The 70,617-nt window shown below is 53.5% G+C and overlaps 1 protein-coding gene and 1 non-coding gene across 2 annotated transcripts; both read right to left on the minus strand.

Moving 5' to 3' along the window:
* Window positions 1-2,751: 2,751 nt before the first annotated feature.
* Window positions 2,752-2,904, minus strand: LOC143694735 (5.8S ribosomal RNA). The gene has a single exon (XR_013183386.1). It is a non-coding gene; the product is annotated as a 5.8S ribosomal RNA (ribosomal RNA).
* Window positions 2,905-8,102: 5,198 nt separating this feature from the next.
* Window positions 8,103-42,092, minus strand: LOC143694702 (uncharacterized). Its single transcript, XM_077182700.1, is given in 5 exon segments — window positions 8,103-8,200; window positions 8,782-8,832; window positions 17,538-19,004; window positions 31,565-31,621; window positions 41,846-42,092. Coding segments are annotated over 5 exon segments (1,920 nt in total).
* Window positions 42,093-70,617: the final 28,525 nt, after the last annotated feature.

Below are 70,617 nucleotides of genomic sequence, written 5' to 3' on the forward strand. Positions count from 1 at the left end.
CCTGTGGGCATCGCACTGCCGGCGACGGCCGGGTAAGGGCCTGACATTCCAGCGCCATCCATTTTCAGGGCTAGTTGATTCGGCAGGTGAGTTGTTACACACTCCTTAGCAGATTCCGACTTCCATGGCCACCGTCCTGCTGTCTAGATCAACCAACACCTTTTCTGGGCTCTGATGAGCGTTGGCATCAGGCACCTTAACCTGGCGTTCAGTTCATCCTGCAGCGCCAGTTCTGCTTACCAAAAGTGGCCAATGAGCACTTGCATTCCACGGCACGGCTCCATGCCAGCGAGCCGGCCCCCTTACCCATTGAAAGTTTGAGAATAGGTAGAGATCGTTTCAGTCACAGGACCTCTAACCATTCGGTTTACCGAGTAAAACTGAACATTGCCGAGTGCCAGCTATCCTGAGGGAAACTTTGGAGGGATCCAGCTACTAGATGGTTCGATTAGCCTTTCACCCCTAGACCCGGGTCAGATGACCGATTTGCACATCAGGACCGCTATGGACCTCCACCAGAATTTCCTCTGGCTTCGGCCTGCCCAGGCATAGTTCACCATCTTTCGGGTCCTAGCATGGACGCTCACGCTCCACCTCCCCGGTCCCGCGAGGGGGCAGCGGGTGAGATGGGCCGGTTGTGCGCCCAGGGCTGCCAGGCGCGACACGCGCCCCGGGATCCCACCTGAGCCAGCGCGCGCTGTCTCTCACCTTCATTGCACCGCGGGCTTTCGACGACGGCCCCTGACTCGCGCATGTGCTAGACTCCTTGGCCCGTGTTTCAAGACGGGTCGGGTGGGTAGCTGATATCGCCGCGTACCCCAGGTGCCCAAGCGCGGCCCGTCAAGCCTGGCCCGGCGGTGCCACGCGGTCGGGGCGCACTGAGGACAGTCCGCCCCGGTTGACAGCGGCGCCGGAGGCTGGTGGGCCCGGTCCTGCACCCCTGCGTGAAACGCCGTGCTGCGGGGACGCCGCCCGTGCCCTATCCACCCCGGGAGGGGGAGGGGGGGGAAAAGCGACGCCCCCCCAACACGGCGCCGCTGATGGGGGGGCAGGAGGGCATGGCGGCGGTCCTCTCCCTCGGCCCTGGGATTCAGCAAGACCAGCTGCCCGGGGGCTGTAACACTCACCGCCACTTGTGTGGCGTCGGGCCACCTGCCCGCCGGAGGCCTTCCCAGCCGACCCGGAGCCAGTTGCGGTGCACTGCCGCAGAGGAAATGAGCCCGGCCAGGGCCGGCCGCCAGCCAAGGGGTGGTCCCCACACCGGACCGCCCCCCCGGCTCGCCCCCGCGGACAGGGTTCGCCCGGGGGAGGGAGGGGAGGCAGAGGTGAGGATCCGTCGAACCCGCGCCGGCTGCCCGCAACTCCCTGGGTTGAGTCCTCCGGGCGGATTGCGCAGTCCACACCCATTTACCTCTTAACGGTTTCACACCCTCTTGAACTCTCTCTTCAAAGTTCTTTTCAACATTCCCTTATGGTACTTGTTGGCTATCGGTCTCATGCCTGTATTTAGCCTTAGATGGAGTTTACCACCCGCTTTGGGCTGCATTCCCAAGCAACCCGACTCCGAGAAGTCCCGGGCCTGGAGCACTGGGGGGCTGCTACCGGCCTCACACCGTCCACAGGCTGCGGCCTCAATCACAAGGACTTGGGTCCCCCGAGAGCGCTGCCAGGGAGGGGGGCTTCTTTATGCCACATGTCCCGTGCCCCACCACGGGGCGGAGATTCGGCGCTGGGCTTTTCCCTCTTTGCTTGCCGTTACTGAGGGAATCCTCGTTAGTTTCTTTTCCTCTGCTGACTAATATGCTTAAATTCAGTGGGTCGCCACGTCTGATCTGAGGTTGCAAGCCCAAAGCTTGGCTGCGCTGCGCGCAGGGGCTTGCACAGAGACGGCTGCCGTGTCTCCCCCACCCGCTACGCTGCCTGCCCCCCCTCCTCTCCGCGCTCCCAGAGGGAGCCGGAGAGAGAGAGCAGAGAGAGCGCGCACGTGCGCGAGCGAGCGATGAGGAGAAGGAGAGCCCCATCTCAGAGACGAGAACCAAAAAGGGAGCGCGGCAGAGATGGCCCCGTGCAGGAGGACTGGTCAGGCAGTGGCGCGCGCGATGGCCTTGGCGGGGAGAGAGAGAGGAGCGACTGCGCCCCTCAGTGCACCCCGAGACCACGACAGAAGAGGAGGGGGCGGGCAAAGGGAGGAGGGGATCAGAACCCCCGTCCCCAGTGCTCTCGCCTCGTGCGTGTGTGCGGCAGCACAACATAGTACCGCCTCAGTACACACCCGCAGACAGCCGCTGGTGCCAGGGGGAGGCCGGGGGTGAGGCCCCCGCCTCGCCTCCCCGTCTCACCCTCCTCTCTCTTTCTCTCGGCCCTCGGCGGCACCTTTCGACGCTGTCTCTCGCTCTCCCCAGGCCGCCGTGCCACCGCATCCACGGCACGGTCCCGGCAAGGATGAGCTCCGCCCCAGCAGCTGGCTCCTGGAGTGGGGAGCTAGGGACCGCTCCCCGAGTCTGCATTTAGGGGAACGAAGGCCCTGCGCATCGACGACGACGACGACCGCGATGACGATGACGCCTGCCTGGCCACAGGGAAGGGATCGAGGCCGCCTAGGGAAGCGCTTCCCTCACCGAACCCCTGACCGCCTTCCCTCCGGGCACTGGCGGGACGCCGCCGCTGCCGCCACCGCCACGGGTGACAGGCCTGGGAGGCGACCCCAGCCATGCCGCCGGGGTGGCCCCGCGATGGCGATTGATCGTCAAGCGATCCTCAGACAGGGGTAGCCTCGGGAAAAATCCGGGACCACAAGTGCGTTCGAAGTGTCGATGATCAATGTGTCCTGCAATTCACATTAATTCTCACAGCTAGCTGCGTTCTTCATCGACGCATGAGCCAAGTGATTCACCGCTAAGAGTTGTCTGGCTTTCGGGCACTGCTCACGCCGAGCGGCCTCTTTTTTTGTTACTCTGGTGCCGAGGACGCGCGGGCGCGCGCACCTGGCTTTGACCGTACGAGCACACAGAAACCAAAGGGGAAAAAAAAAACTGGAGCAACCCACGCTCTGAAGGCCGGCCAAGAGGCGGGGGAGCCCGCGCCCCCGACTGCATCCCCCTGCGACGGGAAACGCCGACCTCACAAACGCCGTCCTTCAGAGGCCGCCCAGGCGCTTGGGCTCGGCCTGGCATCCGCGCGGAGGGCCACGCGGCACGCACCGTAACGCGGGAGGGCATGGTGGCCCACCCGCTTCTTGCTTTGATGGGATGACACGCACAACACACACGGCTCGCGGCCGGGGGCGCGCGGCCGTCAGCCCCTGCACATGCCGGTTCTCCCTCGGCCCCCGATTCCGCGGGCCTCGCGGAGCACCGCCGTGCCGCTGTGGAGCCGGCTTTTTTTTTTCTTTGCTCACTGCACGGCCTTCCCCCGGCTCAAGACGGCACACGACAACGACCAGCCCCCGCCGGCGCGCCTCCTGCGGGACCGCTTCCTTGCCGGGCGGGCGAGCGACCGGCAGACGCGCTCCGCCACCAGCCCGGGAGGCGGGCGCCACCGAGACCGAAACCAGCGTCACCGGCGCCCATGGCCGGCTGAACGGCAGACCCCGTCACCGCCAGGGCCGCACTCCCAGGACCGCCACGTCGCACCGCCGGGGCCCCTTGCCTCAGGCAAGTGCTTGGCAGAAGGCGGTACGGCGCTGAGCCAGGGGGCAAGGCCCGCTCTCCTCATTTTCACGTGGAGACTGGGCAGGGAGAAGTGCCCCCGTGGCCGCCCCGCACACCTTCCTGCGGCCCACACGCAGCCAGGAAGGGCGATGGAGGACGCGACGAGCGGGGCCTACGATGGGACCGCAGCCGGGCGATGGCGGGCGCCTTCCGGCCGACCGTCCCTGCAGGGAGGGACATCCGTTGAGCAGTGCCGCCGCTGCCGCTTGGCACGGGGTCGCCCGTGCTCGTGGGCCTCAGCTGCTGGAGGGCCTGCCAAGCGCTCACCCCTCATGAGCGGGCGGTCGAGCCAGGGGACGGCCAGGGGACGACAGTGTGGCCAGTGGGCGTTTGAGGAGAAAACGCCGTTGAGGGGAGGAGAGGCGCCTGACGCGACGGACGCGGCGCCCCACGCGCCAGAGACCGTGGCAGCGGGCCGAGGAGAGAGAGCGGGTGGGCCCCAGTGGCTGCGACCCCACGACCGAGGAAGGACAGAGAGTGCGCGCTCTCTGCCGGCGTCGCCCGTTACGACAAGGCGAGTGGGTCGGCTCCCGCGGCCGACAGCGTGCCGCAGCCTCTCCGCCGAGGACGGGCAGCCGGGGGGGGGGGGGGGGGGGGGCAGGGCGCCCCTCCCAGGCGCGGCACAGTTTACCCCCGCAGCGGGACGACGACAGCGACGGAGGAGCACGGCCGGTGGCGATGGGACAACCCCTGCAGGGGATCGGTGGGAGTAGCTGCTCCCCACCCCTCAGTGGCACCCCGTATGGCCACTGCCCGGCGCGCCTGCTGCCACCGCCGCCGGCACCGCTGCCGCCACAGTGGGCTGCGCCAAGCCGCCCGAGTCTTTAAACCGCCGCCCGGCCCCGCCAGCCCTTTTCAGCAAACCAGCAGTGTTTGACGATGCCGAAGGAAAAAACCTGGGGGGACCGCCGAGGCGCGGAGCGCTAGGTACCTGGCCCTGGGGCGAGGGAAATGACCGGCATGGCCCTGCCGGGGTGCCTCCCCTGCTGCCGCCCTCGGGGGAGCGTCCACCAGCAGGGGCGCACCCGACATCTGCCACCACCACCGCCATGTCCTTCTCAGGGCCTGGGGTTTCCCTCAGTAGCCCAGCACTGCGCAACCGAGAGGGCTGCCGTGGCTCGAGCCGCTCCGCCTGTGTGGGGAACCCGGGCCCGACCACCGAGCATACCTCAGGCGCGCACGCGCCCGTGCGCCATGAAGCACGGCCCGGAACACCCGGAGGCCTTGGCCCTTGGAGCTCCTCTGCCACGCGCGAGAGGGGGGCTGCTCGGCCCAAAGTGGGGAACTCTGCTAGTCGGCAAAAGCCCCGCTCCCCGGTGCGGGAAGCCTGGAGGAGCTGCCTCCTCCGAGCCCCGAAGGCGCCCCTGCCACCCGGCTCCCTCGCCCTTTCCACCTCGGCCGCCGACGGGTGCAACGGCCGGCTGGCCGGCCATCGCTCAACAGGCGAAGCAGCGAGGGAAGGGATGGGTGCGCCTCCGGGAGGGGCCGTGCCGAGCACGCCTCCCTCCCGGCACCTGGGCAGCTTTCTGGCATGCACACCGAGGAGAGCTGAGCTCGGGAGAACTTGGGCCGCGCCAGGGCGCCCGCACGCAGCACACCGGCGACCAGCGTTCGGCCGCACCGGCCGCGGTGGCGAGAGGCTCGGGGGCCCGCGGCCGCACCCCCGCTCTCCGGCGGGGACGGAGCGGCGGCAGACCGGTGCAAGGCCGGGGTGGGCCAGGATGGTGTGGGGGGCGGGGGGGCAAGCTGCCGCTACGGCGGCCAGCATGCTGTGCTTCTAGACCCAGCCATGACGCGTGGAGAGCCCCGCCTGTGTGCACAGTGGCGGGCGCACGTGGCGCGCTTCGTAGCACCAAGTGGCTTTTTCCCCCTCTCCCAATTCCAACCCCCTGCGCCTGGAGGTGCCGCGCGCCTCCGGTCTCTCTCTCTGGGGCTGACAGTGTGCGGCAAAGGGGAAGGGCGTGTGGCCCCCGGTGCCGACCGGGGCCGGCAGCTGGGGGCCGAGCATGAGAACGGAGCGGGTGTGTGAGTGACACCACGCATGCGTGGCATGCCAGACGGCCCGGCACGACGCGGCAGGCGCCAAGCCCCACCGGTAATGATCCTTCCGCAGGTTCACCTACGGAAACCTTGTTATGACTTTTACTTCCTCTAGATAGTCATGTTCGACCGTCTTCTCGACACTCCGGCAGGGCCGTGGCCGACCCCGCCGGGGCCGATCCGAGGACCTCACTAAACCATCCAATCTGTAGTAGCGACGGGCGGTGTGTACAAAGGGCAGGGACTTAATCAACGCGAGCTTATGACCTGCACTTACTGGGAATTCCTCGTTCACGGGGAAGAATTGCAATCCCCGATCCCCATCACCAATGGGCTTCAACGGGTTACCTGTGCCTGCCGGCGGAGGGGAGGCACAAGCTGAGCCAGTCAGTGTAGCGCACGTGCGGCCCCGGACATCTAAGGGCATCACAGACCTGTTATTGCTCAATCTCAAGTGGCTGAACGCCACTTGTCCCTCTAAGAAGTTAGACGCCGACTGCTCGGGGGTCGCGTAACTAGTTAGCATGCCAGAGTCTCGTTCCTTATACGGAATTAACCAGACAAATCGCTCCACCAACTAAGAACAGCCATGCACCACCACCCACGGAATCGAGAAAGAGCTCTCAATCTGTCAATCCTGTCCGTGTCTGGGCCGGGTGAGGTTTCCCGTGTTGAGTCAAATTAAGCCGCAGCCTCCACTCCTGGTGGTGCCCTTCCGCCAATTCCTTTAAGTTTCAGCTTTGCAACCATACTCCCCCTGGAACCCAAAGACTTGGGTTTCCCGGGAGCTGCCCAGTGGGTCATGGGAATAATGCTGCTGGATCGCCAGTGGGCATCGTTTATGGTCGGAAGTACGACGGTATCTGATCGTCTTCGAACCTCTGGCTTGCGTTCTTGATTAATGAAAACATTCTTGGCAAATGCTTTCGCTCTAGGCCGTCTTGCGCCGGTCCAAGAATTTCACCTCTAGCGGCACAATACCAATGCCCCCGGCCGTCCCTCTTAATCATGGCCCTGTTTCCAAAAACCAACAAAATAGAACCAGAGTCCTATTCCATTATTCCTAGCTGCAGTATGCTGGCAGCCGGCCTGCTTTGAACACTCTAATTTTCTCAAAGTAAACGCTTCGGGCCCCGTGGGACACTCAGCTAAGAGCATCGAGGGGGTGCCGAGAGGCAGGGGCTGGGACAGGCGGTGGCTCGCCTCATGGTGGACTGCCAGCTCGATCCCAAGATCCAGCGACGAGCTTTTTAACTGCAGCAACTGTAAGATACGCTATTGGAGCTGGAATTCCTGCGGCTGCTGGCAGCAGACTTGCCCGCCAATGGATCGTCGCTCAAGGATTTAAAGTGCGCTCATTCCAATTACAGGGCCTCAAAAGAGTCCTGTATTGTTATTTTTTGTCACTACCTCCCCGGGTCCGGAGTGGGTAATTTGCGCGCCTGCTGCCTTCCTTGGATGTGGTAGCCGTTTCTCAGGCTCCCTCTCTGGAATCGAACGCTGATTCCCCGCCACCCGTGGTCACCATGGTAGGCACAGACAGTACCATCAAAAGTTGATAGGGCAGACATTCGAATGGGTCGTTGCTGCCGCGGGAGTGTGCGATCAGCTCGAGGTTATCTATAGTAACCACAGCTGCCAGGCGGGCCCGGTTTGGTTTTGGTCTGATAAATGCACGCGTCCCCGGAGGTCGGCGCTCATCGGCATGTATTAGCTGTAGAATTACCACAGTTATCCAAGGAGCGGGAGAGGAGCGCCCAAAGGAACCATAACTGATTTAATGAGCCATTCGCAGTTTCACTGTACCTCCCATGTGTACTTAGGCATCCATGGCTTAAGCTTTGAGACAAGTATACGCTACTGGCAGGATCAACCAAGTAGCTGCCAACCACGGCAGCGCCGCGAAGCGTCGCGCGAGTGCCCGGACGGAGCACCCGGACGCGCCCGGCCCGGCGGCGAACTCGCCTTGCGCCAAACCCCGACCGCCCTGGGCTCCTTTTGCCGCTCCGACCCGCGGGAGCGGCATCGCGGTCGAAGACACGGCGGCGGGTGGCGGCGTGGCGGCGATGGGCGTGGCTGCCGGGATGGCAGCCAGCCGCATCGCAGCCCAGCATCGCCTGGGATGGGGAACGGCGCCACGCACAAGGGACACCCCTCGGCGACGGCCAACCCCAGCAGCCAGCCCTTCGCGCGATGCCTCGGGCAAGGAGCAGGGACCGCTGCGCAGCTTTTTGCCACTCAGATGGAGCACGAGGTTTCGTCTCTCTCTCTCTCTCTCTCGCTTTTTTTCCTGGGGCCCACGTCCCGGTTTGAGACTAGGCTCTGTTCCCCCGCATCCGCGCCGCATCGGGTTCAGGCACTTTCGCCCTCTCTCTTTTCTCTCTCGCTGCTCAGCTCCAGCCGCACCGCCACCTGGCGCTGCTCGCGGCCGGCACCCACATGGGCACTACCTGGACCGGGGCCAGCACTGGCACCTCACGTGTTTTTTTAAGGACACTTGAAGGCTCAGAGGGCCACGCGGCTGTCACACAGCTTGGGACGGTAAAGACGCCCTTCCCCAGGCCAGCGGGAGGGGCGACACCTCGCCTGCGATGGGAAGCGAATTGGAAAGGAGACCGCCCGGCCCAAGCACTGAACCCCCACCCCCCTTCTGCCCCATGACAGAGAAGCCTTGGAAGGAGAGCCAGCCTGCCGGGGGCCCTCTCCGATGCCACCCGAAAAGCCACATCAATCAGGCACGGCTCTGGGAAGGAGCCACGCCAACGGCGACAAGGGCCCCATGGCCACGGTCCTGGGACAACGGCCACGGCCCCCCAGCCCACCTGCGGATCGGATTGCTAGCGGCAGCAGAGGAGCGTGGGGGCTGCCGCCACCCGCCCGCAGCCAACAACGGCTCCCCTTTCGGCTAGGCAACGGCGGGACTGGACCGGCCCCCGCTGGGTGGGGGGGGACTCAGCAGCCCCCCCCCCCCCCCCCCCCCGCTTCCGGCCCGGGGAACCCGGCCGAGAGTGCGAGAAAAAGTGCCACCGACCTGGCGCACAGGCCACCGGCTTTCTCCCGGCCTCGCAGCGGTTGGCTTTCCCTTCCGGAAAAAAAAGCCGGGGGACGGCACGAACTAAAAGGCACAAGGAGGCACGTTCACAACGACCCGTGCTAGCCACGGGGGCCGCGAGGCCGGGGGCCCAGGGGTGGTCCGAGGTACGCGCCTCACTACCTCCTCACAACAGACCCACCGGCATCCTGCTCGCGCCTTCGTCGCAACGCTTCTCGGTGCCGCGGCTTAGGGCCGCGAGAGAAAAATAAAAAGGCCAGCGGAGGCCTGGCGGGCGCCCCCCCAACTCCGCCCGCCTCAACAAAAAGCAACGGACCCGGCGCGGCAAACCCGGCCCCACCCGGCATAAGCGGCTCAGTCGATCTGGCCACGACCGAGGTAGGCGAGGCGCCGCCGCCTTGCCCAGGACCAGTCCGGGGGGGTCTCCATCGGGTGCCGGGCCCGCAAAAAAAAAAAAATCAAACTAGGCCAAAAAATTCTGCCCACCACAACGCAGGTCCCCGGCTTAAGGCCGAGGAAGGGCGACGGCTTTAACAACGCAAGCCAGGGACCACCGCCACCGCCGAGGCGGACGCACGGGCCCAAAACAGCAGCAAATTATTCTGGAGCAGAGGCATTGCTTGGAGAAAACTCTCCCCCGCTTTGTCTGGGCAATCCTTAACCAGTGTGTTACATGGCTCTTGCTGCCAATTTCTTGCTCAACAGTGTGATAGATGAATCTCATTTGTGCTAACGATTGTAACTATATTTTAAATATTTTAGAAAATATTTGTTAAAAAGTAATAGAGGAAAAGGATATGGAATTAGTGACACAAACCAGATGTTTTCAGATGTTCATGAGGAAACAGGATGCAGGATGTAGTTTGAGATAAGTAACATCCCAAAAGGCAATAGGCCTCAGGATAATTAAAGAATCGGCCTTGAAATGGACAAAATTGGGATGATTCCAGCTATCAATGAAATCATAAGGCTTCTTTTTGGAATATAATGCTGGCTTCTATAACACAAGACTTGGGGTGCATGTGCAGCTTGTGGGGTTGTTCAAAGGACAGTGATGATGAGGAGAAGCCTTCGTGGGAAGTGACCACCAAAACCAAAAGACCCCTTAGAAGCAAGCAGAGCATGCACTGTGCAGTCCAGTGACATAGATTTCAAGAATCAAAAATAGGAGGAGATTGACAAAAAATTAGTGATGAATATGTATTAACATCCAGTCTATAATTTGTGTTTGGATTCTTTATCTTTTGAATGGGAGGCAGGGTGAGAAAACCCCCCTGTATCCTGACTGGTTTTGCTTATGCTTTATCCAAACCACTGCCAAATTATTTTGTATCTGTTTGATTATATTTGATTGCATGATTTCATATAAAATTGCTGCTCAATTAAAATTGCTGCTAAATTCTAATGTCGGTTTATTAAATTAGACACATAGGGACCTCATTCATAACATCAGCCCACCTCAGTCACCTCCCCGTTGGGACTGTGCTTTCTACTGAGCCAGTCCTGCCAGAAAAGCAGCTTCAAACACACCTCTAAGAAGGCACTGATCCAGATAAAGCACATCCATTCCCCTCTGCCCAGGGCCACTCCCCTGTACATCTGGCAGCCTGAAAAATCTAACACCCCCTCAGGCTCCAACACATTGTTCCAGCCCAAAGCATAAAGGCAATTTGTTTTGTTAAAGCTGAAGTCATTCCTGCAGGTCCTTGGCCTTCCAAGGCCAACGCTGCCACTCCGGAGGGAATCCTGTGACCCCGAGCATTTGATGGTGACCACACCAAAGCAAGAGGTGGCTCCTTCAGCAGGAGAATGGCACATGGCAATGCTGTTCCTTTGTGTCCCCGGCCTTCCCCCCATTGTTTCAGCAATGGCAGCTACACTTAGGCAGCTTCAGCAGAGCTTATTTGTGTTGGCTGAGTGCAGATCAGGACTCCCAGCCCACCTCTAACAGCAGCTTGCAATGACAACAGCACCTGCACACTGAAGTATTTTGCTGGAGGCAAGCCTGTCACAAGCACACACCCTCTTCAAACTTCCCATCAAACAGAAAGGAGAAGAGCAGGAAAAGGCTACCTTTGGACCAGTCTTCCCCAGGTCTACAAATGGGCCAATTCTGGGTAGAAAACTCCCACCAGTGCTGGCCTTCTTCTTCATGGTGAGAAACTTCTCCCACAGGAACTTCGAGGGAAGCAGCTGAAAGGCAAAAATAAACCAGACAGAGCCTCAGAGTTGGGCTTGTTCAGAAAGGCTTTTCTTCAACAAGTGGCACTGGTGAACAATTTGTGATCACATTGTCCAGGACAGTCCTGGAAGCCCTGGAAGTTGCTTGCTGAAATACTCAGCACCAATAAATTTACAATACAGAGCGCAATACACATACTCCAACCACATGGCTCTGTCCCATCAGCTTCTCCGTGATTGCATGTGACATGGTTGGGGATTTCTGCTCTTTGGGCATTTCTTTCCTCTTTAGCTTCATTGGATTGAGGCAGTGACCTTTTCAAAGAATGGGGAGGAGCTCTCAGAACTGCCCTGACTCCATCCCTGTACAGCACTGAGAACTCACAGCAAGGAGATATCACTGCTGGGTGAGTCCAAGAGAGGCAAGAAAGGAACGTTGTACCAAGAGGGAGGAGCACAGGAATGTGTCCAAGTTGTAGTTCTCTCTGTTAATTAGCATTTGTTTTCTCTCTCTGGCCTCACAGACCCCTACAGAGAAGAAAACACAGGGATCTCCTGGACAGAGCCTCAGCAGTGGGGCATCTTCAGTCAAGTGAGCTCCAGACACCAAGGGACCTTTGTGGCCCTGGCTCCAGGGAGCAGGAAAGAACTGTACAGCCCTCAAGATTCCTACCAATCCAGAGCTTTCAAGAGAAGCCAACTCCTTTGGGAGAGATACCATCAACACATGGTAAACCAAAATCAGGGGACAATTCCCAGCACAGGAAGATTTCCACCATCCTGCAGAACAAAGGTGTGATGGTGTTCACAGGGGTCTTAGGATGAGGGAAGAGACGAGGATCTGACTCCATGGTTCAGCAGGCTTGATTTATTATTTTGTGATATATATTATATTAAAACTACACTAAAAGAATAGAAGAAAGGATTTCATCAGAAGGCTAGCTAAGAATAGAAGAGGAAGGAATGATAACAAAGGCTTCTGGCCTGGACTCTCTGTCTGAGCCAGCTGGGCTGTGATTGGCCATTAATTACAAACATCCAACATGGGCCAATCAAAGATCCACCTGTTGCATTCCACAGCAGCTGATAATCATTGTTTACATTTTGTTCCTGAGGCTTCTCAGCTTCTCAGGAGGAAAAATCCTAAGGAAAGGATTTTTCATAAAAGATATCTGGGACACAAAGGTGCTGAGACATTTTCTTCTGGATGTGCTGCAGCAGATAACTTGCTTTGCTGTACACTGTGTCTGCAGGGCTGGATCCGTGCCCACACAGGAGCTGGGAGAGAACAGCTGCTTTGGAAGCTCTTCCAGCTGGGACCAGCCCTGTCTCACAGGGCTTTGGGCAGAGTTTGACCTTCCCCCCCAACATGCTCAGGTGTCCAAGAGCTGCTTGGTCTTGACACCAGCAGGGGGCTATTTAAAAATCACAAACGAGACAGGACTGCTGTGGAACTGCCTTGAGCTGTTTTATTTTCCAGCATCACTCTCATTACATGGTTATGACAATGGGAAGATGCCACCTGCTCACATCCCAGGCGGCAGACCAAGAACTTCATGTTACAACTTCCTTTCTAAGTTTCTTGACCAATCACACAAAGCAAAAGCACATTGACAGTAGTTCTATCCAACCACTATAAGCACACGTACTTTTGGTTCAAACAATGCTTGCTTATTTTGAATACAATACCTGCTTGTAAGCCTTAAAGCACAATGCACAGAGCTCCATTATTAAGCTTTAACCCTCCTAATATCTTGCTAGATAAACTTTTCTGTAGCTTAGGGAGTTGTTCTAGACAAGCCTTAATACACAGACCATTGTTCTATTTGTCCTTGCTTTTCTACTTTTTAAATAATTTTTCTGCTGACCTATCGCATGGCAGCTGCTTAGCTCTAATCACAGTTCTACTGTATCTGAGGCTTGCCTTTTGCAGCTTTCCCAAAACCCTCTAATTTTGTGGATTCCCACAGTTCCCCCTCTCTATTCATCTGAAAAGAAACCTTCATAATTGTGTCGTTTATTACATGCGTTTCGTAGCCTTACTAGAATATTTCTGCTTATTACCTACTTAAAGCATTTTCTTGCTTGCACTAAAGCAGGGGCAGGGAGAGCAGGGACATCAGGGCAGTTTGCAGCCTTAACACAGCCCACTGGATACTTACAGTGAAAGATGTCAGTCTTTCTCTGGAAAAAAGACGAGGTGTCGAGGTCTTCTTTGGGAATCCAGAAGCCATTTTGAAGGCAGCATCTCCCAGATGAGTGACAATGCCTCAACAAAACCGGAAGAAGCAACAATGGAACTCTGAAAATCCAGAACCCAATTCATGGCAGAGTCAAGGCATATACTGGTGCTAAACATTTTCTATGATTTGAAAGTAGCTAAGGGCTTGTTTGGTGTAAGTAGCTAGTATGTTAGGCCTCTAGTTGGACTTTATTTGAACTATAGGGCTGCCTTGTGCAATTCAAAGATGGATCATACTGAAACCTGGAGCTAAAAATCTGAACATTAAGAATAGTTAGAACAGACAAAGCTGCAGCCTAAATATTACCTTAAAATAGCTGGAGTGGACATCCTCTTCTTTAGGCTAAAGCACCCCTGATCTCTCAGCTGCTCCTCACAGGACTTGGGAGAGACTGGAATGTTATGGCTAATGGCTTAAAAATTGTTATAAAGGACTTTCTGCCCATTGGGACAAAACTGTATAAAGAAGCTGCGACCACCCAAGCCCACCCTTCCCTGAAAATGCCTCTGGACTGGAACTTGGCACTGTGAGTTAAGCTGCCGAAGGGAACTTGAGACAAGACAAAGGTGACACTATTGTCCCATTAGCTCAGGGCTGGGGAGAAGTAAACAAGGCTGCAGAGAAAAACCTTTCCACAACAAAGCCAAACTCAGCAGCTGTCCTGAAAATCAGCTCTGTCTGCCTTCAAGGTGGACAAGTCATAGCCACAGACTCGTCTGCTGAGGCCAGGTTTGCACACAAACCTCCCATCAAAGACCTCCACAGTGCCCCCAGACCCATTCCTGAGGCCTTGCACCAGACGACTGCAGGGCACGCAAAGTAACACAACAGATCTGAAAATCCAGAAGCCAATTGATGGCAGACTCAAAGGACAGACAGATGCTAAAGATTTTATATTATTTGAAAGTAGCAATAGACAGAGTCCAACTTGCCCCACCCCAGGGAGGCACCTGGGAGGTCCCACCTTGCCCAAATCTGCAGGAATCCATTGGAGTCTTACGTTTTGCCAGACCTCACCACAGAGAAGACCAGAAGAGGATTTTATGGTATGCCAATGGGATCCATGGAATGGTGATGTTTTTCACTTCATCTGTCTCTGTCACTCTCCTTCTTCCCCTTCTTCCCAACCCCCCATCCCCCCCCCTGCCACCCCCCCGCTTCTTTTTCTTTTCCTTTCTCTCTCTCTTCCTCCTATTTACTGTTACATAAAATCCAGACTATTGATTTTGGCATATGGTCTCAATTGCACCTCAATTCACAGCCCTCTCCCTAAAAATTGTAATAACCAGATGATAACAACCCACTGAAACTTGATGAAACTTGAACAGACCTCTTTCACCTTTAAGCACTTTAAGCAACCACTAGACGGGAAAAAAAAGTATAGACCAGTACATTTAGAAAATGTTGCATTCCTTCAGTGCAAAAAAAAAAATGCACAATCCGTAGAGCATATATTGTTCATCCACTCAGCTGTGCATTGTGGTGGTGCTCCCAGGGGTCTTAGGATGAGGGAAGAGATGAGGATCTGACTCTTGATTTATTATTTTATGATATATATTCTATTAAAATTATACTAAAAGAATAGAAGAAAGGATTTCATCAGAAGGCTAGCTAAGAATAGAAAAAGAAAGAATGAATAACAAAAGCTTGTGTCTCAGACAGAGAGTCCAAGCCAGCTGACTGTGAGTGGCCATTAATTAGAAACAACTCTAGGAGACCAATCACAGATGCACCTGTTGCATTCCACAGCAGCAGATAACCATTGTTTACATTTGGTTCCTGAGGTCTCTCAGCTTCTCAGGAGAAAAAACCCAAAGGATTTTTCATAAAACATGTCTGTGACAGTGCAGACCACTGAACTGCTGCACCAGAAGACGGGCATTATCCCATTATCCTGTATTTCCCTTTGGCATTCTCTCTCAGAGTGCAGATGAGACAAAACCAAAAAGTTCAACTTGAGTCAATCTTTACCTCCAAAGGAAATTCAGGAACTTTCTGCAGAGGCCAATGCTCTGCACGCTGATGAACTCCTTGCAGAGGCCAATGCTCTGCACGCTCAGGAACTTTGCAGAGGCCAATGCTCCGCGAACAATTCCCCTGGCGAATGGCCCAGTGAAGCCGCCTGCAGGAGCCCAGGCTGCGCACAAGCAGCCAGGGCCGCGTTCTCAGGCAACTGAGGCCGCGCCGCTGTCACAGACGCTGCCGCCGCCTTCGTGGTTTCCAGGCAGCCGCGGAACCCGGCAGCCGCCGCCCTTTCCCGGATCCTGCCCCTCCCGGCCCCGCACGCCCCCCAAGATGCTGCCGGGGCTCGGTGGCTTCGTCTGCCTGGGCTGGGGCTCGGCCTCCCCTGCGGGACAAGGTGAGGGGGGGTCCCCGGGGGTCGTGTCCCCCCGGGAGCGTGGGTGAGTCCCCCATGTCCCCCCCAAGCCGGGGTCACCCCCTTTTCTCTGCCCAGAGCTCCTGAGCCAGCTCCTGCTGCCCCCTGGGAGGGGCTTTGGGGAGCCCCCCGGGGACCCCCTTGAATGCCCATTCCTGGGCACTGGGACCCTTCGCATCTCCTTCCCCAGTTCCAGGACCCCCTGCACCCCCTTATTCTGCCCTGACACCCCCTGCACCCCCTTTCCCGGGTATCCTCCTCTCCCAGCCCCTGGATCCCCCGTTTCCATGAGCCCGGGGACGCCCGGACCCCATTCCCGGCCAGCCCGGGGCACCTCAGCCCCAGGCCTTCCTTTGCCCGGTGAGTGGTGACGTCACTGCAGACTCGGGCCGCCATTGGCAAAGAGCAGCAAAGAGCGGCGCCAATGGCGGGGCCGGAGGCGGCTCAGGGGCCGTGAAGAGCCTTGAGCTGTGAGGGGCCCTGAGGGGCCATGAAGGGCCCTGAGGTGTCCCTCTTGCGCCCAGAATGACACAGGAACAGGCAGGAGGCAGTATTGCAGAAAGATTAAAAGAAGGTTTAATTCAAGAGAACCGTGCGGTTTTTATAGAGTGATACGATATATTCTGTTTGATTGACTCGTTAACAAAAACACATTCTTTAGACACCGTCCTTGAGAAGAAGAGAAAGACGGAGTAGAAGAACACCACCTGCGGATTGTTTATACTGAAGTTCTCACATTCTTACAACTTGCTAATAATTCTCACAAGCTGCTGTGAGAAACACTTGCTGTTTCTCTCTCTCTGTGCCATGGCATCCACAGTGAGGGGCTGTGAGGGGTCTTGGGCAACTGTGAGGGAGCCATGAGGGGCCTGTGAGGGACCATGGGGAACTGTGTGGTGTTATCTTTTTATACTAAAAACTACGTGTACACTATTTACAATAACTTCTCAATACTTATCACCTATGTTAGACAGTGAGTTTTTACTCTAATCTAAAAATGCCAACATCACTTTAAAGATGGAGGGAGGGAGGGAGGGAGGGAGGGAGGGAGGGAGGAAGGAAGGAAGGAAGGAAGGAAGGAAGGAAGGAAGGAAGGAAGGAAGGAAGGAAGGAAGGAAGGAAGGAAGGAAGGAAGGAAGGAAGGAAGGAAGGAAGGAAGGAAGGAAGGAAGGAAGGAAGGAAGGGTGATAAATGAATTCACTGGATTCAAGGATCATACAATTATAAATTTATTATTATGCAAGCAAGAATAAGCAAAGTTCAGCACTGGGCAGCCGGGAGTCTCCGCTCCTCTAGGCTTGCACCGTTCCTATCCCCAAAGTTCACCTTTTATTGTCTTTTTCTCCCGGGTCCAGGGATGACGTGGTCTGTCTTTTGCACTTGCTCGTTCAGTTGCTAGGGGGTCTTTTTCTGCCTTCTGGTGGTCGTGGGATGAAGGCTCCAAGTCTTCCTCTTTTAACCGCTGAGTGAACTTTTCCTTCTAAGGCATACCTATACAGTGGAATTTTCAGAACACTATACGATTCCTGCAAGCCTAAGCAATTCTTGTGAGTTTAGGGATTGTTATTACAGCTCTCGTCTGTGACCTCTTAGGTGAACTTTTCTTTACCATGGAATTCCCAAAGCACTATACGATTCCTGCAAGCCAAGCAACCACATGTGAACCATATGTGGCTATACATTTAAAATCAAGCGGTTTTAGCTATGTAGTTATTGCTTTGATATTGTACAATTATTTAGCTATTGATTAAATTAATGAACAAACGTATTGCTACTTATTACAATCCCCCATTTTTTTTTTTACCAATTTTGTTCATTAAATCTTTTTAGTTCCTTCCTAGCAAGCGTTAACTCAGTTTCCTCCTCAGTTAAGCTATGTGCACTAATTATCGATGCTAATTTCCTTAGCTTTTTCATCATATTCCAATTCATACTGAATAGAGCTGCTGACAAAATAAAACCAAGCACAATCAGAATCAAAAGAACAACAATGGGATGGCATATACTGTTTAGGACACCTGTGGTAGTAGGAGACCACCCGAACAGGGTATCCCACCACCTGTGCTCGCCACCTTGCTTTACCCTCTCTATAACCCGGTGTATTTTTCCTACGTCATGATGAACAGTCACTAGGGTTTTCTGTCTGCTTTCCTTGATTCTCTCGAGGATTTGGATCAGGTCTTGATGGAGCATCAGTTGTCTCACTAGAGTGAAGTTCATCCCAATCGGAGTGGGCATTAGCTTGTGAAGCAGTCTGTAGTTGGATTGTAATAGGTGGTGAGAGGTGACTTTAGCTTCATAAGCGATTTCACACCCTGTAATCTTAGTGAAGTTACAAGCACAGAAGTTTGAGTGATTCTTTGTATCCACCACAATATCATCTACAAGCACAGAATCACAAATAGTTCTAAAACACGCACATCCATTGCCTATGTATATAAGAACTGTTTTAGAAGTCTCGTTAGGACGAATCTCAAAATGACAAATCTTTTGCTCCGTGTCTAAACAGATATCTTGAGCTATAATTCCATTGCCTTCACAGATGAACCCCAGTTGTTCTCGGATAATGCAAGATTCCAAATCAACAGTTTGCCATTTGTCATCAAACTGACGGGCCCATCCCCTATGTTCTATAGGATAGAGGACAGCTCCGTCATGGTTTATTCCTAATGCAATAACAGGAAAAACTAGATGTACAGAGGCATTGTGCATGGTCAAGACAAAAGCAGTAGCTGTATTTGAAATAGCATTCTAGGTAAAATTTACCAGTTTCCACCAGGATTGGAATTCTCTTTCAAAATCGTTGGCATTGTCCCAGATTATTTTCCGAATTTCTGTGGGGAAAGTGCCTTCCTCGCCTTCTCTTATAATAGAGGCAGAAACTGACTGCATCCACAATTGTGCGTGGATACAGCTGAGGGCTAAGGAAACATTATTTTGTGCAGCACTGAGTGCATCAATCACCAATTTGTGATCGTTCACATTTACTCTTTCCCACTTTGGCAAAATGTTTGACAGCATCCACTGGTGTGTCCCCAAGGCTAACAGAGATGACTTCAGTGGTTGCTGTAATTTGGACAGATCTCTAGTCGTAGCAGCCAATTTGTTCATTAGTACTTCCGAATCAATGCTATTCAGGATTCCCAATCCTGTACCTAGAACACCGGTCACATCTCTAAGTTTCCTTGGTTTAAAAGAGCTGCGTTTCCGCAGCCAAATGGTCCAGCCTTCAAAGGATGTTTGCAAAAACGGAGAACAAGCTGGCTGGATGTCTGAAACATTGGTCTGCATCAGCAGTTCGACCTGTTTGAGAGACCATACTGGATTGAATAATATTTGTTGTTGACCAGTTTTCCTGATTATATAAGGTCCAATTTTGAAAATTTTTGGGGTGAGTATAACTGGTGGTACAGATGGAGTGATGATATTATGAGGTTCAGCAGTGGTAGAGTGCGTTTTAGTATCTATTATAAATTTAAAAGAAAGGCCCTGTGTATCTTTCGACCAGAGACAGACTACCTCTGCAGTGTGAGTTAATGTGAGGTTTTGCCAGCAGTCTCGTGTGATTGGGTATGCACAATCTGCTATTTGTTTATCCTCCTGACCCATGGAAACACTGATTGCAATCACGTTAGTACAGTCAGACCCATTAACCATTCGACATCCAATATTAATTTGTTCTCCCACTACTCCTTGAAGCTTCCAGGTTTTCTGCTTCTTCCATTCGTGTCTAGCGTACGGCAGACTGTCATGCAGTACTAATGTTAGTAAACTTAAACCTGTGGTATTTCCCATAGATCCGGTAGATTGCAAAAAGGCCTGAGACCAGTCAGGGGTCAGGGTCCCTTTATTTAGGGGGATCATGTTCTCTTTGTAAAGCTGCTGAGGGTTTCCCCAGGCAGCCGGGAGGCTCAGGGTTATAATAATTAAGGTAGCTCGCCAAGCAGGGCAGGGTCCTAGCAACAAATTTCTTTCTCCTTTTGTACTCATATCTCTTTTACCTGGGGCTTTCCTGTGCTCCCTTCCTGTTCCTGTGCTCTGTTGCTCTCCCCCACTACTCCTTACCTCTCTGCCTCGCCTGCCAGCCCGGGTACGTCGCTCTGCAGGGATCATTATCTTCTCGGCAGCAGGGGTAGTCTTCAGGGGTGCATTATTTGGGCTTTCTCCTTAACTCCTGCCCCCACTCCTAAGGGCAGGCTGTCAGGCCTCCAGGCAAAGGGTCTCCTGTAAAGGATTTCTTTGATTTTATGACAGACTCTCTGCCGTCCCTAGCAAGCTTTACAGGGCCTGAGTCCCACACCTACTTAGGGTCCACTCTCTGCCTTTTTATTCCCTTTCTCCTGTCTTCCTAGAGTTACGTCGTTCTCCCCTACGTTCTCTACATTTTTGTTGTTTATAGACTCGGGAATAGCGACGAATCGTGCTATTCCACTCGTCAGGCCTCACTTGCCACCCCAGAGGAACATGGATTCCCTTCTTACACAAGGTAGTTAATATGACTGTCTGGTTTTGGTGTGTGATCCTATGCAATTGGTGTTGGAATTCCCATGCCAGGGCCCAATCTCTTCTCTGTTCTAGATTTTCAACTAGTGACACTGCTTGTCTGTCAGGGATCACCCGCTCTCCAGGGATCCTTATAAATTCTCTTAAGGCCCTTAATGGATTTGCTCTTCTCCAATCCCAATCACAAGTAAGACACCATGTGCTCCCCACCAAATGTGACTGGAGAATCCACCATTTGTCTTTACAGCCCCCACAAAAGATTTTTACCCATGCCCGACAAGAAGATTCCCGACAGTTAAGACACTCGGTGTAATTTAATAATTCTCGCCTCACTTCAGCCACTACTGAAAGAGCAAGCGTCAGTTCATTCCAGGTTTTCCACGGCAGAGGGCACTTGAACTCCTGTTCCAGTTCCTGTAGGGGTTTTCTTACCAAGAGTCTCAATCGGTACAGTTCTCTGTCCCCTAATTCAGTCATTCACGTTTCCAGCTGGCGCAGGTTCCTGTGCCTTCTGAAGGGTTGGCTGTAGATCTCCAGGGCGACTGGTCACCTCCCAAGGGGTGTCTGCAGGGATGGGTCCTTTCACTCGACTGGCATGTGTCCAGCCTTTTTCAGCAGTTGGGATGGCTGTTTCTGTGGTAAACAGGACAACATAGGGACCTTCCCATTGGGGTGTTAGGGATGTCTCTTTCCAAGTCTTAATTAGGACCCTATCTCCGGGTTTAAGCTTATGCATTATTATATCCAAAGGGGGTCTTTGTACCAATAGCCCTTTTCGTCTTAATTCCTCCCTCTGTTTCATTAACTGTTGTATGTAACCCTGAATTTGACTATCCTGGATGCAAGGATGGTTCCCCAGAAGTTCTAAGTCGTAAGGCATTCCATAAAGCATTTCAAAAGAAGAGATTCCCACATCCGTCCTAGGTTGGGTTCTAATGTTTAGCAATGCCATGGGTAAACATCTGACCCAAGACATTTTCGTTTCTACCATGAGCTTGATGAGTTGCTTCTTGATTTCTCCATTTGCCCTTTCCACCCTCCCTGAGCTTTGAAGGTTCCAAGGGGTGTGATATTGCCATTTAGTGCCTAAGGCCCTGGTTACCTCTCTCAGTACTTTGTTTGCAAAATGGGGACCTCTATCAGAGTCTAATATTTCTACTAGTCCATACCTAGGGATTATTTCTTCCAGCAGGGTTTTAATCACCACATTTGCAGTAGCCCATGATGTAGGATATGCTTCTACAAAGTGGGTTAGATGATCTACCAGTACCAATAAGTACTTGTATCTCCCTACATTTGGTAGCTTGGTGAAATCTATTTGTATATGTGAAAAAGGTCGGTGTGCTAATTCCCTTCCTCCTGGAATCCTTTCTCGAGCCTGATGTCTGTTAACTCTTTGGCATGTTATACATCCCCTAACTACTTGTTTTGCTATATCGTAAATTCCTATACACATGTACTTAATAGTAAACTGATCTACTAAGGCTTGGGTTCCCCAATGAGTCTGGTCATGCAGCTGCTGCACTATTCTTCGGGCTATAGATTTTGGCAGTACCTCCCTATCGTCTGGCAATTTTCAAATACCCCCATTCTCTTTTATTCCCATTTTGTCTAATTTCTCCTTTTCCTGGGCTGTAAAGCTCAGGACTCGAACTTTCTCATCATCTCGCGTTCTCCTTATCCCCTGATCCTGGAATTTTCTGAGAGCAGCTTCCTTTGCCTCTCTGTCTGCTGTGTTGTTTCCTCTGATCAAATGGGAGAGACCCTTTTGATGTCCTTTAACATGTACTATTGCTGTTCTCTTTGGGCCTCTTAAAGCTTGTAGTACCTGAGTAATTAGTTCCTGATGTATTAATTCTCTTCCTCGGGAGTTTATTAACCCTCTTTCTTCCCAAATTTTCCCAAAGGTATGTACCACTCCAAAGGCGTATTTTGAGTCCGTGTAGATGGTCCCAACCTTAGCTTCCAAGAATTTTAGAGCCCGCAATACTGCATACAGCTCACAGGCCTGGGCTGACCAACTAGGACTCAAAGGTCCGGATTCCATTATTTCCAAATTTTCACCTCCCACAATCGCATATCCAGAGATTCGCTTTCCCTCAACAACTCTAGAGGACCCATCCACAAATAACTTTTCTCCCTCTTCCAGTTCTTCCTCTTCGAGGTCCGGCCTAATTTTTGTTTGTTTTTCTATGCTATGTAGGCAGTCATGAGTTAAATCCTCCTGTGGATCTCCAAACAAGAATTCAGCGGGGTTTTGCAGAGAGGTGGTTTCAAGTATCAGCTGAGGGGATGACAGTAAAATGCCCTCGTATTTCAAAAGTCTTGAGTCTGTTATCCATTTTTCTGCCTTTTTTTGCAATACTGCCCCTATGTTATGGGGGGTAAAGACTTTCAGTTCTCCTCCATAGGTAATTTTGAGAGGTTCTTCCACTAAGAGGGCTGTTGCCACTATAATCTGCAAACATGTTGGCCATCCTCTACTTACGGGGTCTAGTATTTTAGAAATAAATGCTACTGGTTTTCGACTGCCGGCCCAGTCCTGAGCCAATACCCCAAATGCTACTCCTGCCTCAGTGTTAACAAACAAATAAAAGGTCTCCTAACATCCGGGAGGCTTAGCACTGGGGCATTAGCCAATTCCTCTTTTAATTGTTCTAATGATTCATCATCCTTCTCAGTCCATTTCATCAAACCTTCAGCAGTTAGTTTTTCATACAAAAATTTTACTTTACCACTAAAGTTTTCAATCCATTGTCTGCAGTATCCTACAAGACCCAATAGCTGCCTGATTTGTCTCGTATTTCTTGGGGGAGGAAGGGAGAGGATTCCCTTAACCCTCCCTGGGTCTAGTGTTTTAGTTCCTTTACTAAGTCGGTGTCCTAGGTTCTTCACTTCTTCTTCTACGAATTGCAATTTACTTTTGGACACCTTCAGCCCCTGGATGCTTAAAAAGTTCAGAAGCTTAATGCTTTCTTCTCTAACTGATTCCTCCCTTTTTCCAGCAATTAAAAGGTCATCTACATATTGAACAATGGTTATTGCTTGGTTTGGGGTATAGGATTTCATTATTTGCTCTAGTGCCTGCCCAAACAAATTTGGGGATTCTGTGAATCCCTGTGGGACCACTGTCCACCTTAGTTGTTGCTTTCGGTGGGTATCGGGATCTTCCCATTCAAATGCAAAATAATCTCTACATTCTTCTTTCAAGGGGCATGCCCAAAAGGCGTCTTTCAAATCTATAACACTATACCAGTGATCATCTGGTTTCAATTGACTGAGCAATGTGTGGGGGTTTGCTACTACAGGGAACTGGGTAATGGTTCTCTTATTTATTTCCCTTAGATCATGTACTAATCGGTATTTTCCGTCTGGCTTCTTTACAGGTAAGATGGGGCTGTTGAAGGGAGACATGCAAGGTTCCAAGAGCCCTTGTTGTATTAACCGTTCTACCTCTGGTTTTAGTCCCCTTCGCCCCTCATCTGACATGGGATCTTGTTTTATCCTTACTGGGATTTCTGGGCTTTGAATGTTGACTGTGAAGGGCTCTATATTCAATCTTCCTGCTGTATCAGGGGTATACCAGACTTCTGGGTTGATTTTCTCTTTGTCAGTGACCTGTAAGGGGCACAACCTGACTTTCAGCTGTTTTTCTTCAATAGTTATGTTTATCCCTAATTCCACCATTAAATCTCTTCCTAATAAATTGCAATTAGCTTCAAGGACCAGCAGCAGTGATCCTACCCCTATTTTCTTCTCTGATTCTATTAAAACATCTTTAATTACAGGAACCTTGAAGGGTTCTCCTTTTGCCCCAATAACCTGTAGTGTGGAAGGTGAAATCTTACATCCCAGGGGCAAAGATTGAACTGTTGATCTCTCAGCCCCTGTATCTACAAGGAAGGATATGGGGGTTTGCTGGGGACCCACCTTAAGTTTTACCAAGGGCTCCGATGACATTTGCATCCCCAATAGATAGAGCCCTTGACCCCCCTAATCCTCTTTGAACGTTTTCTCATCCCTAAAGCCTCTTTCGGCATTCCCTCTTCATGTGTCCTTTTCCACCACAATAGTAGCACACTGTTCCTTCTCTCCCTCCAGTTGGGGGTCCTCCTAAATCCCGGGGACCTCTCCTCATGCCACTTCTTTCTCGTGCTGGAAGGTTGTTTCGTTGTCCCTCCCTGACTGCCGCCACCATCATCCGAACTTGTCTTTTGTGTGCCTCATCCTCCCGTCTAACATATACCTTCTGAGCCTCCCTGAGCAATTCATCAAGTCCTCTGTCCTGCCAATCCTCTAACTTTTCTAATTTCTTTCGAACATCCTCCCATGATTTGGCTACAAACTGTGTTTTAAGGAGTGCTTGCCCCATTGGCGTCTCTGGGTCCACCCCTGAGTATAACTGAAAACTCTTCCTTAATCTTTCCAACCATTCAGTGGGGGTCTCATCTTTTGCTTGGCACTCTTTGAATGCCTTGCTTCTATTTTGTCCCCGGGGCACAGCCTCTCGTATGCCCGGGATTATGATGGTTCTTAAGTCCTGCATATGACCACGATGGTTGGGGTCCTGATTGTTCCAGTTGGGATTTTGCAAGGGCCATTTCACATCAGCCGCGGGACCTTGAACATGTTGGGTGTCCCAAATCCTCATTCCTGCCCTTCTAATCATCCCTCTCTCCTCTGTTGTAAATAGGATTCCTAGAATGGATTGCATCTCTACCCAAGTATATATGTTCGGCCCTAGGAACTGATCCACTCTTTCTGCTACTCCTATGGGGTCTCCTAATAATTTTTCCATCTCTTTCTTAAACTCATGGACATCTCCTGAGTTGAAGGGGACAGTGACAAACCCCATCCCAGCTTGAGGTCCTCCTAATGCTATTTCTCTGAGAGGGAACAACCCACTGCTCTCTCCTTCCTCAATTACTGTACTCATCTGACTCTGAGTACGCCTTCTGCAATCCAGGGAGTCCATGACCTGCTGTCTATTAGGGGCCGATGCCGGGAATGCATTTAGGGGGGGTTCAGGGGGAGCTGGTGGTATATACGGGGGAGGATAAATAGGAACATATTCCTCCAGTCGAGACTTTTTCTTTTTGTCTTCCTCCCCTTGACTTCCCTTAAGGGGGAACAGCCTAGCTGTTTGCTCATTACTTCCTACTAGCCATAATTTAGCATATGCACTCTCCTCCGGGTTCACTGGCTCTTTAGAATTCACATAAATGTTCAGGGCTTGACAGACCCAATCCTCAAAGGATCTGAAAATGGGCCAGTATATACTTCCTGAATCCAGATTCTTACCTCCCCACGCTACCATGCAATAATTTATCATTTTTGCCTTATCCTTCCCCTTTCTGGAGGGAAAGTCATCCCAATACTTAATCATTAATCCTAATGGACTTTCCTTAGGTATTGGGGGTAACTGGGGACCCTCCCCCATGGGATCAGAAGGCTTGCTTTTCTTCTGCCCCATCTTCCAAGGCACCTCCACACACACAGACACACACAAAACCCCTCGGTCGTGGCTCGCTCCCTTGCAGGCTACGAGAACCGCACTACTAGAGGGTCCCTCTCACATTGTCCGCAGGTGGATGTCTCATTCACCGTGCCCTGGGATCCCAACCCCAACCGAGCGGTTCACCTCGTATACTCACGCTTCCTGCGTCGTCGCTCGGATCTTCATGCACAAAGTTTACAGGGTTACCGGTGTTTTCCTTGCTTATTCCCGAATTTAGGTTCGTCAGTCCAGATTAGGGGTCGGGTGAGAAGGCCAGGGCCACCAGGTGGTGGGGCGCCCCCCCAGGATTCTCAAACCAACCCCGTTTTCTGGATCCGAGTCACGGCACCAAATTGTGATAAATGAGTCCAGTGGATTTAAGGATCATATAATTATTTTTATTATTATGCAAGCAAGAATAAGCAAAGTTCAGCGCTGGGCGGCCGGGAGTCTCCGCTCCTCTAGGCTCACACTGTTCCTATCCCCACAGTCCACCTTTTATTGCCTTTTTCTCCCGGGTCCAGGGATGATGTGGTCTGTCTTTTGCGCTTGCTCGTTCAGTTGCTAGGGGGTCTTTTTCTGCCTTCTGGTGGTCGTGGGATGAAGGCTCCGAGTCTTCCTCTTTAACCGCTGAGTGAACTTTCCCTTATAAGGCATACCTATACAGTGGAATTTTCAGAACACTATACGATTCCTGCAAGCCTAAGCAATTCTTGCGATTTTAAGGATTGTTGTTACAGCCTTCCTCTGTGACCACTGGGTGAACTTTCCCTTATAAGGTATATCTTTACCATGGAATTCCCAAAGCACTATACGATTCCTGCAAGCCAAGCAAACGTGTGCCTGCACATTTAAGAATCAAGCGGTATTAGCTATTTAGTTATTGCTTTTATATTGTATAATTATTTAGCCAATGATTTAATTAATGAACAAACGTATTGCTACTTATTACATCCAATTTGTGTTGAATTGGGGCTGGGTTGGGAATTGTTGTTTTGGGGTGAGTTGATGGGTGTCTGTTGTGGGTCCTGGGGAGGGGAGGTCCAGGGTTTGGTGGGGGTGATAGTCAAAGGGGGGCGGGAGGTGATTGGACAGGGGACTTGACCAATCATTCGATGCCCTGAGAAAATGATTGGTCCAGAATGAATATTGATAAGGACCAATGAGAACACCGGAAAATGACCAATCAACGTGCGGATCCAAACCCCACCAATCCTGGACCTGAGAGGGGTTATAAAATGAGGGTTTCGATTGGGTTGGGGTTCTTCTCCTTCTGGGGGATGTACTATATGGGGGAGAACCCAGTGTGTTTGGGACACATCATTATCTTTGGGTTGTTGCATGGGAGTTTGGGCTTATCTCAAACTCCCTGTTGTCTGTAGTTTGTTTTGAGAAACGAGAGCCTGTTTCCTTCTCAAAATCTGGCCTCGTTCAAATTCATAACAGCATGGTTTTTCACCAGCAGTGAGTGGGTTCTTCCTTGTCATGGTTGGGCCTTGCCAGGGTTTCCACAGCCCTCTTCTAACACCAGTGGCTTCTTTTCCAAGCCTAAGTCAACACAAGTCCCAGGTGCTGGCGAGAGGGCAGTGGTCACCCCGTGTGCCACTGATGCAGCCCCCACACACCCAGGGATGCTGGGGCCAGGCTCTGGGAGCAGCAGCATCCCCCTGCTGAACTCCATCTGTATTCCATAGAAACACGGTCATACAGCCCCCCGGAATGGACCCACTTTGGCTGGTACCATGGCGAGGCAGCAACGATCTGGTCCCTGGGCATCCTGCTGCACCAGATGGTCTGCAGGGAGCACCCTTTCAGGAGGGGCCGGAACCTCAGCTGGGGCCAGCTCCCACTGCCACAAGGGCTCTCTCAAGGTGGATCCTCTTCTCTGCGCACGGGGGGAATCCCAGTGCTGGGAGCCAGCAGCGGGCTCGTGAGCATCCCGCTCTGGCAGCTGCTGAGGAGGTGGCACATGTCCTGCTCTCCTGCTCTCCTCCAAAACAGGGAATTGATGGGAAAGTTTAGGCCCAGCTCTGAGCGCATCCAGCAAGGCCTGGGCATGGCAATAGTGGGGCAAATCCAACAGGACCCTTCTCCAGCTGCCCGGTGGTTTCTGGTTTCTCTCCCCAGAGTGCCAAGATCTGATCAGGCAGTGTTTATCCATGCTGGACTTGGAAAGGCCCTCATTAGAAGAGCTGTTCTGTCATCCTTGGATGCAGGATATTCCTCTGCCATAGAAGAAGGGAGAGAGCCACAGGCACACTTGGATACAGGGCCCTGGTAAGTTGCAGCTCCACACATGCCTTGGCAATGAGTAGCAAAGGAACCCAGACTTTTTTGTCCTGCCTGTGTCACTGCCCAGGGCTCATCAGACGGGAACACGCAGCCCTTGTGCTGGAGCTGAGCTGCTCTGCCCATCACTGGTGGCTGCCCTCTGAGCTGGTTTTGGTTGTCCTGGTTTCCTGACAGCTGGGGCCCTGGGAAGACCCTGAGAGCCTGGTGTCCCCCCAGGGAAGGAGAAGGAGCCCCTGGAGAAGCTGTACCGGGTGGGAATGCTGCTGCTGGAGAAAGGGAGGATGACATCAAGGATGACAAGCTCTTCCTGGACCTGGCTACTGGCCAGCTGAAGATGCTGGACTTTGATTGGGGCACCTTCTTCAAAGCCAGGCTCCACAGGGAATTTGCAGATGAGTCCACGCACAGGGCGATGCTCCCAGATTTGGGCATTGCACAACCTGGCCGGGAAGCAAAGGTTCCCCCTTTGCTGGGGCAGATGCAGCTCATCCTTCAGTCGCTGCCCAGCTGCTTTTTGGCAGGGCTGTGGGGATGGGCTGGGGTGGGTACAAATGGGAGTGGGTTCCTGGCCCTGCCAACAGCCCCCAGCAGCCACCGTGGCCTGGGCTGGGGCTGGGGCTGGGGCTGGGGCAGCCAGCCTGACACAAACAAAGCCCCATGGTGGGAGCAGAGGTGGGACTCCAGAACCTGTGCAGGGGCTGCTTTGCTCTGCAGGCAAGGAAGGGCTGGGCTGCTGCACTGCCCTTGTTTGCTTTGGGATCACCGTGATTTTGGGGGGCAGTGCAGGGGGGAAGGGAGAAAGCCTGGGCCTCCCTCACCCGTGGGTGGGTTTTTCCCTGGCATGCAGGGGTTGGGCCTTCCTCAAGGCCCTGATAGAGATAAGATTTTTGACCTTGTTTCCCCCTTTTGTCTGTAATCTATTTTCAATAATTTTTGTTTGTTTTTCCAGAGGAAGCGTTCTAGGTGGTCCAGTGTGGATGGGGAAGTGCTTGGGGGCAGCTGTGGTGTGAATGGGCGGTGGCCTTGGAGAAGGCTGAGGACATGGTTTGGGAGCAGCTTTTCCTGCAGCCGTGGCTGGCGTGAGGTGGGTCCCTGTGTGCTTGGCAGGGTGGGATCAGAGCTTTTGGGAGATGGCAGCGAGCACAGGAGCATCCTGCTCTGGGCAGCTGCTGAGGGCTGGATGTGCCGTGGCTGGCTGCAGGCTGGGCACATGTGCTGCCCTCCTGCTCTGCTGCCAAAGGCAGCAGGGATGGGCAGCTCTGGGCACAGCTCTGGGCACAGCCAGCATGGCCCGGGCACCGCAGGCCTTGGCACAAGGGCACAGGAGCCCTCAGCTGACGGGCACTTTCTGCTTTCTCTCCTTGCAGCCGGGCTCTGCGGCTGCTGAGGCTGCTCTGGGCTCTGCCAGGGCTCTGCTGGAGCTCAGCACCGGGCCAGAATCAGCCAAAGAAGAAATGGTGTGACCTGCAGCACAGACTTGCTTGAGCATTTTGGCAGCACAGCCCAAGTTTGCAGAGTGTATACTTCCAAGGGAAAACATGACACGCCCCAAAAACTAAACTTGTTCAGTAACTTCTGAAATGAAATCAATCTGGGATGACCCCAAATGACATTTTTCAGCTTGCTCAAGTTGTAGCTCAGCCCTTCTCTGAACAGTTCTCTCCCCCACCTGCCTTTTACTTCCCAACTGCTCCCTCTTTTCCCCCAGTGAGTTCCCAGCCCATTGCAGTCTCCATCACCCTGTTGCCTTCCTTGGTGCCCCTCACCATGAGGAAGGCAGAGCCCCAAGCTTAGGGACTCATCTTGTGACTGGCTGAGGAGCAGCAATGTCTCAGAGGTCCAGTGGGATTTTAGTGTCATTCAGAGCCACTCTCCAGCCCTCAGCTCTCCTCACTGCTGAGCTCCCTCTCCTTTTTCCTTGTCCTTGCAGCAGGATGAGCTCTGTGAATCCCCTTGAGCCTCCCCACTCTTCCCAGCCCACGCACCCACCTCAGTTAGGCTGAAGCTGAAGCTTCTCTGTCTCCTGTGGCACACCAGCCCAGTGCCCTGGGAGGGGAACCCCAGCCCCAGAGCACAGCACACAACAGTGCAGTCGGGGCTGCAGCAGCTGCCCTGCAGCCCTGGCTTGGCTGTTTGTGGCAAGGGAATGCTCCCTGTGTCCAGCTGTCCCTGCAGGATGGCCCCAGGGCAGAGCCCAGCCGGGCTCGCACTGCAGCCCCTGGAGCTTGGGGCAGACAGCGCTCCCAGAGCTGAGGTTCCTGTGGAGCACCCGGAGCTGTGCCTTGCACTCTGTTGCCGTGTGTCACAGTGCACGCTGGCTCGTGCTGTGTGAATGGACCAGCCCTGGTTTGACTGCCAGGGGCCTCGCCCAGTCACATCTCACCCAGGGCTGCAGCATTTCACTGGCCAGAATCTGACAAGGCATAGAGATCAGAGCAATGAAATTATCCAGGCGGGGTTTGTCAAAGGCCCTTTAGAAGGAAGGGCTTGAGAATAAACGCTCTCTGTTTGCCACATGAACATCGGGGTGAGTGCTCTCTCTGTCTCCAACCCAATTCCCCACCAGCCAACGGTACAGCCACCCACTCCTTCACACATCCCCCTTGTGCCTTCCCACTGCCGTGTCCTGTCAGGGCTTCCCAGTCCCTCATCCCTTCATGGCCCCAGCCCCTCAGGCCCTGCCCCAGCCCGGCCAAGCTGCCCGGCAGCAGCGCCGCAGCCCCACAGCAGCTCCAGAGCAGCCCCATCCAGAGGCAGCCGGGAGCCCTCAGCAAGGCAGCCAGCAGCAGACGGGCAGGAGGACACAGAGGGTGCTTCCTGCCTGGCACAGGGCTTGTGGCCATCTCCAGGCACCGCTCTGGCAGGGATCCCCGCAGCTCCGGCCCCTGCCCAGCCGCTCTGTCACCAGCACAAAAGCTTCCACAGAACCATCAAAGGCCAAGGGGCTTCTGGCCATTTTCCCTGCAACACTGCACGCCTGGGCAGCTGGCCCAGCCCAGGCACCCTTGTCCCCCTCTTCCCCTAAGCCCTGCAGAGCCTGGGTAGCAAAAGAAAGCTCCTGGGAGTCTGTGTATTGTAACAAACTCTATATTGATATACTAAAGAAAAACCAAAAAGAAGAAAAGAACAATCTGAAAGAAATAGAAAATTCCCCCTGGCTCAGGTGGTCCCAGCAGACAGACCCTCTGGCATCAGCTCTCTGCAGAGCTGCAGCAGCGCAGCCAGCCGAGCCTGGAGAGACGAGGCCGAGTCCTCCATGCCCTGCGGAGCTGATCTTGCAGCCTCTGGAAGATGGAATATGGCTCACTCTGCAGTGCCTGGAGGACATCCAATGTTGCAAGTGCCACGTCTGACACGGCACTGCTGGTGTCCTCTGTCAGGTGCTGAAGGGCTGAAAGAGAGAGGGACAGAGTCATGGTCAGATGCCGCATCTGCGGGGAGCCGAGGAGAGCCCCCTGGCAGGGTCATGGCAGCCGGCTCTAGCCATGGGCAGGAGGGAGCAGGGAGCAAGGGGAGCAGCCCGAAGCTGCTGGCCACGAATCCCCCAGGTGGCCCTGAAATCTCGGTGTGCTCTGCCCACGCCACCCCTGGTGCGCACAGGGAGCAGAGCCCTCGGCAGCTGGGGCAGGGCTTGCAGCTCCCCCGGCAGCCCCCACTGGCCTCACTCACCGCTGCAGAGGAGCCGGAGCTCTTCCTTCTTCCCCCGCAGGTGCCGCCCAGCCATGCCTGTGAACACAGAGCCTGTCAGGGCGCCAGCGGCACAGCTCCCTGCCAGCGGCGCTGCCGGCGCTGTGGCCACACGGGCTGCTGGCCCGGCAGGGCTCAGCCCGGCCCTTGCCGCACGCTGCCGCCCGAGGGCATAGCTGCCAGAGGGCGGCAGCAGCAATGCCCAGGCCAGGCGGGGCTCCACGGCGCCGGGCCCGGCTGGCGCTGCCGGGGCAGCAGGCGGGGCTGGGGCCGAGCTGCGGCGGGCCGGGCCGGGGAGGGAGCCCGGGCTCGTGGCTCACCCATGAACCTGACGGCCGCCTCTCGCAGGGGCTCCTGTGGGCTCCGCAGGTAGCGCAGGGCCCGGCGCAGGTGCTCGGCCGCTCTGCTCCTGTCCTCTGCCAGCTGCAGAGAGCGGCAGGAGGGAAGGGTTGGCGCGGGCTCAGCCCCTGGGCCGGGCGCTGCCTGCACCGCCCTCAGGGGGCTTCTCTGGGCTGAGGCTGGGGCTTGCAGGCCCTCCTTACCAGGCACTCGCTGAACTTCCACAGATTCTGGCTCTTCACCAGTCTTTCAAGATCCCTCCTCTTCAGGAACTTGGCCACACAAAGCAGCATTTTCCCAGAAGCCTGGAGAGCAGCAGAGACGCGGAGATGGCCCCACAGCCCAGGGTGCAGGAGCTGCGTCCCTGTGCCATGGCCTGCAGGAGGCTGCAGCCCGGCAGGCGCCAGGCCAGGAGGCAGCCGAGCCCCCTGCCAGGGAGATAGCAGCAGCCCACGAGTCCTCACCTGTGCCACAAGCCGATTGCCATCATGGCAGTGGAAGAAGAGGGGCAGCAGGCTCTGGCGCAGGGGTGTCTTCAGGGCCTTTTTTTCCCTTTCCTGTGGAAGAGTCACCAACGTTTGGAAGAGCAGGATGGAGATCAGCTGAACCTGCCAATTGTTCTGGATGGAAGCAAGAAGACAAGACCTCAGCATTGCGGCTGCACGGGGCTCAGCTTGGCGCAGGCCTGCAAATGCACAGGACACAGTGTGCAGGCAGCAGCCAGTGGGCGTGGCTGGGGGCAGTGAGCCTTACGTGGTCAAAGAGTGGCAGGAGCGCCTCAAGCAGCTGCAGTGTGATGGGGCCGGGCATCAGCGTATCATTGTCCAAGATGATAAAGCTGAGTAGCATGACTGTCATGAAAACTATCTCTCCATCTGCATCCCACAGGAAGTGCACAAGACTTTCAGTCAGGCTCCACATTTTTTTGGTCTGTGCGGAAGACAAGTTTGTGAAATGCCATCCTGCTGCCACAGGGCCCAGAGGCCAAAGGCCTGTCGCCAAGCACTGGAGCAGCTGAACTGGGAGGCAGGAGAGCTGGGAGCAGCTGCCCCAGCACCCAAAGCCCTGCCAAGCCCAAGCGACTGCATTGCCCAGCTCAGCCTCAGCCCCTGCCCCCTTCTCACCATGAAGGGCTCCTCAATGAGCTCAAGAAGGGCCCTGAGCGCCAGGCGACGCCTCTCTCTGCACTGGCTCTGCAGCTGCCTTGACAAGATTTGCAGGACTCTTTTAGCACCACGTTCACTCAAGTCCAGGAACGGGAGGACCTGAAAGGCACAGGGCAGTGACAGGGGAGCCGGCCGGCAGGAGCCCGGAGCCGCACAGGGCTGGGCCCAGGCAGCAGCACAGGGCACGGGCACCGTCCCAGGCAGCGGCGGCTGCGAGAGGGCAGAGAGCTGGGAGGCAGCTCAGCCAGGCAGCGCTGGCCATCAGGCTCACCTCCACAAGGAAGGCCAGGGCGGGCAGCTGCCAGCGTGGCTCCTGTGTGCTGAGCAGCCGGAGCAGGTAGCGAGCGATCCGGGAGCACAAGGGGACGGAGACACAGCACATCTCCCTGGCAGGAGAAAAAGGAGCCAAGGCTGTGGGCCAGGGGGACAAAGCTCTGCCAGGACTGACTCCCAGAGCTCTGCTCTTTCCCCAGCATCCTGCAAGAGGCCCTGGGCTATTTGGGAGGCAGCTCTTCTGGGCACCCTCCTCTGCCAGCCTTTTCCAGTCTGCTTGGCCATCCCTCGGTGACAAGGCCCTCTGGCCCACGACTCGGGGACTCTGTGGAGCTCCCTGGGCACACATTTCAGAGGCTGTGGGGAGAAGGGGCTCTCACCTGGCCAGCAGAGCCACGGCATAGTGGTGGGTGTCAGCACATAGCAGCGTGTCCCAGCCACAATGGCTTTCCATTGCCACCACCACATCCTCGTGCTGCATTCGGCAGAGCAGGGACTTCAGGGTCTGCACTGCAAACCTGCGTGCACAGCAAAGGCCAGGTCATGCTGGGAGCACTGGCTCCTGGCCAGGGACATGGCAGGGACAGGAGGAGTGGGATGGAGCACCTGTTGGGGCTGGTGGCAAGGCCGTATTCCTCCTGGCATATCCCCTTCCAGAAGGCATCGACCTCCTCTGGCATATCCAGAGTGCTGAAGAACACTTGGGAGAGCAGATGCACAAAGAGGCGGGGGAAATGCACCGTCACCATATGTGGGACACAGGGCACCTGGAGGATCTTCCACATCACCACGGTTGCCTGCAAAGGACAAAGCCCCCAGAGACAGCGCTCAGTTCCCAGGCGTCCGTGTGGCAGGGCCCGAGCGTGGCAGGGAGAGGCCCAGAGAGACGCAGCGGGAGCACGGGGCCTGCTGGGCCTGGAGCTGCCCCTGGGCCAGGTTTCAGGCCAGCGCCTGCGGCAGGGAGATCCAGTGGGGGAAGGGGGATGGAGAGGCGGCCTTGGGGCCAGCAAAGGCCAGTTAGAGAAACTCACAGCCAGGACAAAGACACCCGTTTTGTCCCCATTGGCGGTGCACGTGCTGTGCTTGGGCCAGCTCCCCAGCACGTGCAGGAGTATCAGCAGCGCCGGCTCTGCAGTCCTGGGCGAGCACATGATGCTCTTCCACATGGTGAAAGCAGCTCTGTGGGGTTAAAGCTCTGTCTCAGGGAGGTCTCAGACACAGCAGTGGGGCCTGGGCAGCAGTGGGGAGCTGAGCTGGCTGCCAGCTCTGCCTCTGCCCAATGCCACTGGCCAGCAGCAGCCAGGCAGCCCAGGCCTGTGGGGACAGGCCCCTGAGGGGCAGCGAGGGAGCATGGCAGCAGGCTCAGGGGCTGACGTGCCAGGGCTGGCAAAGGGAGCAGCCAGAGGGCCCTGGAACTCTCTGTTGCTCAGGCCAGGCTACAACCTGTACAACCTGGGCCAGGCTGTACAGGTTGATGGGCTGGGGAGCCCTGAGCCCCTCTGGGCACATGGGCCCCATACCTGTCACAGGACGGGGCCACACGCAGGAGCGTCACGACTACGTCAGCAGGCTGTGCTTCTGTCAGATCCAGCAGGCTCCTGTTCAGCCTGTGCTCAGCAAACTGATTGGCCAGGAGCCACTGGTGGATGTATCTGACCATGGCGGGCACCTGGAGAAGGCATGGGGAGACTTGGAAAGCTGCCAGAAGGAGGAATGTCCCCAGCTTCTCCAGACAAGTGCTTCCCTTGCCACCACGCTGCCATGGCCTCCAAGAGTTCCAGTGAGCAGCAGGCATGGCTTGGGCGAGCAAGCAATTCCTGGCAGGATCAAGCCTGGCCACAGGCTGCTTACTTGCTTTGGGTTGGAAAAGCCTTCCTCTACGAGCATATCCAGCAGAGCAGCACTGGTCTTGGTTTTAAAGATGTGCGAATAGGCTCTGAGCCCAGTGCCCATGGTGCTGGTCTCTTCCGCCTGAATTTTCTTGATGAATTTGCAAACCAGCTGTAGGAGAAGGGCAAGAAGCCAGGCATGTTGCAGGCAATGCTCCAAGCGCGGTGCCAGCAGGCCCAGCCCAGGTGGGGATGGCTGCAGGTACCTGCGCTGTTCTGCGGAAGAGGCCACGGGCGGGCTCCTGCTCTTGTGTGCGCTCCAGGGCTGCACCTGGCAAAGAGCGAGCGCAGGCAGAGCTGAGGGGCTGCGGGAGAGGCCGGAGAACACGGCCCAGCCCTGCACTGCCCAGGCAGGGAGAGCCCCGGGATGGCCCAGGGGATGGAGCACAGCCCCTGCGGGGCCCCGGCCCCTTTTCTGTCCTGTCCATGGGCATTTCCCCAGGGGATGGGATGGGATGGGATGGGATGCAAAGGCGCCAAGCTGGCTGCAGGCACCAAGCCTGTGGCCCAGTTCTACCACTCACCCTCTTGCGGCAGCTCAATTGGCAGCACCTCTTTGGTCTCCTGTGCTGGGGCAGCTGCAGGGCCTTCTTCCTCCTCTTTCCCCCAGGCCACCTTGGGCGCTCTCGGGGGTCTCTGCTCCATGTTAGTGCCTGGATTTGTGGCTACTTGCAGGAGAGATGCCTCAGAAAAGCTCCGAGTCAGCAAGTCCTGCAGTTGTGCCTGGAAGGCACCTTCAAGACAGAAGCCTCGGCAAGGCTACAGGACAGCAAGTCCTGCACTCTGGTCTCCAGGGCTCCTGCCACAAGGACAGGAAGTCTCCTGACAACGATTGTGGTCGGGCCTTGAGGGCGCTGGTGGCAGGGATGGGAGATGCCTCTGGGGCACCAAGTCCCACGCCCTGCCCTCGAGAGCACCTGCAGAAGAGAAGTCTCAGCAAGGCCACGCGTCACCAAGTCCTGTGGCCTGGCCTCGAGCTCAGCTGCAGGAATAAGGCTTCGCAAAGGCTGCGGGTCAGACGGGAACGAGCGTGCTGTGCGAGGGCTACTCACGGCACCGCTCTGTCCTGTTCTGCCCCGTTGCGTGCTCCCAGCTCCCCAGCAAGCTTCTATTTCCTACGTGTCACAAAGGGGCCTTGGTCACCGGGTTCCGTTCCATGGCACGGTGACCGTGCTGCAGCGTGCCAGCCAGGGCCCTTGCACACACTGCCGCCTGCCCTGGGGCTGCCCCCAGCCCAGCCCAAGTGGCCCAGGCTGGAAGGAATCCCTGGCAGCAGGTGTCTAAGGCAACCCCACAGGATCTTTAGGAAGGGCTCAGAGCATCAGCAAACTGCCCGGCTCGGCGGGCTCATTCCTATCCCCATATCTTTCACTGAGAGCATTTGAATTTCTAAATTAGAATCATTTGAAGGGAGAGGATTTCCATTTTCCATTTCAGAGAAGCCTTCTGCCTTCATTAGCAGACGCCTCTCTCTTCAAAGCAAGACAATTGTTTATCATCTTGCAGATCTGCACTTGCTGGGGAGCCCTGTTTTACACCAGGCACCTGGAGAACCATTCCCAGCAACTGGGAAATCCTAGTGGTCCATCCACCCATAGATGAGGTCTCCAAATAATAAAGCCTCTTATTTGGCCTTATCATAAAGCAGAGCAATAGGGCTCAGGAGCTCAGTCCCTGGGTAGGGACCGGGTGCCCAAAGCTCGCTCGCTCATGCCAACGCCGCGGGGCTGCCATCTAGCAAGCATGGTGATTATCAGCTCTATAGTGATTGCAAGCTCTCAGGATTTCAGCTCTGCTTGCTAGGTAGTGGTGCCCTGGGCTGGAGGCTGCAGCAGACGGAGAGAGAGGAGAAGGAGAAGGCGCAGGCTGTTCCACGGAGATGGCTTTATTTGGGGAGGTCCGTGAAAGGTCTCTGGTCTTCTTCTTTCTCCCCTAATGGGGTACAGTATGCTTCTTTTATAGGGTTGGAAAGGATCCAAGCTTGACCAATGGGTAAGGGGTTAACATGACATTGCCTTATAGGGTTACAGAGGTAGGTTAAGGGGTGGAGGACAGAAAAACAGGAATTTTCTTTTGCTGTTTCAGCATTCCTATTGTTCATATCCTCCATGGTACTTTTCCTAAATCTATGGGGTTTACTACAACTCCACTTTCTGTTTTTACAAAAAAGGCGTTCGTTATAGTTCTTTTGAAACAGTGAACAAGGCACGAGAACATAGCTAACACAATAACAACTACAAGGAGAATCAACAACATTCCCTTAACAAGGATGCAGCCCATCCTGTTAATCCCCATTGCCCGAAAAGTTCCTTGACCCAATCTGGGATTCTTTCTACTTTCAAGTCCTTCACGAAATCTTTCAGTTTCTGGATGTTCGCATGGATGGATTCCGAGTGTGAAGAAAGGTTGAAGCAGCACATCCCTTCGAAGTCTTCACAGCCGTGTCCATGGGCAAGCAGCAGGAAGTCGATTGCTGCTCGATTTTGGAGCGAAGCCTGTCTTGTGGTTTCTTCTTCCTTTAAGAGATCACTCAAGGCTGCAGATGTAGCATTAGCTTGTTTACTGAGCCAGCACCCAAGGTGATTGATTTCACCGAGGGCTTTAGCTGCAGCTACCCAGGGTAAAAACAGGGAGACAGCAATCTTTTTTGGTTTGTTCCAATCGTATAATTTAGGATCACAATTTTCATCAAATTCAGTGTAGGACCTTTTTTGTCGTTTTGATTTGCTTTCTTTTTTCCAATTATGTAACAGTGATGTTTGGAGTAAGGGTAGAAAGTTTTCCAAGGGTACAGGGACCTCCCTGGAGTCAGGAGGGGATCCCAGCCCATACTCTGTCACCACAGATGAGAAACATTCCCTTGGGTAATACTTTGTGATGGAGAGAGGACACAGAAATCACACGAGCGGTGTAATTGCACCAATCATGAGAATTATAGGCTTTGTTAATTGGTGATATCTCTTTTTGATATGTGTTTTTGTTCTGGTCAATTTCTGGCCAATTGTTTTTTGGACGTCTAAAGTAAACTTCGACGCAGTATGTGGCCTTGGAGGACCCCAACAGATCTAATTCTTGGGGTTCCTCTCGAGCATCTGGCAGAATTTTTGTCCACTCGTCCCAAGTATCAGCCACATTGGGTCTCTTACCTGTGGTGCGGAGGATCTCTGAGTTATAGACAGGCCAGTCATCTGCTACAAAGGGAATCCTACTAGACATGTGGAAAGTGGGTTATCAATGCTTCCCGTGGACAAGCACATGTTATCCTGTTTTAATGTTTTTGCTAAGGTTACCCAAACATTATGGCTGGGCTGTGGGCTAATCCAGCCAAAGGCATGCGGTACAGTGAAGAACATCCAGGCAGCAGTGAGGACAGCAGCAACGGAGATATTTTTCATCTTTGGGCAGGAATAGGGCTTCTGATAGGGAATATAAGCAGAATTTGTTATCTTTATGATGAGAGGGTTTTCTGCCTTGTTCTTTTCTGTCTTCCCCTCCTCCCCCCCTTTTTCTTTTAATTTCTAAGCTACACTATGGGAGGAGGAGTGGGTAGAAGGTTAAGGGGTTTTAAAAGGTTAGGGAGGGGGAATAACAGGGTTTTTTTGTTTTGTTTTTTTTGTTTCTTCCTTTAAATACAAAAAAAACAGTGTAACAACATATAGTTCAGAGAACACTTTTGTGTTAAGGCTATCTATAGCCTGATGCAGCAGACTGTTGTTTAGCTTTTCAGTTTTGTCTGCTGTCTTGTAATGGGGTGGTCTGTTCTTGTGTTTGTGGGTATTTGGCAACGTCTTCGTCTCCAGGCAGAGCTGGTTTGGTTTTGAGGTGGTCTTGTGTTTGCCTCAGGAGAGTTCTTGTCCCCGTTTGCAGGAGTAGTGTTTGCAGTGCCTAAATATGGCTTTATGTTTTTTCCTGGGTACCACCTCAGACTGGATGGTAGTAGCACGCACGCATATCCTCTACCCCAGGTAATCAACTGGTGAGGCTCAGAAATTTGGTGTGTTTCAGGGTCCTTTACGAGCACAGGTGGTTTCTCAGTGAGCTTTGCTTGGGTGGTATTTGCAAAGTGGCGAAGTATTGGTGGGTCAGGCTCTGATGCTGTACAGTTCAGGAAGTTGATGACGTAGAGAGCCTTGCAAAGTCTTTCCACTGGAGATGTGATTCTCGTGTCTCTGTTCTGTTGATCGAGGACTCTTTTGAGGGTTTGATGTGTCCTTTCCACGATGGCTTGTCCTGTGGGGTTTACAGGTATGCCGGTCTTGTGTGCTATTCCCCATTCATTGAAGAACTCCTTTAACTTGCGGGAAGTGTAGGCTGGTCCATTATCTGTTTTAATCTCTTTTGGTACACCCAGGGTGGCAAAAGCGAGGAGAAAGTGTTTTATTGTGTGCATGGTATTTTCTCCTGCATGTGATGATGCAAATACTGCTCCTGAAAACGTGTCGACCAATACATGCACGTATTTTGACCTTCCAAAAGGTGCAAAGTGAGTTACATCTGTCTGCCACAGCTGGCAGCTATTCAGACCTCGGGGATTGACTCCTGTCCCCATGGATGGTATCTGATAGTTCTGGCAGTTCGGACATGTAGCCACGATAGCCTTTGCCTGATCCTTTGAGAGCTTAAACATTCTCATAAGGGCAGGTATATTTTGATGAAAAACACGTGTGACAACTCTGCCTGGGCAAAGATGTTAGGAACATTAGCAGTTTCTGCTGCCATTGCTAATGCATCCGCTTTCCTGTTGCCTTCTGCAACAAACCCTGGGAGGTCTGTGTGTGACCTCACATGCACTATATGGTAAGGTTGCTTTCTGTGGGAGATTAGGTATATTAATTTAGAGAGTAGTTGGTACAACTTTGGATTAGAGACCTCTTTGAGAAGAGCATGTTCTGCTCTCATCGCTATCCCAGCGACATAAGCTGAATCTGTAACCAGATTGAAAGGCTCGTTTTTAAACTTTTCAAAGGCTCTGACAACAGCTGCTAATTCTGCATTCTGTGGAGATCCCTCCACTATTTGTATGTCAGAGTGCCAATCTTGTGTTTGGGGGTCTCTCCATGTAACCACCGACTTGTGGGAAGACCCTGAGCCATCTGTAAAGAGGGTTAGAGCCTTGAGAGGTTTTCTACTTTGGATTTGTTTTGGAATCAAATGGAAGGTTACATCAGGGTTAAAAAGTTTGTGTTTTGGGATTCTTACTGACGTTTGGCCCGTGTAGCTATCCAGGGCAAACTGGAAGCTTTCATTGGTCTGGATCAAATCCTCAAAGTCTGTAAGAGTTATTGGTAAGTATATGCATTCAAACTCACAACCTGAAAGAGAGCGAAGGTGAGTCCTTGCCTTTTTTATTAAATGTGTTATGACCTCCTGGTAGGTGGTGAGTGTCTTTGTGGGCTGGCTATTTGTAAAGACCCATTCCAGTATCAACAAAGGGTCTCGAAGCTGTGAGTCCCATTGGAAAAATCAGTCCATGGAATCGAGGTGCTTTTCCCAGGATGATGAACTGGAAAGGCAGGCTGGGCTCGAAGCGATGGGTTTTGCGTGAAGACAGGGCTTCCTGGACTTTGGTGATGGCACCTCTGGCTTCTTCTGTGAGAGTGCAGGGAGAGTCCAGGTCCTTAGGTCCGCGAAGAAGGTTGAACAAGGGAGCAAGGTCCTCTGTTGTAATTCCTAGCAGTGGACGTACCCAGTTGATGGATCCGCAAAGGCTGTGTAAGTCCCTGAGGGTTTTTGGGTCGTCATTTATGGTGAGCTGCTGAGGTACGATGGTTCTTTCCTGGATCTGGACTCCAAGGTAAGTCCATGGCTTGGTGTACTGGATTTTGTCCTCACGAATCTCCATTCCTGCCTTTTCTATGGTTTCAATAGTCTTTTTAACTGTTTTGTCCAAGTAAGCTTTGTCTGAAGCACACACCAGGATGTCATCCATATAGTGATGGATGATAGCATCGGGGAATGATTTCCGAATGGGAGACAGGATGTGAGCCACGTACCACTGGCAAATAGTGGGCGAGATTTTCAGGCCTTGAGGAAGATAACGCCAATGATATCTTTTGAGCAGGGCCTCCTTGTTAAGAGAGGGAATGGAAAAGGCAAACCGTGGAGCATCCTCAGGGTGCAGAGGAATGCTGAAGAAACAGTCCTTAATGTCTATGATAGCAAGTGTCCAGTCTCTAGGCAGCATCAATGGGGAGGGCAGGCCAGGCTGGAGGGGGCCCATGTCCTCGATGACCATGTTGATTCTGCGAAGGTCGTGGAGGAGCCTCCACCTGTTTGTCCCAGGCTTTGGTAGAACAAAGACTGGAGAGTTCCAAGGGCTATTGGACTCTACTATGTGGCCTTTTGCGAGCTGTTCTTCCACGAGGGTGTTTAGGGCGCGCAGTTTGGCTTTATTGAGGGGCCACTGTTCAATCCAGAGTGGCTTGTGACTTTTCCAGGTGAGACGAGGTGTTTCTGGCAGCGCGCTTACCTCAGTGGCCCCGATTAGAAATCCTGAGTGGGAATACGGAGGGAAGCTCCCCACTGGGATAGAACATCTCTGCCCCAAAGGGTGATGGGGGCCCTTACCACGAATGGACGAATGGTTGCCAGCTTGCCTTCAGGCCCTTCCACGAGGATGTTGTTCTTGCTTCTCATGGACATTGTAGCTCCGCCAATCCCTGAAACCATGCCTGCAACAGGTTGTAGATCCCAGTGTGCTGGCCATTCTGAGCGGGTGATGATGGTCACATCAGCACCGGTGTCCAGCATCCCTGGCAGGTGGGTCTTCTCACCTTTGCAGGTGAGGCCGCACTTGATGGTAGGCTTGGAGGGTCCCAAGGCTATGTAGGCTTGTGCCCACATAGCTGTAGGGTTGAGAGGAATCTGTTCCCTGTGATCCTTTGGGAGTAAAAAGGCTTGTGCTATTGGAGTTCCCTTTGAAAGAAAAAATGGTGAGTCTATGCAGCATACCTGGACAAGAATCTCTTGTCCTGGCTGCACTGTCAGCACTTCTGGAACAACGAAGATCTCCTTTGGGCTATTAAGAGAGTCACCTATAATTAAAATATGCGAAGGACCACCTTTTGGCCCATATTTGCCTGTGGGAACACGGTGAACATTCTCATTATTAAAGTCAATGGACAAAGCAGTTACCAGTTGACGGCGGGTTCCCATCTGGGTTGCCCCGTGGGTTGGATCCTCTTCTTGTGGTCCGGAACCTCCTGGGATGGTGTGGGGTTGGGTCTGGGTGGCCTTTGATTTGTTGTCAGCGCCCGGGGCTCAACCGCACGGCGCAAGAAGTTTCCCGAATGCTGCTGGTAGCGCTGCTGAGTCTGGGGTCTTTGGTAATTGTTACGGTGGTATCGGGGGTGTGATCTCTCTGGGCAGTCCTTTATATAATGTCCAAGATCTCCACAGTGATAGCATTTAGCTTGGTCTTTAGAAGCTATTACTGCATATGCCCCAGAAACTCCTTCAGCAATACCCTTAGCAACTGCTTGGGCCACTGTATTTTCAGTGGACATGTGGCGTGTACAGCATTCCAGCATTTGCTCTATGGTGGGGTCTGTATCCATGGGTAGAGACCTCAAAATGGCTTTGCATTTTTCATTAGAGTTACACAAGGCAAGTTTACATAAGAGTTCCTTCTTTGCCTCTGTGCTCTCTATCTGTTTCTTCAGAGCATCTCTAAGTCTGTCCACAAATTTGATAAAACTTTCCTCTGTCCCTTGTTCAATAGTAGAAAAATGCATTGTTGGCATTGACTCATCACCATGCACAAGAAGTAAAGAGGTTTTTGCTGCGAGAGCGATGTCCTGCAGTGCCTCTTTATTCAAAGTTTCCAATTGGTCTGATGGTTTCTGTAAGTCACCTTCACCAGCTAGTTGGGCTACCGTAAAATTCGTCTTATTAGCATCCGCAGAATATGAATCTGATAATGTTTTTAAATGTCTTTTCCAATGCCTGTCCCATAACAAATATTCTGCTGGGGACAGGAGGCAGTGTGAAATATTTTTTACATCGTGGGGAAGTAAGACATGTGCTGAGAACATGGCTTCTAAGAAATTTCTAAAAATATGTGAGCTTCGCCCATGTTCTTTGGCTATATTTCTTAATTGCACTAGTTCCTTGTTCGAGTTAGCTTTCCACGTCTTTATAGCAGACTCGCCACCATTCCGTCCTTGCTTATATTCTACTGGGAAAGCATTAATTTTCTGTGCCAGCTCCCAGTCTCCAGCCTTTGTCGCTTCTACTTTGATAAGAGCCCATGGATCTGTGTGGATCGTATCAGAATCAGATTCACTGCAAGAGCTCTGGTCCTCTGAGGAGGACTGAGGGGGTGTTGCTATCAGTGACTTGCACTTTTTTCGTTTAGAAGCGTTTTTCAAAGGTTTCAATGGCTGGGGGGGAGACATGGCATGACCTGGGTAGGGGGAGATGCCAATGGAGCTGGGATCGCAGCACAGCACGCACAGGACTGGGTGGGGGGGGTAGCGCCTTGTGGGGTGTCTGGGATTCCATTGGGGTGGCATTGAGGGTGGGCGGGGGGCTGGGGGGATGCGTAATGGGGGCAGGGGGGCTGGGCGGGGTGGGGGTGCGGGCATGGGGGGAGTGGGGGTGAGCAGGCAGTGGGACCGGTCTGGGGTGCCGCAGTTACGGGGTGGGTTGGTGGCACTGCGCTTGTGTGAGGTCCCCCTGCTGTGGCAGGCAGGGAGCAGGGGGAGGGGGCGGGGATGGGCACGGGCTCAGGAGCGGCGGGGGTGAGGCTCGGGGAGCCCTCGGGAGGGGCCGGGCCGGTCGGAGCCGGGGCAGGGGGAGCGGGGGCGGGGGGTGCGGCAACGGGAGGGACGGTGGGGGACACCAGCGCGGGGGTGGGGGGTACGCAGCGGAGGGGGACAGAGCCGACGCAGGGGTGCAGGGGGCGGCAGAGGCAGGAAAAGGGACCCCCGGGACCGGAGGCAAGGTGGAAGCCGAGCCAGGGGTAGGGGGGATGTGTGGAATTACAGATAAGATAGGATTCGCGGAGTTGGGCAGCGCAGGTCCCGCAGGGGTGGAGAATGTGGGAGGGGGAACTGGGGTGGGCAGCGTAACCTCTGCTTTAGGAGTAACGGAGGCGAGAGGGACTTTAGGAACATAGGGGTGGTGTGAGATATGCAAGTGACATTCCTCTGAGTCCTTATCGATCTTGTTAGTATTTGAAGAGGAAGTGTCTGTTAAGCCCTGCAAGATTTTTTCTCTGTTAAATCTTTCAACGGTTTTAGTTATTATATGGAATAAAGGCAAATAGTTAGTTACAGAGAAATCCTGGTTTGTTTGGGAGATATATATTGTGTTCCCAATCATATCCCAAAACGAATTTTCAATGACTGCTTTCTTATCAGTATCAGGGTATTGCGAAATAATCCAAGTTACAAATTTTTTAAGGTTAGTTTTTGAGAGCTTGCCTTTAGAAAAGGAGAAGTTGTTAGCAGATAAGATTTCTAAAATAGTTGAATATATCTCTCTCGGTTTTACTTAGTTTTAAAGTACTAAAAATTGTACCCATGTTAATGGTTAGCCCTTCCAGCAGAAAAAAACGTGAAAAAAAAAAGAAAAAAAACGAAAAAAAAGTTTTGGAGCCCCGAAGTTATGCGCGCAATATTAGCTAATACTTAGAGTTCTTGGGGTCCAAGATCTGTGGGAGGGGTCTGCTGCGTCAGTTCTTCTCGGAACTTTCTCTCGTTCAGATGTAAGTTTTGAGTGTTGAACTGACCCTCCTGGGGAAAGGATTTTCTAAAACGAAAAGTCCCTTCACAGAAGGAGCGGCTTCCCGAACAGGCAATCACAGAAAACCCCGGGGGGTCTTCGTTGCTCAACCGACGGATATCGCCTCTGGGGGGTCCGAAGTCGTTGGGACGCCACTTTAATAAAGCCTCTTAATGGCATTATCATAAAGCAGAGCAATAGGGCTCAGGAGCTCAGTCCCTGGGTAGGGACCGGGTGCCCGAAGCTGGCTCGCTCATGCCAACGCCTCGGGGCTGCCATCTAGCAAGCATGGTGATTATCAGCTCTATAGTGATTGCAAGCTCTCAGGATTTCAGCTCTGCTTGCTAGGTAGTGGTGCCCTGGGCTTGAGGCTGCAGCAGACGGAGAGAGAGGAGAAGGAGAAGGCGCAGGCTGTTCCACGGAGATGGCTTTGTTTGGGAAGGTCCGTGAAGGGTCTCTGCTCTTCTTCTTTCTCAACTAATGGGGTACAGTATGCTTCTTTTATAGGGTTGGAAAGGATCCAAGCTTGACCAATGGGTAAGGGGTTAACATGACATTGCCTTATAGGGTTACAGAGATAGGTTAAGGGGTGGAGGACAGGAAAACAGGAATTTTCTTTTGCTGTTTCAGCATTCCTATTGTTCATATCCTCCATGGTGCTTTTCCTAAATCTATGGGGTTTACTACAGGATTTAATCCTGGTTTTTCTTCATCTTCTCCTGAGCTGTCTCCAGACACGGTGTGTGGGCACTGTCTGACAGCAGCAGCATTAACGCGCCACCTCCCTGACACTGAGGTTCATCTCACAACTTTTCATCCAAAGCAGCAAATCAATGATTCCCACTGTGTCCCACACAGCTCCATGGGGAGTTTGTGTGGCTGCAGTTCCAGCACCAGCCCAAATGCACAGGAATTTCAGAAGATACAGAAGGAATCAGCCATTCACAGAGAAAAACATCAGTTTGCACGGCCCAGATCCCCACAACACTGCAGACTCTGCTAACCCAGAATCTGCATTTACACTTTGGTCTCTGGGCCTTACTTTTCCTCTCACTAAACTTCTCCCATTTTCCCCTCTTGCTCAGCTTCCCAAGATAATTAAAAGCAGCATTAGGAGCAGGGATAGGTAATGGGAACTGTCCCAAGGCTTGACAAAATTTCTCTTTTCAGGCCTGACAATTCCAGCCAAGGAGAGAGGAAAAGCCCGCATGGAAGAGGTGTGAAATCAAAGCAGTAATCAAATTTAGGTATAATGAGAGAAGCTGAAGAGGTTTTCAATGTTCAGAACAAGATGAGCAGCTCCAGGCACAGGAGGGATGCGACATTTTCCCCGCTGTAACAACTCTGTGATGCAAATTGCATCTCAAATCCTTCTCCCCAGCTCTGGGACCCGTTCAGCCACAAACGTGGTGCTGAATGTTTTAAAGCAAAGTGGAAGCTGGTCAGAGAGGTGGTTTGCAAATCAAAACCAGAGAGGACAGCTTGGAAGCACCAGCTGGAGCAGAGAGAGGCAGAGCCTGGCCCTGAGGTGCAGCACAGCCTGAAACTCTAACCAAATAAAGAACTTGCCACTTGTTTTTTTCCCTCAGGAGCTACAGAAGGTTCTTGATGGAATCCCTGCCTCCTTCACACTGCATCAGCATGCAGAGGAGCACAAGGATGAAGATTACAGCACCTTCTGCTGCTGCTTCCATCTCCTGACTCACATCTCACCAAAATCTGTCACTACTGGGCCTTCCCAAAGCCCCATATTCACTCAGTCCTTGCAGAATTTCAGTTCTGAGGAGGAGGAAGGGAGATGAAGGCACTTGCAGACACCAGAGATGCAATTGCTGCCTGAGGTGCATTTCACTGCCCAGCTTAGTGCCTCTAAAACCATCAAAATCAGCCCCTTTGAGAGCACCAAGCCAACAGCAGGACATCAGGGCCTGCACATGGTTGGAAATGGCATTTTTTATTATTCCTCTCCCAGTCTCTCAGTTCATGGTGCCATTGCAGGGCTTAATCCCATCATTCAGCAGCAAGTCTTGGCAATGAGCTTCAGATGGCTTTTTAGTGCTGAGCAAATAAGAGGCAATTTTACTTTGTCTCCAATGAATGAAATTTCACCTAAAGGGGACAAACTCTGTGTTCTGAGGCTGGCCAGGCACCAACCACTGCCAGGTCCCCAACCTGGATGTCACACTGCTCTAATATTGAAAAGTTAAATTTATTTGGCTTTGTCTACAAGATTATTCTCTCTCAAAAGAATTGGAATCCGTATCATTGCATTTCCAAGCACTAACCTCAGACCAGCCACAAAGAGCACAAGAGACAAGAAAAGAAATAGAGATTTCTAAGGAGATGGAAATTGAATGCTGAGTTTTTTCCCATTATAGAAAGTTTCATCAATTATCACATGCCAGCTCCTTGCCTTCACTTGTGTGGCCACCACTGAATACACTTGCAGATAAGAAAATGTTTGTCCTACTGAAAACTGGCACTAGAAGTAGAAAAAGGCTCAGATGTCTGGATTAAAAGACAACATAATGAAAAGAGCTGCCTTATAATAGCAAGATATGATGGACAGCAGGAATGGCTGAAGCCAGCAGAGAGAAGTCCATGAACTATTCATGCTACAAAGATTTCTGACAAAACCCCCAAGAACCCAAATGCAACATTTTGTCTGGCAGAGCTGACAGGAACCCTGTGCATTTAATTCAGTCATTGGCAGCAAATAGAGATCAGCTTGAAGCTCCTTTGGTCCACTAGTACTTACTTTTTTTCACCCAAAACATGTAATTACATCTACTTTTTGGGAAGAAATTACTGCTTTGAGTGGTTCAATGCAAAGAGATTCTTCCCATACCCACTCCTAATCAGTCGCCAAGAGAAATATTTTCTAAAAAGATCTCTTCCAAATTTTGGAGTGACTTTCAACATAAATCACTTGGTTATTTTGCTCAAAATGCTAAGGGAATTGAATTGGGCTCCCTCATCTTAAAAAGAAGTGTTTCTTCCTAGCTCTTCACAAAGAGGAACAAAACACTTGGTTGCAGCAGACTGAAGGCAGGAAGAGGTTTCTTTCCCCCCGAGCTGCACAATAGGAGACAATTTTGTTGCCAAGAGGCAACAAAACCCAGCCAATTTCCAGTTCTTTTAGTGCAAGGGAAAAGTTCTGAGGATCCCAGCTGTGGGAGACACAGAGTGGCAGGAGCAGGGCATCTGCTGGGGGGTTTGGGGTGGGGGGCAGATGAAAGAAATGTTCAAGCAAAACCTGTGAGAGCTCAAGACTCCATCCCTCAGAGGAGAAACTGGATTTGACCCAAATGCCATTCAAATCCAAAAAACACTGAGGCATTTCCCCAAGCTCTGCTGGGCCATCAGGTACAACCCAAATCCCTCTGTGGGACCAGGGCAGCAGATCCCTGGCACTGGACAGGGATGCTCCCCTGGGAAGCCACCTGCATTGCCCATGGCACTCACAAGACCTGCTTCTAAAGACCCCAACATCCATTCTAATTGCATGGATTTGGTGCTGGCTCAACACTCAGAATGTTGACAGCACAAAGTCCAGTTCCCACACTGACTTCTCCAAGTTTTGCAACAAGCCTGCAAAGAAGGAAACCCAGCAAAGAAATTCCAAACAGGGGCCCTAATAAATGTAATAAAATGCCACGTGCCTGTGTTTGCTGCAGGGAAGAATAGTGCTCCTTATTAAATCATTACAAACAATTAAAGCAGCAGAGGGGAGGAAGACAGAGCTTTTGGGGCAAATTTGGAGACCTCATCTATGGGTGGATGGAGCACCTAGGATTTTCCCAATTACTAGGAATGGTTCCCCAGGTCCTTGGTGTAAAATGTGGCTCCCCAGCAAGTGCAGATCTGCAAGACGAGAAACAATTTAGGCAATTGGTGATGCATCTTTCTAAATTGCTCTCCTTTCTCTCTTACAGTACTGATTTAGATGCACTACCTTGCTTGTTTTTGCTTGTTACTAAAATCAAGCGCACATTTTTTATTTTTATTATCATCTTACTCTGTGGTTCCTTCATATTCCCAGTAAAAGAAGACCATTATTTCCAGTGATGTGTCCTAACATTTACCTCAGGTTTTGTCACAAAATGATCTCTATGTGCCCTCTAGAAATTACTCAGACTTTTCCTCAAAAGTTATTTTTTCCTAGAGATCACCTCAAATTTTCCTGCTCAAATATTTACTACATGTACTCAACAGTTCACCTCTGATTTCATTATTCTCACAGTCCAGTGATTACCTCAACTGGAAAGCCCAAATGTTCATTTCATGCCCTACAGGAGGCACCAGGTAATTCCAGCATTCCTGTGCTATGAAGTTCTCTCCCTGGAAGCTACCGCAGCTTTACCCCTGGCCAAGTGAAACACTCCCTGGTGCTGAGGCAAGCCTGGCCCATGCTCCTCGGTGTGTATGAGCGCAGGGCAGCCCCAGGGCAGCTCCCCCAGGGCTTCTGCAAGGCCGCCCGGCGCCCGGCCCCGCGGGGCGGCCCCAGCGGGTTCGAGTTGCCGCCCGCGGCTGAGGGGAGCGGCGGGGCGGGGCCGCCCGCGCCTGGGCGGGAAACGCTCCCTGCGGCGGGGAGCGGGCGGCGGCGGCGCAGCGGGGAGCGGCCCGGCCCTGCCGTGTCCCTCAGGGCGAGCCCACGGCCCCTCAGCGGCCCTGGCGTCCCTTCAGCCAGCGGCATGTGCGCTCAGCCACACGCGGCGTGCCCGTGTCCCCCTCACTTTCCCTCAGTGACACCGCCTCACCCTGGCGGACACGACAGACACCCGCCTCCCCTCAGGGACTCACGCTGGCCTCAGTGGCATGCAGGGCATCTGCATCCCATTCAGAGACTGTCATGACACCTCAGCGACCCACGGGGCATCTGCCTTCCCTTCAGTGACAGAAAGGCACCTGCAACCTGCTGGGGAAGCCTCAAGTCTGCTCAGTGACCCCATGTGCCCTCAGCATTGGGACACCCACCTTTGTCTCAGTGACCCTCACGTCCCGTCAGCAAACCAAGAGGCACCAGCCATCCTGTGGGTGACTCAGAGCGAGTGCAGTGGGTCATGGTGGCCAGGGGCAAGCAGCAAGCAGAAAGCCAGGGCTGGGGAAAAGGCTCTGCTCTGCTTACAGCATGGGCTGAGGGCCGGGAGAGCTCCATTTCCCCCTTGAGATGTTGGAGACAGGGCCTTTCACCCTCCTTACAGGGCTGCCCCTCGCTGCAGGCAGCCAAAGGAGCACGACGGCAAAAGGCCAAGGACAGCAAAGCAAAGAGCCAGCCCTGCACACAGGGAGGTGACCCAGTGCAAAGCCAGCGTGGCACCCGAAGGTGCCTGCCACTCTCATGTGTCCCTGCCCTGGGAATGCCAGCAATGCCCTTTGTCCAGAGGGCCTTTCTGTGGTCCCTCTGGGCTCAAAGCTGCTGCTCTTCTGGCTCAATGGGGCCTAAAGCCACAGAACTCAGCCTCCCCCACAGCAACAGGAACAAGACTCGGAGAGCAGACAGTGGAGCTCCATGCCTAAGGCTGAGGGGCCGGGGACTCCAGTCCAGAGCACAGGGAGGGCACACGCCCAGCCCCACAACTCCTGGCCTCACAGCCCTGAAAGGCCGGGACCAGGGTTCCACGCCTGATTCCAGGGGGTCCCTCACACTGCCCACTGAGGAAGCGCCAGAGCAGCCGGCTGTCAGGAGCAACGCGGCGGCTGCCAGGGGGCTGCTTGTGGCCTCTGACAGCCCATTGCTCAGGGCTTGCCAGCGCCCCAGCCCCTCAGGCCCTGCCCCAGCCCGGCCAAGCTGCCCGGCAGCAGCGCCGCAGCCCCACAGCAGCTCCAGAGCAGCCTCATCCAGAGGCACCCGGGAGCCCTCAGCAAGGCAGCCAGCAGCAGACGGGCAGGAGGACACGGATGGCGCTTCCTGCCTGGCACAGGGCTTGTGGCCATCTCCAGGCACCGCTCTGGCAGGGATCCCCGCAGCTCCGGCCCCTGCCCAGCCGCTCTGTGGGCAGCACAAAGGCTTCAGCAGAACCACCAAAGGCCAAGGGGCTTCTGGCCATTTCCCCTTGCCCACCGCATGCCTGGGCAGCTGGCTGAGCACAAGCACCCTTTTCCCCCTCTTCCCCTCTGCCCTACAGACCCTGGGCAGAAAAAAATTCTCCTGAGACTCTTTGTATTATAACACAGTCTATATTTACATAGGAAAAAAATAGAATAGAAGAAAAGAAAATGGAAGAGAAGAAAAGAAAAATCTTAAAGAAAACTAAAAATCCCCGCTGGCTCAGGCTGCCCCAGCAAAGAGAGCCTCCCAGATCAGCTCTCCTCAGAGCTCCAGCAGTGCAGCCAGCCGAGCCGTGACAGACGAGGCCGAGTCATCCATGCCCTGCGCAGCTGATCGTGCAGCCTCTGGAAGATGGAATATCGCCCACTGGCTGTTGCTCGGAGGACATGCAGTGTTTGAAATGCCAGCTCTGACACAGCACTGCTCATGTCCTCCTTCAGGCTTTCAAGGGCTGCAAGAGAGAGGAACAGAGCTGTGGTAAATAGGTATGATTTGTGCTGACAAAATTGAAACAGTAATCAATATGGATGCAGTAATTAATATTTGGAAATAATAATAAAACAGTTAAAAGTTGTAATGCCAAGAAAAAAGGGAGAGGAGGGGTTCCACCCCCCCCTCCCTGCAGATGTTCAAGGACAGGAGGAAAATGCAGGAGATAACAGTTACTAAAAATTAACGGAAAGAAGGGAAAATCTGGTTGGGTCCCAGGAAAATGCCAGCTATAAGAGATTTATTGCTTTGATGCTTAAATGTTAGTTTTGGATTACATTGTACTGGCTTGGTGCGCATGTGTAACCCAAAGGTGAATTAAAGGACATTGAGGAAGAAGGGAGGCCTTCATCAAACAATGACCCCCAAATACTTGTGCGACAACCAAAACGAGCGGTGGAGCATGCGCGGTAAAGGTGATGATGAGGGCGGAGGTAGAAGTGTGATGAATCGAAAATGGGAGGAGATGACATTGACACATGGCATAAAAGGGGGGAATCTTCACTTGCAAAGCTCGTACATGAGGTGGCAAGGGTCCTGCACTCCATGACCCGCAGTTATCCTTTGCTTACGCGCTATTATTGGAACCAAATTATCCCTTATTTTATATCAAATAATATTGTCAGGATATATTTTCTAAACTATTCAATTAAGATTGCTGCTATCTCAAATATTGTTTGGTTTTTTATGATGGGATAATTGGGCAAACATAACAGAGCCAAGGTCAGATCCCAGATCTGTGGGGAGCCAAGGAGAGCCTGCTGCCAGAGCCTTCCCAGCCGGCTCTTGCCATGGAGCAGGAGCAAGGGGATCAGCCCGAAGCTGCTGGCCATGAATGGGCCACGAGGCCCTGAAATCTCAGGGTGCTCTGCCCCAAGGAGCAGAGCCCTCCGCAGCCGGGGCAGGGCTTGCAGCTGTCCCCGGCAGCCCCCGCTGTCAGCCCGCTGGCCTCACTCACCAGTGCAGATCAGCTGCAGCTCTTGCTGCTGCCCCCTCAGGTGCCGCCCGGCCATGCCTGTGAACACAGAGCCTGTCAGGGCGCCAGCGGCACAGCTCCCTGCCGGCGGCGCTGCCGGCGCTGCGGCCACACGGCTTCTGGCCCGGCAGGGCTCAGCCCGGGCCCTTGCCGCACGCTGCCTCCCCAGGGCACGGCTGCCAGAGGGCGGCAGCAGCAATGCCCAGGCCGGGCGGGGCTCCACAGCGCCGGGCCCGGCTGGCGCTGCCGGGGCAGATGGCGGGGCTGGGGCCGAGGTGCGGCGGGCCGGGCCGGGGAGGGAGCTGGGAGTGGCTCACCCATGAACCTGATGGCCGCCTCTCGCAGGGGCTCCTGTGGGCTCCGCAGGTAGCGCAGGGCCTGGCGCAGGTGCTCGGCCGCTCTGCTCCTGTCCTCTGCCAGCTGCAGAGAGCGGCAGGAGGGAAGGGTTGGCGCGGGCTCCGCCCCTGGGCCGGGCGCTGCCTGCGCCCGGCCGCGGCCTCCCCTGGCCGCACAGGCCTGAGGCGCGGCCAGCAGCCGCTGGCCAAGGGCTCCCGAGGGCAGGGGGCAGAGGGCCGGCTGCTGCCCGGGGAGCCGCGGTGCCGGCCCGCAGCCCCGCCGGGCCGGGGCTCCATGGGCACCTGGCTGGGGCCCACGGGAGCCTGGAGAAGAGCCCGCACGGCCTCTGGCTGCAGCAGCGGGCAGGGGCACAGCTGCCCGGCCCCGCACACTGAGCGCCGCCCTCAGGGGCCTTCTCCAGGCTGAGCCTGGGGGTTCTCGGCTCCACTTACCAGGCACTCGCCAAACCTCCATGTCTGATCCACCTGGAGCATTTCTTCGAGATTCCTCCTCTTTAGGAATCTGGCTGAAGAATGCAGTACTACGCAGGAGGCCTGGAGAGCAGCAGAGAGGCACAGATGGCCCCACAGGCCAGGGCACAGGAGCATCCCAGTGCCACAGCCTGAAGGAGGCTGCAGCCCGCAAGGTGCCAGGGCAGGAGGCAGCCCAGTCCCCTCCCAGGGGGACAGCAGGTGGCCACAGGTCGTCACCTTAGCAACAATCTGATTCTCATCATGGCAGTGCAAGTAGAGTGGCACCAGGCTCTGGCGCACGTGGGACTTCAGGGCCTTTCTTCCATCTTCTGTTAATAAGTCCAGCATCTCTTGAAAGACACACATGCAGTTCAGCTGCACCTGGATATCATCCTGTATGAGAGGAAGGGCAAAAGACCTCAGCATCAGCTGCTTCAGGCCCCCCAGGGCACAGGCCTGCATCTGCACAGGGCACCAAGTGTCCGGGCAGCAGCCGGTGGCCGAGGCTGTGGGCACAGAGCCTTACGTGGTCAAAGTGTGGCAGGAGCGCCTCAGCCAGCTGCAGGGCAATGGGGGTGGCTATTGGGGCACCATTATCCAGGAGCAAATATCTGAGTAGAAGAATGGTCATCCTGATCATGTCGCTATGATTTTCCTGCAGGAGCTCCACAAGACTTTCAGTCAGGCTCCCCATTTTTTCAGCCTGTGCGGAACACAAGTTTGTGAAAGGCCAGCCTGCTGCCGCAGGGCCCAGAGGCCAAAGGCCTGTCCCAAAGCACTGGGGCAGCTGAAGTGAAGCGAGAGGCAGGAGAGCTGGGAGCAGCTGCCCCAGCGCCCCAAGCCCAGGCAAGGCCAAGCGACTGCCTTGCCCAGCCCCACGCTGCCTGCACGGCTTCAGCCACTGCCCCCTTCTCACCATCAAGGGATTCTTGCCCAGCACTACCAGGCCTCTGAGTGCCAAGTAACGCCTGGCCCTGTGCTCGCTCTGCAGGTTCTGTGCCATGATCTCCAGAACACTGTCACTGCATTCCCTCAAGTCCAGGTACTCGAGGACCTGAAAGGCACCGGGCATTGACAGGGACCCAGCCAGCAGGAGCCCGGAACTGCACAGGGCTGGGCCCCGGCTACAGCACACGGCACAGGCACCGTCCTGGCAGCTGTGCCTACGAGAGGGCAGAGAGCTGGAAGGCAGCGCTGGCCTTGAGGCTCACCTCCACAAGGAATGCCAGGGCAGGGAAATCCCAGGATGGCATCTCTTGGCCGAGCATGGCGAGCAGGTAGAATGCAATCCCGGAACAGAAGTGTACGGCTGACTGGCAAATTTCTCTAAAGAGAGGAAAAAGCAAACAAGACCCTGAGCCAGTGGGGCAAATCTCTCCCAGGAGTGACTCTCAGAGTTCTCATCTTTCCCCACCACCCTTCCAGCAAGGGGATGTGGGCCATTTGGGAGTTGGTCGCTCATGGGCACCCTCCTCTGCCAGCCTTTTCTAGTCTGCTTGGCCGTCCTTCAGTGACAAGGCCCTCTGGCCCATGATCATGGGCAGTTTGGGGGACACCTGGGCACAGAGCACAAATGTCAGAGGCAGTGGGGAGAAGGGGCTCTCACCTGGCCAGCAGAGCCACGGCAAAGTGGTGGGTGTCAAGAGAGAGCAGCGTGTCCCAGCCACATCTGCGTTCCATTGCCACCACCACATGCTCACAGCGGAGAAGGCAGAGCAGGCACTTCAGGGTGCGCACTGCAAACCTGTGTGCACAGCAAAGGCCAGGTCACGCTGGCAGCACTGGCTCCTTGGCAGGCCACGTGGCAGGGACAGGAGGAGTAGGATGGAGCACCTGTTGGGGCTGGTGGCAAGGCCGTGCTCTTGCTGACATCCCTTCCAGAAGGCATCGACCTCCTCTGGCAACTCTTCCGTGCTGAAGAACACTTGGAAGAGCAGATGCACAAATAGGCGGGGGAAATACACCTTCAATATCCGTGGCAGACAGGGCACCTGCAGGATCTTCCACATCACCACGGTTGCCTGCAAAGGACAAAGCCCCCCGGGACAGCGCTCAGTGCCCAGGCGTCCGTGTGGCAGGGCCCGAGCGTGGCAGGGAGAGGCCCGGAGAGAGGCAGGGGGAGCCTCTCAGGGCCTGCTGGGCCTGAAGCTGCCCCTGGGCCAGGTTTCAGGCCAGCAGATGCAGTGGGGGAAGGAGGATGGAGAGCTCTGGAGAGGCGGCCTTGGGGCCAGCAAAGGCCACTTGCAGAAACTCACAGCCAGGCCAAAGACACCCGTTTGGTCCCCATCGGAGGTGCACGTGCTGTACTCTGGCCAGCTCCCCAGCACATCGAGGAAGATCAGCTGTGCCAGCTCCGCAGTCCTGGCTGAGCCCATGATGGTCTTCCACATGGCCATGGCAGCTCTGCGGGGTCAGAGCTCTGTCTCAGGTGGGGTCTCAGACACAGCACCGGGGGGAGCTGAGCTGGCTGCCAGTTCTGCCTCTGCCCACTGGGCCTGTCCAGCAGCAGCCAGGCAGCCCAGGCCTGTGGGGACAGAGCCCTGAGGGGCAGGGAGGGAGCATTGCAGCAGGCTCAGGGGCCGACGTGCCAGGGCTGGGAAAGGCAGCAGCCAGAGGGCCCTGGAAGTCTCTGTTGCTCAGACACCTGGGACAGGCTGTACAGGGTGATGGGCTGGGGAGGCCTGAGCTCTCTGGGCAGGTGGGCCCCATACCTGTCACAGGACGGGGCCACACGCAGGAGCGTCAGGACTGCGTCATCTGGCTGTGCTTCCGTGAGGTCCAGCAGGGCCTCATCCAGCCTGGGCTCAGCACAGTCATTGGCCACGAGCCACTGGTGGATGAACCTCACCATGGCGGGCACCTGCAGAAGGCACAGGGAGACTTGGGAAGCTGCCAGAGGGAGCAATGTTCCCAGCTTGCCCAGAGAAGTGCTTCCCTTCCCCGCGCACTGCCATGTGGCCTCAAAGGCTCACAGCAACCAGCATGCGTGGCTTGGGAGGCCAAGCAATTCCTGGCAGGATCAAACCCTGCCCACATGCTGCTTACTTGTTCTGGATATTATAAACGTTCCTCTACAAGCATACACAGGAAGGCAGCGCTGGTCTTGCTTTGGAACAGGGGCGAGTATGCTCTGAGCCCAGTGCCCATGGCGATGGTCTCTTCCTCCTGCATTCTCCTCATGAATTTGCAGATGAACTGTAGGAGAAGGGCAGGAAGCCGGGGATGTTGCATGGAGTGCTGCACACACGGTGCTGGGCTGAGCAGGGACAGCAGGCCCAGCCCAGCTGGGGGTGGCTGCAGGTACCTGCGCTGTTCTGCGGAAGCGGCCACGGCTGGATTCCTGATCTTGTGTGCGCTCCAGGGCTGCATCTGGCAAAGAGCGAGCACAGCCAGAGCTGAGGGGCTGCGGGAGAGGCTGGAGAACACAGCCCAGCCCTGTGCCCCCCAGGCTGGGAGAGCCCCAGGATGCCCCAGGGGATGGAGCACGGCCACTGCAGGGTGTCTGCCCAGGCCCTCTTCCGTCCTGTCCATGGGCATTTCCCCAGGGGATTGCATGGGATGGGATGGCATGGCATGGGACGGGACGGGACGGGATGAGATGGGATGGGATAGGATGGGATGGGATGAGATGGGATGGGATAGGATGGGATGGGATGGAGCCAAGTTGGCTGCAGCCTCCAGCCCTGCAGCCCAGCTCTGCCACTCACCCTCCTGGGGTGGATGGAAAGGCACCACCTCCTCAGTCTCCTGTGCTGGGGCAGCTCCAGGGCCTTCTTCCTCCTCTTCCTCCTCCAGCCAGGCCATCTTGGGTACTCTCGGGGGTCTCTGCTCCATGTCTCTGACTGGAGCTACTTGCGGGAGAGGTGCCCTGGGAAAGCTCTGGGGCACCAAGTCCCACGCTCTGCCCTTGAGGGCAGCTGCAGAATAGAAGCCTCGCAAGGCCACGGGTCACCGAGTTCTGTGCTCTGGCCTCGAGCTCAGCTGCAGGAACAAGGCTGCGGAAAAGCTCGGGCTCAGACGGGAACGAGTGTGCTGTGTGGGGGCTCCTCACGGCACTGCTCTGTCCCGTTGTGCCCTGTTGCGGGCTCCCAGCTCCCGGGCAAGCTTCTATTTCCCACGTGTCACAAAGGGGCCTTGGTCACCGGGTTCCGTTCCATGGCACAGTGACCGTGCTGCAGCGTGCCACCCAGGGCCCTTGCACACACTGCCGCCTGCCCTGGGGCCGCCCCCAGCCCAGGCAAAGTGGCCCAGGCTGGAAGGAATGCCTGGCCTCAGGTGTCTAAGGCAGCCCCACAGGATCTTTAGGAAGGGCTCAGAGCATCAGCAAACGCTGCCCTGCTCTGCGGGCTCAGGGCAGCAGAAGGAGCCCCCAGGGCTGCCGACGCAGCTGCGCTGGGAAGGGCCCGGGGCCTTCCAGGGAAGCTGGCATGGCCTCCTTGGGACACGTCCCGGCCCGTGGCCATCCTAAACCTGCGGGTGTGACACGCACAAGGAATGTGTGGGCCCGGGCACGAATGCTGCTCTGAGCCCTGGGGCCCGGGCAGCGCTGACAGCAGCAGCTGTGGCAGAGTCCCCACCCAAGCAGAGCTGCCACCCCCGAGCCCTGGCAGCGCTGGTGCCCGTCTCCTGCCCCAGAGACCTGTGCCCCCGGGGGGCTTCTGTGCCACAGGGAGCCAAAGCCCACCTACATTGGGGGCTGTGCTCCTTCCTGCAGGGGATGATGGCCAGAGCACCTGGAGAAACTGCTGGCAAGACTTGGTCTCTGTCAGATGATGTTGCTCCTTCCTGAAATGTATTTTTTTCATGGAAGGCATTGGCAGTAGCACCACAACACCATCCCTTTCTGAGTTTCCCAGGGCAATTAGATTGCAAAGTAACACTGTGATGTTTCCTTGTGCTTTTCTCACTCTCTTTCCTGCATTCTGGAAAAAATAGAATCTGCCCAGGCTCTGATATTCTCAGTTTCAGTTGCTGCCTGTCTGGCTGTGGCAGCTCATGTCCAAACAAAACTGTGTCCCTGCTGAGCACAGGAAAGGGTGGCCACAAATAGCAAGGTTCTCCAGTGAACATGAAGGCAGACACGTGGAAGTACAGAGGATAAGGATAACTCTGGGAGGAGAAGCTGTTCAGTGTCTCTGATTACGGTGCCTGCACCCTGAAGCAGCAGCCAGAAGTGCTGTAAGCAGACAGGGGCAGTTTTGGGCACCACAATATAAAAAGATAGGAAGCTATTATCCAGAATGCAAAGGAGGACTGCAAGGATGGAGTGTGGTCTGGAGGGGCAGCCCTAGGTGCAGCTGAGGCCACTCTAGTCTGTTCAGCCTGGAGGAGAGTAAAGGGCGTCACTGTGGTCTCCAACATCCTCCTGAGGGGAATCAGAGGGGCTGCTGCAGCTCTCGTCACTGTTGGGAGCAGTGACAGCACTCGAGAAAAGGGCAGGGAGCTGGGACAGGGCAAGTTTCATTTCCATATCAGGAAAAGGTTTTTCACCCAGAGCACGGTCAGGCACTGGCACAGGTTCCCCATTGACGCAGCCCAGTGGAGCCCGGGCCGGCTCTGGGGAAAACTCCGGCGCTGTGCCAGGAGTGGGGAACGGCCAAGGCGTGGGCTCTGCCTGCAGCTGAACCTGATGAGCCACTGCTCAGTGGCTCAGGATCTAATAACTGCGGCACGGAGCAGGCAAAAGAGAAGGAGGAGGCTCCTCCATTGTGAGGTTCCACAGGCAAAGGTTTATCCCAAGGGAAGGATTCAGAAGCAAAGAGCCACCAGCACTTCTGTGCACGGCATTTTATAGGGGTACAACTCAGGGGGTGGATACAAACCATTGACCAAGAAGGAATCTGCAGGGCAGGAGCGAGGGGATTACATCAGGGGCTTGGGACTAATTAGGACAGATGGGAGGAGAGGGTAGGTGCCATGGATGAGTGGGGTTTCCTGCAATAGTGGAATTCCAAAGGGGTGGTGCAGTCAGGGATTGGTCCAAGACAAAACTGACAGGGAAGGTTCAGGAATAAAGAGCTGGGTTACCCTGACAGGCAGGGAAGAGCTGGAACAAAGAATGGGGAATGGCATGAGGGACAGCTTTGAGGGAGGGCAAACCCTAGGGATAAACCAACTTGGGGAAAACATGGGGTACATGAAAACAAACTGTCATACAGTAACTGATAAATAAACACAAACTGCAACACCCCAGGGAAATGGGCACAGCACCAAGCCCGTCTGAGGTTGAGAAATCTTTGAACAACATGGAGCAGTCACTCAAGCTTTTAGACACTACATCAAAAGTCAAGGGTTGTGACGTCTAGGTTTACATGAGTATGTATATACTCCTGAGTTTTACTTTAGGCAGTGTTTTAAGAAACTTGTTTTATGTCCGATCATAGCCCAGTTCCCTGTAGATTGTGTGGAACGTGTAATCCTTTTGTTTTCATTGCTTGTTAGGACTATAAAAAAGAATATTGGTGCTGGGTGACTCAGAGACACCCAGTGTGTGTTAAGTGCAGTATACAGGGCACAAAGAAGGAAAAGAGAAGCAGTAATAACACATAACTGATATGTTTGGAAATTAAGATAGCATTAAGAATGAATAACACAAGAAGTAAAAATGTTATTAAAAAGAGTCCACTAGAATGTATTTTAGCACATGAGAAAGATTTGGGAGGAATCCTGGAGGGTAATTTTTCAAAGAAAGGTAATCTGATTAAATACTCTACCCAATGGTAGTAGCCTTGGTATCAGTTAGAAAGTGGTGAAAAGTGACCCCCTAATGGAACTTTAAATTATCATACATTGTGACAGTTGATGTTATTTTTATGAAAAGGAGAGAAATGAGATTATGTGAAATATGCAGACGTGTTTTTTACCCTGGAGAATAAACCTGAGTGGCAGAAAGAATGTGGCTTTGATTTGGCCCCACAGGACCCTTTAGTCCTAACCTTGGAAAGAAGTAACAGGCAGAAAATCAAGAGATGCTGTTCAGCATGTAGCATAGGGCAGAGATGTTTGAAATTGGCTAAAAAGCATGAGGAAGATTGTGTTCTAGGTGTCCAAGAGTGACAGCCGAGTTACCCCAGGCCAGCTTGGGTACACTCCCCCTCACCCAACCACTCTGCACCCTGAATGAAACCCAAATGGCAGTGAGGATGAGATGAATAATCCTGGGGAGGGGACAATTTCAGAGACCCCAGTGACAACCAACACAAGGAATAAAACCAGGACAGCTTTGCCTTTCGTCACCCCTTTAAGGCAAGTAGTGGGTCCCCAAGGAGAAGCCATGTGGGTGAACTTCTGCTTTTCTACTAGTGACCTGAAGAGTTGGCAGGAAAAAGTTAAAATTTCTAGAGAAAACCCCAGCAAAGTAGCAAAACAATTTGAGTTCATAGTCAAGAATCGAGACCCAGACTGAGGTGATGCTGATTTCATGCTGACAGAGCTAAGAAAACCAGCAAAAGAGTTGGTGATAAAGGTCGCCAGAGCCCATGTGCAGGGACAAATTGCTAGTGGAGCCTGACAAGGTACAGTGGACCAGCTGTTTCCTATTGTAAACCCTTTGTGGGACCCAAATGATGCAGGCAGCTGTGCAATGTTAGCCAGATGCCAGGAACTAGTCAAATTTAAATTAAAAAATGCCATTCCAGAAGCAATGAATTGGTCAGTAATAGATAATGTTACACAGGGACAGCAGGAGTCACCCACTGACTTTGTGAACAGGCTCTGAGCAGCTGCACGGAAACGCACAGCCCTGGATCCCTGGTCGGATATGGGAAAGCAGCAGTTCCTTTCCCTGATGTTTGGGCAATCTAGCCCAGATGTCAGGCAGGAACTTCAGAAGCTGAAAGAGCCTGTAAAGAGAGACTTAAAGGCATTAATGAAAAAGCATAGAAGGTGTATGATAATAAAGACAGAGAAAAAGAAAAAGAACTCCCTGCAGCCATGGTGGCAGCTCTGGATCAGCTCCAGGGAGAGGACGTGGGCGTGGATGAATCAGAGGCAGGGGCCAAAATTCCAGAGGCAGAGGAGGTTCAAACCAGCCATAGGCCAAGCTGGGGCCAAATCAATGTGCATATTGTAAGAAAGGACACTGGAAATGCCATTGCCCAGAGTTAGCAGACACAGTGCACAAAACTCTTGTAGCCACTCTAGATGATAAGAAATAACCAAGACTGGCAGATCTTACCCTAGCAGGCCCACTGGTTAAAATACAGCTGAAGAATGAGAAAGAAGTTGAATTTTTAGTAAATACTGGAGACACATTTTCACTCTTGAATCAAGCATTGACACCCAAAAGTGAAAACTGTCTTCAAGCAAGAAGAGCCACTGGCCAGCCAGAACAATGCATTCTTCCTGAAACTGCTTAAATGTAAAATTGAGAAGAAAATGGGAATACATCAGTTTCCTGATTCACCAAACTCACCCAAATCTGCCCTAGGCAGGGATTTGCTGGAAAATTTAGAAGCGACAGTTGAGCTTATAAAAACAAAAATGAAATTTAAGGTACCTGAAGACAAATTGGTTTTAGCATTAGGACTGACAATTGACACAAGACCAACAAACAATAATAACTCTTTAGGGCAAGTATTGAATCAGGTGTACCCAGGAGTAGGGGATACCAATAGGCCAGGAAAATCAAAATGAGCAGACCCTGTAAAAATCAAGCTACAGACAAGAGTTAGGCCAGCAGTCAGAAAGCAATAGCCTTAAAGATTAGAAGATAGGAATGGAATAGAGCCAACAATTAATAAATTCCTGACGTTAGGATTATTGGAAGAATAGGAGTCAAAATTTAATACTCCTAGATTGGCAATAAAGAAACCTAATGGAACTTAGAAACTAGTGCCAGATTTACAGGCAATTAATGGTTTCTACCTTACTAGCTAAACTTCGAGGTGATTTAATTTGGTTTCCAGTGATAGATGTGAAAGATGCTTTCTTCTGCCTGCCACTTGCGGAAGAAAGTCAAAATATATTTGCTTTTGAATGGGAGAACCCTAGCACAGGCAGGAAAAATCAACTTAGCTGGGCAGGATTACCTCAAGGGTTCAAAAACATTCCCAATTTTTGGGAGTCAGTCGGCTGAAGAATTAGAGCTATGGCAATCGCGGCCTGGGGAAGGAACACTCCTACAGCATGCAGATGGTTTGTTAATTGCTACTGACACTACTAAAGAATGTTTTGAGCGGGCAGTGAAGCTTTTGAATGTTCCTGGACTGAGTGGTTATCGAGTATGTGCACAGAAAGCCCGGCTGGAGCAGCAGCTGTGGCTGTGCCCCTCCGAGGGGGCGCTCGCAGTCCCCGGCTTGCCCTGGCACAGCGAGCGGCGGGGACACTCTCCCGCTCCTCGGGAGGCCGCGAGAGCGGCTGAGGCTTTCGCCTGCTGCGGACGAGACACCGAAGCCACGCTGGTAGGAGAAGGAGAGGGGACTCCTGCTGGGGGCAAAGTCCAGCTTTATTAGACAGCTCCAAGGAGATCTGCAACCCAGGGCATCCAGAGAACTGGAGACAGAGAACTGGGCTGTGCAAGGTGTTATAAAGGGGAGGTGAACAGGGGAGGGGGTGGCCCATCTGCCAATGGAATTCCAGGAGGGCGTGGGGAGCAGGGAAACAGACATGTAGGGGAACCAATGGGGGTAAACCAGGGGAGGGGCCCCGGTGCCTGAGCCTATCGCTCGACACCCTTGGAAGAAGTTTCTGGAGGGAAGGGATGGGCTTGTGGAGTGACAGGCAGGACACAGGGGAGGGGTTGAGGGGATGACAAGGCAGTTTTCAGGGAACTAGGGAAGGAGGCAGCGAGATTGACATTAAAAAGGAGGGAGGAGGCAACAGGGGCAGAACCTCTGTAACAGGGAGGAACCGCATAAAACCAAAGTACAGCTTAATGCAACTAAAACATATAAGAACACAATACAACAAGCAACAAGTGACCTAGCTTGGATATGGGGTCTCCAGAGGACAACGATCTTTGGGAACTGCCTGGAAGGAAGCAATTTGCCAGACACTCGACCACAAACCATAAAATAAGTCCATGCTTTCCTTGGAATGACAGCTTGGTGCCAACTGTGCATATACAGCTGCAGATTGATCATGAAACCTTTATACAAATTGGTGAAAATCTCTAAAAATACCGTGATATGGATCCCCGAATTGAACAGGGCCTTTGAAGATCTGAAGGGTGAACTCATGAGGGCCCCTGCTGTGGGGCTGCCTGACGTGAGCAAGCCCTTTTGGTTTTTCCCACATGAAGGATGGAATAGCTTTAGGGGTTCTGGCACAACACCTGGGTCCTTGCAAAAGGGCAGTGGCATTTTTTTCTAAGCAACTGGATACTGTGAGAAAGGGCTGGCCCGCCTGCCTCAGGGCAGTAGCAGCAGTGATCATGAACATTGAAGAAGCAAGGAAGTTTACACTAGAACAAAAGATGACTGTCTCAGTGTCACACACGGTGTCAGCTGTTTTAGATCAGAAAGGGAACCATTGGCTGTCTTCCTTGAGATTCCTAAACTACCAAGCAGTCCTGGCTCAATCTGATGATACTGGAATTCACGTGACCAGTGTTGTTAACCCTGCCTCTTTTCTGCAAGGAAAGTCCAAAGCTGAAGCTGTGGTACACGGCTGCCTACAGCCCATGGAAGCTGTGTGCTCCAGCCGCCCAGATCCAGAGGAACAGCCGCTCCCAGATGCCGTGAACTGGTTCAGCCATGAACTGCTGCTGTGATGGCAGCAGTTTTGGGAGACAGGGAGTGCGAATGGCGGGCTACGCTGTGAGCACAGTCTCAGAGGTAATCGAGTCAAAGCCATTTCCAGCAGGAACCTCAGCACAAGAGGCTGAGCTGATAGCCCTCCCTCTAGCATTAGAAGTGGCAAAAGGAAGGGAAGTTAGTGTTTGGATGGATTCCAAACATGCCTATGGAATTGTTCATGCCCACGGAGCCATATGGAGGGAGAGAGGACTCCTGACTGCACAAAAGAGGATGGTCAAATATGCAGCTGAAATCCTCAGGCTCCCTGAGGTGGTGGAGCTCCCATTGCAAGTGGCAACTGTACATTGCTGAGGGCACTCTAAAGGTAACACCCTCCTGGAAGCAGGTGACAGATTTGCAGATTATGAAGCTCAAATTGCTGCTGAAAGAAATGAACCACTTGTGGCAGCTCTAATACCTACTGCAGTATCAACTAAGCAGCCTGTAAAATACCAACCTTCTGATTATAAATGGATTAATGAAAGTAAAGGAAAACGTTTAGAAAATGGTTGGGGACAATTAGAAACAGGTCAAGTAATAATACCAGAGAAGTAAATGAGACAATATGTGGAATCTGAACATGATAAGACTGGCTGGGGAGCAGAACCCAATACCTAAAGGTACAAATTGCAGGCCCAGGCTTGCAGAACACTGTTAAAGAAGGACCATCACAATGTGTGACTTGTTTGAGGAATAATCCAAATCCAACAGTCAGGCTAGAACAAGGGGTTTTGAGCAGAGGAGCTTTTCCTGGAGACTTGTGGCAGATAGACTTTGCTGAACTCCCAAGAAAGGGGGGTTTGCAATGTTTGCTGGTACTTCCTGATACTTTCTCTGGGTGGCCAGAAGCGTTCCCTTGTAGGACAAAGAAAGCTAGAGAATTGATAAGAAAAGTATTGCTGAATGAGGTCATGGCTAGGTTTGGTGCACCTGGAGAAATATCCTCTGACAGAGGATCTCATTTCTGTGCCATCTCAAATGGTGCAAGCTGTGTGCAAAGCATTAGGAATCCAATGGCAGCTTCACACGCCCTGCAGACCACAAGCTAGAGGTCCAGTAGGAAGGCTGAATCATATGATCAAACAGCTAAAATTTGGCAAGAAGTGCATTTATATTGGTATCAATCTCTACCTAATGCCTTCATCAGACTCAATAAAACCTAGGTCTAAAGAAAAAGCCCATTTGAAATGCTTTATGGCAGACCTTATGGATTAAAAGTCACTCATGATGAAAATTTGGCTCAAGATGGTAGTCAATATATCTATGACTATTTAATGGCTATAAACCAACAATTGCACCAGAAGTTTAGTACTGCGTTTGAGAATCAATCTAAGCAGCCAGATCATAAATTTCATACAATTGATCCAGGTGGCTGGGTGTGTGTTAAGAGTTTTACAGGTGATCATCTGCAGGAAAAGTGGGATGGACTGTTCCAAGTGCTCCTGACTACCTTTTTCCATCTGAGTAAAGGAAAGACCTGCCTGGATTCACTACACCCCTTCAATCTTCTTGATTCAAGAAATCACCAACTAAACCCTGGACAACCAAACCTGTTGGGGACCGTGGACTAAAACTGAAATTCACTCCTAAACCATTAAATTCATATTGTATTTCACTGTCTTTTTCATTGGTTATACTGTCAGTGCCTTTGATGTTAACACCTGTGTAACACTAATAGGAACCCTAGCTAATTATACAGGACTCAGGGACTGCAGGCTTTGCGGAGAGGTGCAACAATGGAACCTTCCCTTAACAGGGCTACCATCAAGCAGTTGGTCAGATTTGAGCCCCCACAGGTTCCACAATGCTGGTGCTCAATGTAGACAGGCAGGATCTTCTTGGGAAAGCCCCTTTTCCATTACAGCCTCTCAACGAGTCAGTCACAGAGGGCTGAACAGGTCTGGAACAAATCTTGGCAGCGTTTCCGCTTACACAGCTGGGTGGGTCAGTGGCACCCAGCCAGTGAGTGATGATGGAAAAAGTGTCTTTTTGATAGACATAGGGGAAACAAGCCAGTGAGAATTACCACCAACTGCCTTCTTCCTGATGCATCTGGGTGCCTTTGTGGGAATGGAATAGCATTAAAACAACTAGCAGGTAACTGGACTGGCCAATGTACCATGAGATCCCTTATCCCTTGGTTACAGGTATAAATCAAATTCATGAAATGACAGGTATTATTCGAGGACTGTGGAAGAACAGGCTCACAAAAAGAACACCCAATAACCCAGTGGTGTGATACAGCAAGAGTTTCCACAGTTTTGTGAGGGCGTTGCTCCCAAATTTTGGAATTGCACAACTGGAAAAGGCAATTTCAGACATCCCAGCCGAAATAGAACTGATTGCTAATTCAACAGCAGATGCCTCAGGAAGACTACAAAGAGAAACAGACTCACTAAAAGAAGTAGTCTTTCAAAACCGCAGGTAACAGCCAAATGGGAGGAGTTTGTATTCTAATTAATGCCAGTTGTTGCACTGCTATAAATCAATCAGGGCAAATAGCAATGGATATCTGTGCCATTTGGCAACAGGCACAAGTACTCCCTGCAGTAACCCAAGGCATTACATCTTGGAGCAAATATTTGAGGGAAACTCTGACATCTTGGCTACCTAATCTGAACTGGCCTACACAACTTTTGGTAGGAATTTTAGGAACTGGAATACCATTCTTAGGAACCTGCATGATGAGCCAATGTTTCATATGGTATTGTAAACAAACTGCCAACACATATCACGAATGGAAGCAAAACAAAATGAGGTAAAGGATCGAAACAGGTAAATATTTTGAGAGCACAACAAGACTATAGTTGCCAAAGAATTTGCAAAGGATAAAAGAAAGGGCGGACTTGATGCCTAGGCAATGAGATAATGCTTGAGCTACACAAAAAGTTGTAGCTGTGCAGAAAGAAGTAGCTACTTTGTAACAGGGTAGGCGAATGAAGCACCTTTTGGAAATCAGCAAATTTAGCAGAACAAGCTACCTGCAAAAGCTGACCACTGGCTGTTGGAGCAGACAATCCTATAGAGCATGCACAAGAAGCAGGCGTGAGAACTCAAGCACGAGGAAGACTTATGAGCCTTCATCCAAAACGACCACCAGAGGCTGATGACCACCTTGTGCAGAAACCGTGCATGTGCTACAAGGGCTTGCATCATCATGGGATTAGAAAATGTGTTGCAATATGAAGGTGGGGAAAGTATAATGTGCACATGCAGTAAAACATGTATAAAAGCTAGAACTGTTCAAAGGATGGATGAGTGAGTTTGTGGCGGAGCAATGCCCCTCACTCCCGGCATTGAATAAACAAATATCTTCTCCATAGGCCTTATACTATTGAGGGCTGTTTTCTTGCCTAGTTTTTGGGCACCAGCACCATAATCAGACACACAGAACAGCTTCTCCTCCCAGTTATCTCTATCCACTGCACATCCCCATGTGTCTGCAATGATGTTCACTGGGGAACTTCCCTATTTTTGGCTGTCCATGGCCACGCTCAGCAGGGATGCAGATTAGTGTGGACATGAGCTGCCACAGACAGACACACAGTAACTGGAGCCTAGAATATCAGAGGCTGGGCAGATTCTTTTTTTTTCCAGAATGCAGGAAAGAGAGTCAGAAAAGCACAGCATTCCACTGAAATCTGATTTTTTTGAGAAACTCGGAAACTGATGATGTTGTGGTGCTACTGCCAATCCCTTCCATGAAAATAATTCATTTCAGGAAGGAGCAACATCATCTGACAGAGACCAAGTCTTCCCAGCAGTTTCTCCAGGTGCTCTGCCCATCAGCCCCTGCAGGAAGGAGCACAGCCCCCAATGCAGGTGGGCTTTGGCTCCCTGTGGCACAGAAGCCCCCCGGGGCACAGGTCTCTGGGGCAGGAGACGGGCACCAGCGCTGCCAGGGCTCGGGGGTGGCAGCTCTGCTTGGGCGGGGACTCTGCCACAGCTGCTGCTGTCAGCGCTGCCTGGGCCCCAGGGCTCAGAGCAGCATTCGTGCCCGGGCCCACACATTCCTTGTGCGTGTAACACCCATGGGTTTGGGATGGCCACGGGCCGGGACGTGTCCCAAGGAGGCCATGCCAGCTTCCCTGGAAGGCCCCGGGCCCTTCCCAGCGCGGCTGCGTCGGCAGCCCTGGGGGCTCCTTCTGCTGCCCTGAGCCCGCAGAGCAGGGCAGCGTTTGCTGATGCTCTGAACCCTTCCTAAAGATCCTGTGGGGCTGCCTTAGACACCTGGGGCCAGGCATTCCTTCCAGCCTGGGCCACTTTGGCTGGGCTGGGGGCGGCCCCAGGGCAGGCGGCAGTGTGTGCAAGGGCCCTGGCTGGCACGCTGCAGCACGGTCACCATGTGCCATGGAACGGAACCCGGTGTCCAGGGGCCCTTTGTGACACGTGGGAAATAGAAGCTTGCCCGGGAGCTGGGAACACGCAACGGGGCACAACGGGACAGAGTGGTGCCGTGAGGAGCCCCCGCACAGCACGCTCGTTCCCGTCTGAGCCCGAGCTTTTCTGCAGCCTTGTTCCTGCAGCTGAGCTCGAGGCCAGAGCACAGGACTCGGTGACCCGTGGCCTTGCGAGGCTTCTATTCTGCAGCTGCCCTCAAGGGCAGAGCATGGGATATGGTGCCCCGGAGCTTTCCCAGGGCACCTCTCCTGCAAGTAGCTCCAGGCAGAGACATGGAGCAGAGACCCCCGAGAGTGCCCAAGATGGCCTGGGTGGAGGAGGAGGAGGAGGAAGAAGGCCCTAGAGCTGCCCCAGCACATGAGACTGAGGAGGTGGTGCCTTTCCATCCACCCCAGGAGGGTGAGTGGCAGAGCTGGGCTGCAGGGCTGGAGCCTGCAGCCAACTTGGCCCCATCCCATCTCATCCCGTGCCATGCCATACCATTCCATTCCATGCCATGCCATGCCATGCCATGCCATGCCATGCCATGCCATGCCATGCCATGCCATGCCATGCCATCCCATGCCATCCCATCCCATCCCATCCCATCCCATCCCATCCCATCCCATCCCATGCAATCCCCTGGGGAAATGCCCACGGACAGGATGGAAGAGGGCCCGGGCAGACACCCCGCAGTGGCCGTGCTCCATCCCCTGGGGCATCCCGGGGCTCTCCCTGCCTGGGGGGCGCAGGGCTGGGCTGTGTTCTCCGGCCTCTCCCGCAGCCCCTCAGCTCTGGCTGCGCTCGCTCTTTGCCAGATGCAGCCGTGGAGCGCACACAAGAGCAGGAATCCAGCCGTGGCCTCTTCCGCAGAACAGCGCAGGTACCTGCAGCCACCCCCAGCTGGGCTGGGCCTGCTGTCCCTGCTCAGTCCAGCACCGTGTGTGCAGCACTCCATGCAACATCCCCGGCTTCCTGCCCTTCTCCTACAGTTTGTTTGCGACTTCATCCGGAGCATTCAGCAGGAAGAGACCATCACCATGGGCACTGGGCTCAGAGCTCACTCAGAGCTCCTCCATCATGAGACCAGTGCCGCCCTGCTGGATTTGCTCCTGGAGAAGGGTGTTGCCAGGCCAGAACAAGTAAGCAGCCTGGGGCCAGGCTTCCATTCCCCCATGAGTCACGTGGCTTCCCCAGCCACGCCTGCTGCTCCCTGGGAGCCTTTGAGGCCATGGCAGTGTGCTGGGAAGGGAAGTACTTCTCTGGGGACCCTGGGGACATTGCTCCCTCTGGCAGCTTTCCAAGTCTCCCCGTGCCTTCTCCAGGTGCCCGCCATGGTGAGGTTCATCCACCAGTGGCTCCTGGCCAATGATTCTGCCGAGCACAGGCTGGACGAGGCCCTGCTGCAACTCACCAAAGCACACCCGGGTGACACAGTCCTGACGCTCCTGCGTGTGGCCCCGTCCTGTGACAGGTATGGGGCCCACCTGCCCAGAGAGCTCAGGCCTCCGCAGCCCATCACCCTGTACAGCCTGCCGCAGGTGTCTGAGCAACAGAGACTTGCAGGGCCCTCTGGCTGCTGCCTTTCCCAGCCCTGGCACGTCAGCCCCCGAGCCTGCTGCCATGCTCCCTCCCTGCCCCTCAGGGCTCTGTCCCCACAGGCCTGGGCTGCCTGGCTGCTGCTGGCCAGGGCCAGTGGGCAGAGGCAGAACTGGCAGCCAGCTCAGCTCCCCCCGGTGCTGTGTCTGAGACCCCACCTGAGACAGAGCTCTGACCCCGCAGAGCTGCCATCACCATGTGGAAGACCATCATGTGCTCGTCCAGGACTGCAGAGCCAGTGCAGCTGATCCTCCTGGATGTGCTGGGGAGCTGGCCAGAGCACAGCACGTGCACCTCCGATGGGGACCAAACGGGTGTCTTTGGCCTGGCTGTGAGTTTCTGCAAGTGGTCTTTGCTGGCCCCAAGGCCGCCTCTCCAGAGCTCTCCATCCTCCTTCCCCTACTGCATCTGCCTGCCTCAGGCGCTGGCCTGAAACCTGGCCCACGGGGCAGCTTCAGGCCCAGCAGGCCCCGTGCTCCCCCTGCCTCTCTCCGGGCCTCTCCCTGCCACGCTCGGGCCCTGCCACACGGACGCCTGGGCACTGAGCGCTGTCTCGGGGGGCTTTGTCCTTTGCAGGCAACCGTGGTGATGTGGAAGATCC

The sequence above is a fragment of the Agelaius phoeniceus genome, chromosome 8 (assembly GCF_051311805.1).
Source record: "Agelaius phoeniceus isolate bAgePho1 chromosome 8, bAgePho1.hap1, whole genome shotgun sequence".
Classification (NCBI taxonomy): domain Eukaryota; kingdom Metazoa; phylum Chordata; class Aves; order Passeriformes; family Icteridae; genus Agelaius; species Agelaius phoeniceus.